At 41.3% G+C, this 72,089-nt stretch overlaps 2 protein-coding genes across 2 annotated transcripts; both read right to left on the bottom strand.

Moving 5' to 3' along the window:
* Window positions 1-4,232: 4,232 nt before the first annotated feature.
* On the bottom strand, window positions 4,233-5,259 carry LOC132869022 (neuropeptide B-like). Its single transcript, XM_060902381.1, has 2 exons — window positions 5,005-5,259; window positions 4,233-4,355 (listed from the first exon to the last, which is right to left on the bottom strand). Exons 1-2 carry the CDS (start codon window positions 5,257-5,259, stop codon window positions 4,233-4,235), a joined length of 378 nt encoding a protein of 125 aa, XP_060758364.1.
* An 8,691-nt stretch (window positions 5,260-13,950) lies between these two features.
* Window positions 13,951-70,138, bottom strand: stk31 (serine/threonine kinase 31). The gene is made up of 25 exons (XM_060902526.1): window positions 70,094-70,138; window positions 69,949-69,994; window positions 69,790-69,842; window positions 65,388-65,486; window positions 61,938-62,009; window positions 55,416-55,574; window positions 53,525-53,841; window positions 50,038-50,197; window positions 49,700-49,825; window positions 46,402-46,517; window positions 45,633-45,789; window positions 41,115-41,240; window positions 36,646-36,825; window positions 36,362-36,481; window positions 36,051-36,170; window positions 35,810-35,941; window positions 32,847-32,948; window positions 32,688-32,768; window positions 32,165-32,290; window positions 27,747-27,866; window positions 25,012-25,098; window positions 24,094-24,243; window positions 14,369-14,494; window positions 14,128-14,199; window positions 13,951-14,053 (listed from the first exon to the last, which is right to left on the bottom strand). The coding sequence occupies exons 1-25, from the start codon at window positions 70,136-70,138 to the stop codon at window positions 13,952-13,954; spliced, it is 2,994 nt and encodes a 997-aa protein (XP_060758509.1). The 3' UTR covers window position 13,951.
* Between the last annotated feature and the right edge of the window lie 1,951 nt (window positions 70,139-72,089).

Here is a 72,089-nt window from a genome sequence, read left to right as displayed (position 1 = left end):
CACCTTTGAGAGATCTGTGGCTAAATCATACTCAAAGATTTTGTTTTGTGGTATTTTTCCTTCCCTCGCTTCAGCAGGAAGCTTCACATATGAATGAATATTTCGAGTAAACAAAAACACTTTCTGTGAAATGGCACCTAGGTCACTATAAATCATTGGCCTTACAAGATAATGAGCTTTTATTTTTATCATACTGAGATATTAGAGGTACGTGATTATAGACCGTGAACTCTAACATTAGCTGTGATTAAAGACATCAAAGACTTGAGATGCAGCTCACCCAATCAAGCTTTAATTGCTACTGATATCTATAGAAACCATGCACAACCATGGGGTGTCGTTGCAGGAGTGTTCAAAGGCATTCGTCACTGTTATACTGTACCATAGTTACACCAGAATGTTTATTTGCTTTCTACAATCTGTTCAACTTTAAAATATTATTGGTAAAGACATAATGAATTCCTATGAATATCTAATTGAATATATCAGAGGGTTGGCATGGTGGTGCAGTGGTTAGCACTGTCGCCTCACAGCAAGAAGGTTACGGGTTTGAACCTCATGGCCGACAAGGGGCCTTTCTGTGTGGGGTTTGCATGTTCTCCCCGTGTCTGTGTTTTCCTCTGGGTGCTCTGGTTTCCTTCACCGTCCAAAGACATGCAGTTAGGCTAACTGGCTACTCCAAATAGTTCGTGACCAGAGGCGTGGTTAGCCGGCCGTACTTACTTAGCCAAGAAACCCTAGAAAAGGGGACCCAACCCAGAACACACTGGATGAGCGAAAAAGAATTTATCAGATGTCTGAGTATGAAAGTACTTGGTGATGTAAATGTACAAAGCAGGGGCTACATTGGAGAACTACAGTTGTAAACTTTTCTCACACCACTGTTTATTTTTTATATACAGATGGGTGACATAGTCAAGGAAAAAAAATATCATACAGTGTGTTAGCAACATGTTGGGACATTGAGAGTCACCAGAAACAGCATTTTCCCACAATATCAGGGCTCGACATTAATGGTAGTTTGACTGTCCGGGACAACCAAATGTTTGGTCCAGACAAGTCAAATCCGCATTTGCCTATTTGACAGGATATTTGTTAAAAATCAGCATTTTTATAGTAATTATTCAAGAGTTACACCAATAAAGTCCCAACAAAGCTAGTTCAATCCTCTCAGTGATCCAGCCGTGTTATTGTTTACGAAATTCTGGGGAAGCCGAGCACAGCAGGTGCTTGGGTAAAAATAACCACATCGCAATATCTAATTATAGATTATTAGACTCTGAATTCATCAAAATTGGAGAAATGGTGATCAGATACCTCATCTCATCTCATTATCTCTAGCCGCTTTATCCTTCTACAGGGTCGCAGGCAAGCTGGAGCCTATCCCAGCTGACTACGGGCGAAAGGCGGGGTACACCCTGGACAAGTCGCCAGGTCATCACAGGGCTGACACATAGACACGGACAGCCATTCACACTCACATTCACACCTACGGTCAATTTAGAGCCACCAGTTAACCTAACCTGCATGTCTTTGGACTGTGGGGGAAGCCAGAGCACCCGGAGGAAACCCACGCAGACACGGGGAGAACATGCAAACTCCACACAGAAAGGCCCTCGCCGGCCACGGGGCTCGAACCCGGACCTTCTTGCTGTGAGGTGACAGCGCTAACCACTACACCACCGTGCCGCCCGATCAGATACCTCAATAAAATAAATATCTGTGGTGAATCTTCATTTCATTTGGACATTTGTTGTATTTTTCTTTTGTACCGTGCACATTAACCATCGCAAATGTCGTAAAATATTTTGCGGGAATTTTACGACAGTGCCGGACTCACTTACGGTTTGTTTTCATTCAAAACGTGATTCTGTCACCCTTATCATATCCCACTTGTTTTCTTTTGGTTTCATTTCTTGAATTTAATTTATACTTCATGTTTTATTGGATTAATCAAGATTTAACTTTATTTTCTCCAGGAGCTCTGAATTTGGGTAAGTCTAACTTTTAAAACTGTAGATCAGGTAATGAGGCACTGGATAGTTTTTGTTTATTGTTACAGTTAAAGTTTGAGTTTTATTGAAAAAAAAATTATAAATCATTAAAGCATGACGATTATCATAGCTATACCTGCTTTTTGATAAACACTGTTAATCACGTTCTGTTCACTGAAATAGTAAATACATAGTAATAATAAAAAGGTCATGGTCAGGACAAGTGAAAATTTTTACTGGATTAAAAAATTAATGATGCTGAGCCCTGAATATATTTCCTCTGCTGGTGTTTTGATGATGGAGGTGGAGAGCTCTGTCTAACATGTTAGCCCTCAATTGCTTTTAGATCTGGTGACTATGAAGGCCATAAAATATGATGTATCATTTTCATACTCATCAGACCATTCAGTATGAACTCATGCCATTTTTATCCCCCCCATCCCTTCCCATCCTGGAAGACATCAAGCGCATCAGAATAGGAATGTTTCATCATAGGATAAAGATGATGAATCAGAAGAGCTTTGTATTGATTTGCAATGAGCCTTCCCTCTAAGAGGACCTGTGGACCCATGCCAGCAAAATGAATAAACGCTCCCCGCACAGTCACACACCTGAAGTTTTTTCCCCTTTAGACTCACTTATCTGTATATACTTTGTTTTAAACTGTGGTGTTAGGACATGACTGTTCTAGTCCGCTAAAAATCTGCTATGTTTTGCCAAAATACAATGCAATTCGAAAGACATCTAAAGCTCTACCAGTCTGACTTTAGATGAAAAGCGTGTATGTTTTAACCTGGAAATATTGAAGCTTAGGATTTTGGATTCTGTTTGTTGTTGCATGAGAAACAATGAACTTTGTCAGTTAAGGAGAGGACACAAGTCAGTCAGTAGTACTGGAGGTGTGTCAGTTCACATCAAAGTAGGTGATGATGATATACATCATGACGTACAGTGATAATGACATCTCATCTCATCTCATTATCTCTAGCCGCTTTATCCTTCTACAGGGTCGCAGGCAAGCTGGAGCCTATCCCAGCTGACTACGGGCGAAAGGCGGGGTACACCCTGGACAAGTCGCCAGGTCATCACAGGGCTGACACACAGACAACCATTCACACTCACATTCACACCTACGGTCAATTTAGAGTCACCAGTTAACCTAACCTGCATGTCTTTGGACTGTGGGGGAAACCGGAGCACCCGGAGGAAACCCAAGCGGACAGGGGGAGAACATGCAAACTCCGCACAGAAAGGCCCTCGCCGGCCACGGGGCTCTAACCCGGACCTTCTTATTGTGAGGCGACAGCGCTAACCACTACACCACCGTGCCGCCCGTTTTACATTTTGTTTGATAAATTATTAATCAGGTACTAATCAAATAATCACATCCACTTACAGTAAACACATTCCATGAAAACATATTAATACTAGGTTGTAAGTTTGTAAGGTTTTTTAATCACCATTTCACTGATTGTTTTGACGAGTTCATGCTTTACTTTCATGTTTGTGGTGCATTGCACCATCCATTGTGCATTCTCGCTCTCCCAACACCACACACATCCAAAGTGTGTGCAACGGTTTTTGTGCTGTCGTGCACACAGTAACAAAACAGAACCTTTAAGCTGAGAGTTGTAGTAATTCATTTATTTGTCTGAGTGTAGTGGTTAGCACTGTCGCCTCACAGCAAGAAGGTTCTGGGTTTGGTGGCTGACGGCGGCCTTTCTGTGTGAAGTTGGCATGTTCTCCCCATGTCTGTGTGGGTTTCCACCACGGTTGCTTGTCTCTATGTGTGTTAGCCCTGCGATGATCTGGCGACTTGTCCAGGGTGTACCCCGCCTCTCACCCATAGACAGCTGGGATAGGCTCCAGCTTGCCTGCACAGGATAGATGGATGGATGGATGGATGGATGTTTGAGGTGTGCTTTGTCTACTTCTGCGTCAACCATGAATACAATAAACGCCAGCAAAACTCAACGACATGTTGGCAATGTGCTTTTTATTTCAGACATAATCGACATAATCCTGAAGTAATAGTTGCGCACACAAACAAATATGAGTAAATGGTGTTTTCCATTATTCTTGTGTGAGTTCCTAGACTAATAAACTAAGGCAATCCACAGTCCCATAGTGTGTGCTCACAAACTGTATAGCCTACTGACTGGACACACACTTAAATGCCACATGTTGTGCGTTTTATGAATGCTTGTATTTTGTTCAGTCCGGAAACAGGGGTGATCCTCACGCTTTCACGCAGCTGCTGGGGTCGAGGGTGAGAATGACGGCAGCCTCACACCGGAATGTCGAGTCCCGCATCAGTTCACAGCTTTGCAGGTCGGGCAAAACGTCCTTCACACAAATAGGCTGCATGGAAATTGAAAGAAAGAAAGAAAGAAAGAAAGAAAGAAAGAAAGAAAGAAAGAAAGTTACACTGTAGCTACATCACTTCAAAATGGCACTACATTTGCAAATAAATTCGCACGGCCACTTCTACAGCTCGTACATTCCTCTGCGCATGCGCAGTTTGTTTCCAGTGTGGTGCTGAAAGAACAGCTCCGAACTTTAGGAACCCAAAGACAACGCCTAAGGTCTTTCTTTCTTTCTTTCTTTCTTTTCCCCCCAGGAAAGACTATGGAAATACAATAAAAAAAAAAATAAGACGATTATTTTTTATTTGGAATATTTGCACTTAATCTGGAAAACTATTAGAAGTAGTGCTTTTTCAGCATCATGCTGCTTATATTTCACTGGACAGCTTATAATAATAATAATAATAATAATAATAATAATAATAATAATAATCAGCTAAATAGTTGACTTCTGGTTATTTTTTGAATGAAAGTTATTTCTGAGCATCATCTAAAACAACTCCAAACCTTGTGCCTGTTTCTGTTCTTTCTACAATTATACAAATGTGTTGTTTCTCAGTGAGTAGGAATGAACAGATTTGTTTTATCCCTCACTTGTTTAAACGAATGAATATAAATGCACAGTAGGGTAACTGAAAGCTTACCATATTTTTCAAAGCGAAGTTGTGCGAGTTTGTCTGTAAGACTGCGTTATTCTGGGTGAAGTCTCCGCTGTCCCGTGCGCCCGGTTCATCTCTTCTGATGGCTGATCTCCGGATTCCTGAAAGCAGCCCCGATGCTCTACCGACTGAGTAATAACTGGGTCCGGCTGCTTGTTTGTACCAGGCTTCGGCTGGTGTGTGAACAGCAAGCACACAAATGACAAGAAGGAGCAAAGCACGCTCGTCAGACCTCCCCATGGTTAAAGACTGAGGAGCAAAGACGTTTTCAGCAGATGCTTATTTGGCCCGAAATTCGGACTTTATATAGCAGCCCAGTGGTCGTGCTCACATTTCGTCAACTTCATTTGGGTGATGATTCATTTCCGTTAACATCAATAGAGCCAAGCCCAGTGGTACAGCTCCTTCTGAATTCATTCTCTCTCACTCCAGAGAGGAAAAAAGATGACTAAAACTAAACAGGAACCATTTCTTATCCCTGGAGTGAGACTTTCAGTGGTACGATACGTATTTCACCTATGTGCATAAAGTTTATCTTTACCCAAAAGGGTAATTACAGTACAATCATATCAGGTGGTGTACCTGGAGGCATGGTGGTGTAGTGGTTAGCACTGTCGCCTCACAGCAAGAAGGTCCGGGTTCGAGCCCAGCGGCCGACGAGGGCCTTTCTGTGTGGAGTTTGCATGTTCTCCCTGTATCTGCGTGGGTTTCCTCTGGGTGCTCTGGTTTCCCCCACAGTCCAAAGACATGCAGGTGAGGCTAATTGGTGGCTCTAGATATCCACGTTAGCTAACTATGGCTCCAGTACATCATTGAGCCATGATTTCTGGCCCCCCATCCAAAACAACAACAAAACATTCCATTCAATAGAAAAATGCTGAAAATGTTTAATAGTCGGGGCGGCACGGTGGTGTAGTTGTTAGCACTGTCGCCTCACAGCAAGAAGGTCCCAGGTTCAAGCCCAGCAGCCAGCGAGGGCCTTTCTGTGTGGAGTTTGCATGTTCTTCCTGTGTCTGTGTGGGTTTCCTCTGGGCGCTCTGGTTTCCCCCACAGTCCAAAGACATGCAGGTGAGGCTAATTGGTGGCTCTATATATCTAGATATCCACGTTAGCTAACTATGGCTCCAGTATGTCATCGAGCCATGATTTCTGGCCCCCCATCCAAAACAACAACAAAACATTCCGTTCAATAGAAAAATGATGAAAACGTTTAATAGTCGGGGCGGCACGGTGGTGTAGTGGTTAACACTGCTGCCTCACAGCAAGAAGGTCCTGCATTCGAGCCCAGCGAGGGCCTTTCTGTGCAGAGTTTGCGTGTTCTCCCCGTGTCCATTTGGGTTTCCTCTGGGTGCTCTGGTTTCCCCCACAGTCCAAAGACATGCAGGTTAGGCTAATTGGTGGCTCTAAATTGACCAGATGTGAATGGTTGTTTGTCTCTACGTGTCAGCCCTGCGATAACTTGGCGACTTGTCCAGGCGACTGGTCTCGCCCATAGTCAGCTGGGATAGGCTCCAGCTTGCCTGCAACCCTCTAGAACAGGATAAGCAGCTGGATGTTTAATGGTCTAATGCCACAATTCAGTATTACACAGTTAACAGTCCCCCCCCACACACACTTTTAGTACCTATTTTCTAACATGTATAATGTATTTCAAAGCAAACCCCTGAATTTGGTTACACTGTGTTCACTATGATTTCCAAGGGTGCCAATAATAGTGGCACGTTTTTGTTGAAATTTATTTCAATTAACGGTTGCGTTTTTCTCATTCTTCAGTGTGAGATGAACTGACTTCACCAAAAGGTGGATTTTTTCTAACCCTTTTTCCTAAATCTTTACAAAGGGTGACGATAATCGCAGAGGGCACTGTATACATGTATATGGACTGCGGCCAGTGGCTCTCTCAGAAAGCTCCAGAAACACTCCAGCAAGCAAGAGCCAGTCACCCAAGCTTACACTTCACGCCCGAGGGTCTCATTCCAGGACCGAGAGTGCACACACATCTACTGCAATCTCACTTTTAAGACAAGAAATATCGTAATTTTTTTCGCACTGTACCTCTGGAGCCTGTTTCCAGCAGCACCCTATGAGAGCTTAACATTCATTCAGTAGGTGTGGCTGACAGTTCTGGCTCAAAGATGTCAGCCATTCAGAACGAAGCTCTTTACATATTTAATACTTAAAGGCACAGCCGTAAAATCAGCCTGTCTTATCCTATAGGGTTTTCATAAGGTCTGATGATTGACTTGGCCAGTCTAAAGTGGCATGAGAAAAATCTCATCTCATCTCATTATCTCTAGCCGCTTTATCCTGTTCTACAGGGTCACAGGCAAGCTGGAGCCTATCCCAGCTGACTACGGGTGAAAGGCGGGGTACACCCTGGACAAGTCGCCAGGTCATCACAGGGCTGACACATAGACACACACAACCATTCACACTCACATTCACACCTACGGTCAATTTAGAGCCACCAGTTAACCTAACCTGCATGTCTTTGGACTGTGGGGGAAACCGGAGCACCCAGAGGAAACCCACGCGGACACAGGGAGAACATGCAAACTCCGCACAGAAAGGCCCTCACCGGCCACGGGGCTCGAACCCAGACCTTCTTGCTGTGAGGTGACAGCGCTAACCACTACACCACCGTGCCGCCCCGCTGATGCCACTGATTTTTTTTTTTTGGGGGGGGGGGAGAAGAAGAGATGTTTGCACAGCTTTCCTGTTTCCATCGTCAAACTGCGGTTAGCGTCCTTGGCAAACCTGTTCAATGTCTTGTTGCTAGTACACCAGTGGTATTTCTTTCTTATTCAGAACATTCCAAAATTGTTGTATTGGCCATAACCAATGCTTGTGCAATGGCTCTCATCATTATTCCCCCTTTTCTAGCTTTAGAATGGCTCGCTTTTCTCCCATACGCAGATCGTTGGTTTTCTTTTTGGTGTATCCTTTTTAACACCAAATGCAGTCTTTGCAGGCAAAACCCAGGGCTCAAACCAAGAGGAGACATTCAGAGCTATTAAAACGTTGAAACAAATCAAGCTAATAGGACAGACCTGGGCAACAAACATCTGCCACTTGTGTTCCAATATTTTTGATCACTTGAAACATAGGAGGGCTTCAAAAAAAAGTTACATTTCAAGATGTTTCACCCAGCTACATCACAAAACGAAGGCTGAAATTCTAACCTACGTTACCTTTTGAGCTCAAATCCAAATGTCTTCAGCGTACAGCGCTTACCAGTACCTCTGGGTGTACTGTAATTTGCTGTTAATTGGCACAGTGCAAAAGTTCCTCCCAATTAGACTGGATGACATCACTTTGGTAGAGATTAATCTTGGTTCCAAAACTTTTGATAATCTACCCTTTACAGTGTGTAGAATTATTAACCCCAGAAAAGTTGGGATATTTTCCAAAATGCAACAAATCCAATTTGTGAATTCATGTGAACCTTTATTTAACTGACAAACATACAAATAAAAGATTTTCAAATAGTTTTACTGACCAACTTAGTTTATATTTACAAAATACAAATCAAGTTAGAATTTATTGCCTGCTACACACACACACACACACACAAAGTTAGGATGAAGACAAAAGACTGAAAAGTTTATAGAATATTCAGTACCACCGTTTTGGAAGATTCCACAATAAGCTGGTTAACTGGTAACATGATTGGGAATAAAAGGAGCCTGGACCAAAAGCTCAGGCTTTGCAAGCAAGGATGGGTCATGACTCACCCCTTTGTGCCAAAATTCATGACATGCTAGCGTGAAATTACTTTGGAAAACCGTCGTCACTTAACACAGTCCACCAATGCATCCAGAAACGCAACCGGAGTATTACGCAAGGAGGAAGCCATTCATCAATTCTATACAAACACACCACCGATTTCTCTGGGCCCGAACAACAGTAGAAACGTCTGCTGTGATCGGAAGAGTCCATATTTCAGCTTGTTTTCAGGAAAACCAGATGTCAGGATTCTCAGTACTAAAGGTGAACACGACCATCCAGCTTATCAGAGAAAGGTGCAAAAGCCAGCATCTGTGATTGCATGGGTGAGTTGCAAGTGTGTGAAGGTACCATTGATATATTGGGGCATATACTGGGACTGTAGAGCAACACATTCATCAAGGTGACATCTCTTCCCAGGAAGTCCATGTTTATTTCAGCAGGACAATGCCAGGCCTCATTCCGCATGGGCTACAATAGCATGGCTTTATAGACAGTGCACGCGCTTGACTGGCCTGCTGCCAGTCCAGCTCTGTCTCCTATTGAGGATGCACGGTGCATCATGAAGAGGAGAATCAGACAACGGAAGATTTTTGGACTGTTGAGCAGCTTAAGTCTTGAATCAAGCAAGAAATGGACAAAAATCCCAATTGCAAAACTGCAACAATTAGGATTCTCAGTTCCCATATGACTAAAAAGTGTTAAAGGAATGGTGATGTAATACAATGGTAATGCCACCTCTGGGCAAGATTAATCTTGGACTGGATTTTACTTGTTTCCAGAATCTAAGACAAAAAAAAGGCTGCAAGATGTACGCTCAGGTGGGCTTCTTGCTGTTGGACTAGGAAGTAATACGACATTAGCAGCCTTGATCAGAGTTGTTACACTTGCTTGATGTTTGGATGTGTTGCAAAGTTGTCAAACTGCTAGCTGTAGGTGATGTTGGAAAACTTGTTAGATAAGATAAAATGTTTGGGCAGGGGGTTTGAGCATGCATGTTTACTGGGAAAAACAATCTGACAGCAGAGTGTACTTCCCATACCAAAATGTCATTTACAGTGGTGCTTGAAAGTTTGTGAACCCTTTAGAATTTTCTATATTTCTGCATAAATATGACCGAAAACATCATCAGATTTTCACACAAGTCCTAAAAGTAGGTAAGGAGAACCCAGTTAAACAAATGAGACAAAAATATTATACTTGTTCATTTATTTATTGAGTTTGATGATCCCATATTACGTATCTGTGAGTGGCAAAAGTATGTGAACCTTTGCTTTCAGTATCTGGTGTGACCCCCTTGTGCAGCAATAACTGCAACTAAACATTTCCGGTAACTGTTGATCAGTCCTGCACACCGGCTTGGAGGAATTTTAGCCCATTCCTCTGTACAGAGCAGCTTCAACTCTGGGATGTTGGTGGGTTTTCTCACATGAACTGCTCGCTTCAGGTCCTTCCACAACATTTTGATCTGATTAAGGTCAGGACTTTGACTTGGACATTCCAAAACATGAACTTTATTCTTCTTTAACCATTCTTTGGTAGAACGACGTGTGTGCTTAGGGTCATTGTCTTGCTGCATGACCCACCTTCTCTTGAGATTCAGTTCATGGACAGATGTCCTGACATTTTCCTTTAGAATTCGCTGGTATAATTCAGAAGTCATTGTTCCATTAATGATGGCAAGCCGTCCTGGCCCAGATGCAGCAAAACAGGTCCAAACCATGATACTACCACCACCATGTTTCACAGATGGGATAAGGTTCTTATGCTGGAATGCAGTGTTTTCCGGTCTCCAAACATAACGCTTCTCATTTAAACCAAAAAGTTCTATTTTGGTCTCATCCACCCACAAAACATTTTTCCAATAGCCTTCTGGCTTGTCCACATGATGTTTAGCAAACTGCAGACAAGCAGCAATGTTCTTTTTGGAGAGCAGTGGCTTTCTCCTTGCAACCCTGCCATGCACACCATTGTTGTTGTTTAGTGTTCTCCTGATGGTGGACTCATTAACATTTGCCAATGAGAGAGAGACCTTCAGCTGCTTAGAAGTTACCCTGGGGTCCTTTGTGACCTCGCCAGCTATTACACGTCTTGCTCTTGGAGTGATCTTTGTTGGTCTACCACTTCTGGGGAGGGTAACAATGGTCTTGAATTTCCTCCATTTGTACACAATCTGTCTGACTGTAGATTGGTGGAGTCCAAACTCTTTAAAGATGGTTTTGTAACCTTTTCCAGCCTGATGAGCATCAACAACGCTTTTTCTGAGGTCCTCAGAAATCTCCTTTGTTCGTGCCATGATACACTTCCACAAACGTGTTGTGAAGCTCAGACTTTGATAGATCCCTGTTCTTTAAATAAAACAGGGTGCCCACTCACACCTGATTGTCATCCCATTGACTGAAAACACCTGACTCTAATTTCACCTTTAAATTAACTGCTAATCCTAGAGGTTCACATACTTTTGCCACTCACATATGTAATATTGGATCATTTTCCTCAATAAATAAATGACCAAGTATAATAATTTTGTCTCATTTGTTTAACTGGGTTCTCTTTATCTACTTTTAGGACTTGTGTGAAAATCTGATGTTTTAGGTCATATTTATGCAGAAATGTAGAAAATTCTAACGGGTTCACAAACTTTCAAGCACCACTGTATAAAAGACTTAGATGCATGCTGTAACCTTAGTGTTATCCTGGTCTCACAGGTTTGTAGTCTTCCTGGATAAAGTCATCTAACCTCAGGCTTGCATGCAAATAATCAATCTCAGGCCAAAACGTTTTGTTGGTCTGTCACCCATATAAAAAGCCTTGAAACCTTGCAAACCTGTCAGCTAGCCTGCAAGAGATTACACTGTCCCATGTATATTAAGTGCAACATGTGCCTATATCATGTCAGTTACACACATACTCCACATTCAACCTCTTAGGAATGAGTATACAGTGGGGCAAAAAAGTATTTAGTAAGTCACCAATTGTGCAAGTTCTCCCACTTAAAAAGATGAGAGGCGCCTGTAATTTTCATCATAGGTATACCTCAACTATGAGAGACAAAATGAGAAAAAAAATCCAGAAAATCACATTGATTTTTAAAGAATTTATTTGCAAATTATGGTGGAAAATAAGTATTTGGTCAATAACAAAAGCTCATCTCAATACTTTGTTATATACCCTTTGTTGGCAATGACAGAGGTCAAACGTTTTCTGTAAGTCTTCACAAGGTTTTCACACACTGCTGCTGGTATTTTGGCCCATTCCTCCATGCAGATCTCCTCTAGAGCAGTGATGTTTTGGGGCTGTCGCTGGGCAACACGGACTTTCAACTCCTTCCAAAGATTTTCTATGAGGTTGAGATCTGGAGACTGGCTAGGCCACTCCAGGACCTTGAAATGCTTCTTACGAAGCCACCCCTTCGTTGCCCGGGCGGTGTGTTTGGGATCATTGTCATGCTGAAAGACCCAGCCACGTTTCATCTTCAATGCCCTTGCTGATGGAAGGAGGTTTTCACTCAAAATCTCACGATACATGGCCCCATTCATTCTTTCCTTTACACGGATCAGTCGTCCTGGTCCCTTTGCAGAAAAACAGCCCCAAAGCATGATGTTTCCACCCCCATGCTTCACAGTAGGTATGGTGTTCTTTGGATGCAACTCAGCATTCTTTCTCCTCCAAACACGACAAGTTGAGTTTTTACCAAAAAGTTCTATTTTGGTTTCATCTGACCATATGACATTCTCCCAATCCTCTTCTGGATCATCCAAATGCTCTCTAGCAAACTTCAGATGGGCCTGGACATGTACTGGCTTAAGCAGGGGGACACGTCTGGCACTGCAGGATTTGAGTCCCTGGCGGCGTAGTGTGTTACTGATGGTAGCCTTTGTTACTTTGGTCCCAGCTCTCTGCAGGTCATTCACTAGGTCCCCCCGTGTGGTTCTGGGATTTTTGCTCACCGTTCTTGTGATCATTTTGACCCCACGGGGTGAGATCTTGCATGGAGCCCCAGCTCGAGGGAGATTATCAGTGGTCTTGTATGTCTTCCATTTTCCAATAATTGCTCCCACAGTTGATTTCTTCACACCAAGCTGCTTACCTATTGCAGATTCAGTCTTCCCAGCCTGGTGCAGGTCTACAGTTTTGTTTCTGGTGTCCTTTGACAGCTCTTTGGTCTTGGCCATAGTGGAGTTTGGAGTGTGACTGTTTGAGGTTGTGGACAGGTGTCTTTTATACTGATAACGAGTTCAAACAGGTGCCATTAATACAGGTAACGAGTGGAGGACAGAGAAGCCTCTTAAAGAAGTTGTTACAGGTCTGTGAGAGCCAGAAATCTTGCTTGTTTGTAGGTGACCAAATACTTATTTTACCGAGGAATTTACCAATTAATTCATTAAAAATCCTACAAATGTGATTTCCTGGATTCTTCCCCCCATTCTGTCTCTCATAGTTGAAGTGTACCTATGATGAAAATTACAGGCCTCTCATCTTTTTAAGTGGGAGAACTTGCACAATTGATGGCTGACTAAATACTTTTTTGCCCCACTGTATATGGCCTGAAAATGTGAACGTGGTATTTCAGCAAAACAGACTTTGTTTTTGTTACGCAAGTTTATCTCCAAATGTCACAAATAAAAAAAAAACTACGCAGTCATGTGTGTAAAATCCTGTAATTTTACTCTACCTTGCCAGTTGGCATGTTTCTTTGGCTTCTGGTAGTTCCATATCCTTTAGCTTGTAAACAAACATACGTGCACAGCTGTCCATAAGGGAAGCTTAAAACACAACTTGTATTTACATCAGCTGTGTAAATGTGAATTACACTCCGCGACTGTAGGGAACTGAGAGCAAAAGAAAATACCAAGTCTCACATAATGGAGCTTGAGAACACAAATTGTCTGAATAGGTAATGGGTTATGACAGCAGGTGTCCCACTGTTTAGCTGATTTAGAGGTAAAAGAACAGTGTGAAACCTTTCATAATTCCAAGTGGGGAAAAATAAAATAACTTAACTGCATTTCCTCAATCTGATTGGTGATAAATTTTACTTCATTTCTTTAAGCTACTTCAACTTATTGAACATAACGCTCAACATTCGGTATATTTTATTTGTTTCAACACAACCTCAAAAGAAAAATCTTGTTTCTTTAACAAAAAAAAGACAAAACTAGAACAATAACTGCCACAGAAATTAACAGTTTATTCTTTTTTTTTTTCAGTTTTCAAACAAGAAGTAATCCTCACACAGTGCTTCGACAGCAGACAGTCTTCCAGAACAGACCAGTAGCTTTGAGAGGAGAGTCTGGACTTGGACATCCTGTCAGAGGCACAATTAATGAATTACATAAGCAGATAAACACTCATGTTCTTTCCAGGAAATATTTCACCTACCAGCTGTAATCCAGACAACCTTGGGCCATGGTGCTCATCGTCCACAGCTCCATTGCAATCAGGAGCATGAAGCTGGAAGGGGAAAAAAAAAAAAAAAAAAAAACTTTTTTAAACTTGGAAAACTTGTTTTTTTTTAATGAAAACATTTTATGCTTTTCATTTTAAATACTTTTCCAAACCAAGTATTTTCCTCAAGGGAAATGAGAATCATTATATGCAGTTTATCATGCAAGTATCCTACCCAGAGCATGAGGCCTCCGACAGCGTACATGTCAGTGGCTGAAGAGGGTGGCTCACTCTGTCTTAGGTCTGGAGCCACCAGACTGATAGACCCAGCCACCATGCCACAGTCCACAGCCCTCTGCTCCTGGGAAAAAAAAAAAAAAAAAAAAAAAAAAACACCACACATTATCCACATTTTCTGGATATGAGCAATCGTGTGCTCCAACTGGCTACTCTACAACTAGGCAACCAGCTCAGTTGTAAAGAAAAACAAAATGGCAGAGCGCATTGCTGAACCACCCGAGGACAAAATAAATATAGTCCCCCCCTCCTCCAATATCTCCCTGTTCCACACTCCAGCCCAATTGGTGGTGGTAACGCACAAACCACTAAAAGGCCTGAAAGAAGAAAACCACTTCAAGCTCAACCATAGTTTGTGGCAATATATAGAACTGATTTGACATTTTGCTCATGTAGCTACAGTTTTGTTTTTTTTAAAAATATATTTCAAATTTGGGGCGGCACGGTGGTGTAGTAGTTAGCTAGGGCTGAACGATCTATCGTTTTCGACCGAAAATCGCGATCTCAGACAACACGATTTTGGGATCGTCAAAACCGCGGTTTTTCTCAGTGCTCCTAAACTGACCCATGTTTTGTTTAGTCAATAAATTGTCCTCATTTTTTACACTACAGACAAAAAAAATTACGTTCAGGAAAGCCTTGTGGCACTCCGTGTGAAAGAATTTTGTGAATATCTCCTTCCGTTTTCGTGTGAATCCCCGTTGTTTGGAGGGAGCACTGTGAGGGAAAAAGTGCGCTTTCTCTGTCTGTGTCTGAGCGCGCCGGTGGGGGAGGGGCTGATCGCTCTCTCTCTCTCTCTCTCTCTCACACACAGGAGGGAGGGGCCCTGCAATAGCGACTGCTACAGCCACTGCATCACTCTTATTTCCCACAGGGGAATTGTTGGCTCTAGTTATAATTTATAATGCTTATGTACATTCTTTTACAAAAGTGCAATATTTTGATGCTGCTGAGCCATTGATCAACCTTTTTTTTTTTATGTCTGATATGTTGTAGATGGGAAAAGTAAAAGAAGCAAAAGTTTACTTAAGAAAGATGGCTCTCTTTTTAGTTTTAGTTATTATAACTTGTTCCTCAGGCACTCAATGTTAATAAAAAGGCCTACATTTGAAATCTGTTGACCTCAGTTTTCATTCTTGCATTAGCTTTATGGAATTCATTGTATTAATTAATTTGCACTGAAATTTGATTTAAAGAAAAAAAAAATCGTGGTTGAAATCGAAATCGCAATATCTGCCAGAAAAATCGCAATTCAATTTTTTCTTAAAATCGTTCAGCCCTATAGTTAGCGCTGTCGCCTCACAGCAAGAAGGTCTGGGGTCGAGCCCCGTGGCCGGCGAGGGCCTTTCTGTGCGGAGTTTGCATGTTCTCCCCGTGTCCGCGTGGGTTTCCTCCGGGTGCTCCGGTTTCCCCCACAGTCCAAAGACATGCAGGTTAGGTTAACCGGTGACTCTAAATTGACCGTAGGTGTGAATGTGAGTGTGAATGGTTGTCTGTGTCTATGTGTCAGCCCTGTGATGACCTGGCGACTTGTCCAGGGTGTACCCCGCCTTTCGCCCGTAGTCAGCTGGGATAGGCTCCAGCTTGCCTGCGACCCTGTAGAACAGGATAAAGCGGCTAGAGATAATGAGATGAGAGTTCAAATTTGTACAATATATGCTACCATCTTTATACTTTCATTAAAGTGCATATCGGGTAAATTCAGGAGCAAGATCAATGTAATTCTCCTATTTTATATTAAAGTTTGGTCAAATATCTGTAACATTCTGCATTCTCTGCAATTTTGTTTTACCTTACGCAATACCAGAAAAATTCAGTTGAAATCAAGCCATTTGAGGCGAATTGGTCCACCTCTGAAAAAACTTGGCATTTGGATTTCCCGGCAAACACTGATTTTCGTGACGTCGCGTGCGGGACGCCTCCTTCTGAATCCTACGTCAGCGCTGGTTTGTTTATGAGAAAACGACCTGGTGGTTTTCTGCAAATTTCTTCAACGTTATCGCGTAATTATTAAAATGGTTAACAGATGTATCGTAGGAGGGTGTAGCAACACCAATCTTGATGGGATTAGCACTCATCGTTTTCCAAAAGACCGGACAATGAGAGAAAAATGGGAGCGCTTGGTCTACACAGGCTGTGCACTTAAAGGAAAACTCCAGAGTGAAATGCTTTTAAAAGTCGAGTGCCTAGTGCAGAGCCCATGGTGCATTGCGGGATGGGCTCTGCACTCGACTTTTACGGACTGTCCACTCAAGATGGCGTCTGAGGAAAACCGATTTCAGGTAAGGTCGCTGGATTTTTATTTACTCTTCTAACACACTGTGCACATGCAGAGCCAGGGACAACTCGTTTTGCTTGTAGGAACCCTAAACTCACTTCCACAGAACGGTCATGTTGTTTTGAGCTTTGCAATGGTTTTAAAACTAGCGTTCTGTATCGGCAAAAAGACATGCCCCAGCCACTGTCGTGTTAGCGCTTTCCGGTTGAAATCACAAAAAACTAAATTTTCTCAAAACACATCTGATTGACATGATGGTGATAGCAACCCAACGTATGCACTCCCAATAATGCGAAAATAGACCTAAAAAGCATTTCACTCTGGAGTTTTCCTTTAAACCGTGCAAAGCTTGCGCAGCCTGCTGGCACTTCCGCAGATAACGCCACAAATCTGGCTCCAGACTCCCTTAGGATTTTTCCAGACGCGTTTTGTTTTATTTTTTCTGCTGTAGACAGACGGCCTTGTGCAAAATTACCCTTCTGGATGAGTGTGTAAAGGGACATTCTTTCATATCACATCACACATTATCTCTAGCCGCTTTATCCTTCTACAGGGTCGCAGGCAAGCTGGAGCCTATCCCAGCTGACTATGGGCGAGAGGCGGGGTACACCCTGGACAAGTCGCCAGGTCATCACAGGGCTGACACATAGACACAGACAACCATTCACACTCACACCTACGGTCAATTTAGAGTCACCAGTTAACCTAACCTGCATGTCTTTGGACTGTGGGGGAAACCGGAGCACCCGGAGGAAACCCACGTGGACACGGGGAGAACATGCAAACTCCACACAGAAAGGCCCTCGCCGGCCCCGGGGCTCGAACCCAGGACCTTCTTGCTGTGAGGCGACAGCGCTAACCACTACACCACCGTGCCGCCATTCTTTCATATATTAAAAAAAAAAAAAAAGAAATTGGTCCAGAATATGCACTTTAAACTGAACTCCTGAAAGGACAATTTGATAAAAGGCAAACTTGGTAGTCCAAGTTCATTTAATGTGAGCCTTCACTAAATAAGCATCCATGGATATCTCTTCAAAGAAGGTCTGCACTAAAGCAAGAAAATAACATTCTAGTGCAACTCTTTCAGAGACTGCCTCTTGTCCTTATGAAGGAATGCTCCAAGCATCTCGCTGGTACTACTAAGTTTAGATCAAGTTAGGGTTACAACCATTTTTGGCACACAACATAGACAAAGAAAAAGCCTTCTGGAGGAATGTTTTACAGGTCAGATAAGAAAAAGATTGAGCTGCCTGGTCACAATGACCAGAGCTACAGAAGAACCTTGTACCAACTCTTAAGCATAGTGGTGGTAAGGTTGTTTTTCTGCCAGTGGAACCGGTGCATTACACAAAGTAGATGGAATAATGAACAATGCAAATATTCGTCAGCATAACCTCAAACCATCAGCTAGACACATCAAAGCTGGTTAACATTAAACTTAAAACAAATCTTGACCGCAACTTCATCAAAAATACGTAGACTGTGCCAGATAAATTTAACTGAAACTACCAATTCTCCCTAGAAGAGTGATCAAATATCCAACCAGAATTCTGCCAGAAGCTTGCTGACGGCTACCAAAAGCGTCTGATTGAGGTGAAACTTGATCAGGGACGTTTAACAAAATATTTTTAGTTTAGATACAAGTTTACTCTGTATGTATAATTTTGACCCTGTGTTGATTTCAGGAAACCCAAAATAAAACTCGTGCAACAAATTGCTTCCCCCCCATTAAAGATTTGTTTTACAAGTCAGTATGCCACAGAAAAAGAAAGGTTCAGAGAAAAAGCACTGAAAGCCCAGTACTGCCATGACATTCATGTCAATGATGACAATGTCTGTGTATATAAACTTATGACCGCAACTGTAAATTTGCACATCAATTACCCCTTTTCCACCAAATCAGTTCCAGGGCTGGTGCTGGTTCACAACTCGTTCAACTTGTGAGCCAGCTAAGAACCAGTTTGCTTTTCCATAGCTCGCGGTGCTAAGAGAAGCCAAGTCATTACGTCGTTGTATACGTCATTACTTTGCTACGTTTGCATAAACCTTGGCGCGAATATCGAAGCAAAAACAACACGGAAGAAGCAGCAGCAACAACAACAATGGATGACTTCGCGTTTGTACAGCTGCTGCTTCTCGTCGCTTAAAAATGGCGATCTTTCGCGGTCTTGTTATTGTTGTTGGTCTTAACAACTCCGCCCCCCCGCTGACATAAGCGGTTCTTTCCTCTGGCCCAGCAGAGAGTTGGTGCTAGCCTGGAACCGGTTTTTCTGGCCCCAGAGCCAGTTCTTTGTCAGTGGAAACAGAAAACCCGGTTCCAAACTAAGCACTGGCCCCGAACCAGCCCTGGAACTGCTTTGGTGGAAAAGGGGCAAATGTGTGACTGTAATAAAAATTAAGGAAACTAAAAGGGTGTAAAATATTACCACTGCAGTTCTTTATTCTAGTGTATATAGGAGGAAGCATGATAAATGGAGTTTTGCAAGAACACACTGCACTGTGTGGAAATACCATTTGGCTTGGTAGCCTACATACTGCAGCTTTCTGCCATGCTACTGGGTTATGGACCGTTATGAGGAATTAAAAGCAAGACAACTTGCCAACCTTATCTAGCGAGTTATTTCATACCAAACAACAAGTCTCAACGCCAGGTATTGCCTGAATGCCCGATTTGCCTGACCAAGATGCTCGGGCAGAAATATTCTAGCAAGTTAGGCGCATCTATGGTCGGCTTCTTTAAGCACAAAAATAATTTGAGTAACATTACAAAAAACAAGACATATTAACTAGCATCCTCGCCTCCCCTGTGATCGCCATTTTGGCTTTTTCTTCCCGATTTGTAACAGGGATTCTGATTGGCTCGCTTCAGGCGCGCCTGCACATTTGTGCTTTTCATCACGACGACTGGTCGCTGGTGCCCTCTACGTTTTCCTGGGTTGACTTCAGGACATCCACATACAAATGTAAAACTAGATAGAACTCGACGCCAACGGCGTCGATGGGGATCCCTCCGCCCAGTAGACCACACACCTTATTAAGTTGTGATTTGGGGATGGACATTTGACCTCACAGTAATCTTGACCTGGTGAAATTACTTGTATCAGCCTTGGAGATAGTGTGTTCACAAGGTTTTTGGACAGACATTTGACCTCACAGAGACCTTGACTTTAGACCTTTTGATCTCAAAATCTAATCAGTTTATCTTTGTCCCCAAATGCACAAATGGTGAAAGTTTGGTGAAATTCCTTTCATTAACCTTTGAGATATCACGTTCACAAGGTTTTGGGATGGGATAGACGGACGCACGCACGGACAACCCGAAAACATCATGCCTCCTGCACCTTACGATGGCGGAGGCATAAAAAGCTAGTGGTAAGTACATTCAATGAATGGAAAGACATGCTTTTGTGTCTCAAATAGTAAACCACACTATAAAAGGTTGTTTAATTTCCTCCTAAATGCAATGACAAACTGAATGATGACAGTATTGCAGTACAGACTCCTGTTTTATAATGTTTTTAGTTTTATAAAACATCTTTGCAAAATTGCTAGTCATTGTTACAGGCAAAACAAAGTGTGCTGCGTGTCCTAAACACCCTATAAAAAGATGTTACGTACTGGTACCGTACGTAAGTCTTACATATATGATATTGATTTATCTCATCTCATTATCTCTAGCCGCTTTATCCTTCTACAGGGTCGCAGGCAAGCTGGAGCCTATCCCAGCTGACTACGGGCGAAAGGCGGGGTACACCCTGGACAAGTCGCCAGGTCATCACAGGGCTGACACATAGACACAGACAACCATTCACACTCACATTCACACCTACGGTCAATTTAGAGTCACCAGTTAACCTAACCTGCATGTCTTTGGACTGTGGGGGAAACCGGAGCACCCGGAGGAAACCCACGCGGACACGGGGAGAACATGCAAACTCCGCACAGAAAGGCCCTCGCCGACCCCGGGGCTCGAACCCAGGACCTTCTTGCTGTGAGGCGACAGCGCTAACCACTACACCACCGTGCCGCCCGATATTGATTTATGTTTCATGTTTTCTGGGCTTGTCTTGTTCTTCTGTTGTAGAAATAAATGTCTTAAAAAACACATACTTGTCTAAACAACTCTGTTACACCCCTAGAAAACATATCACTATTGCCTTGAACCGTGGACTTGAAAACTTGCCTAAACACCGCAACATTTTAAGGCCCGGTCCCACTGCACTTACGGATGCAAAGAGGATGTAAAACGTAAAAAAATCTTTGCCATCCGTTGGAAAACGCTATGCATCCGTTGTGTACTCATTGCATACGTGCTTCATACGCTCTATCCATCGAGCATCCGTCCACTGTGATTTCATCCGCGCAAAAAGTTTTGAGCTGCACAAAACTTTTATACAAGATGTAGTAGGGGCGGCACGGTGGTGTAGTGGTTAGCGCTGTCGCCTCACAGCAAGAAGGTCCTGGGTTCGAGCCCCGGGGCCGGCGAGGGCCTTTCTGTGCGGAGTTTGCATGTTCTCCCCGTGTCCGCGTGGGTTTCCTCCGGGTGCTCCGGTTTCCCCCACAGTCCAAAGACATGCAGGTTAGGTTAACTGGTGACTCTAAATTGACCGTAGGTGTGAATGTGAGTGTGAATGGTTGTCTGTGTCTATGTGTCAGCCCTGTGATGACCTGGCGACTTGTCCAGGGTGTACCCCGCCTTTCGCCCGTAGTCAGCTGGGATAGGCTCCAGCTTGCCTGCGACCCTGTAGAAGGATAAAGCGGCTAGAGATAATGTGATGTGTGAAGATGTAGTAGAGATGTATCAATGTAGCCTTCTTCAAAAACGAGATGTAGTAGAGATGTATCGATGTAGCCGCCAGCACATCTTTCCGCTTTATGCTGACGGCGTGCGTGCTGCATCCCTTTATATCCACGGAGCAGACGCAATTCATACCCCCCGCATGCGCAGTGAACGGTCTGCATCCGATATACATCCGCGCAACATCCCCTTTGTTTCCGTTAGGCGTACGTGATGCATCCCCTTCATCCACTATGCATCCGCTCTTTCTGCTATGCGTCCGCTTCTCAGTTATCACCGGTAACCCCTTTGGAGCTGTCATCCACTTCCATCCGCTAGGCTTCCTATGAACATGCGTTTAACATCCCCGCTATATACTACCCACGTCCGTTCTTTTCCGTTCTGTTTTCGCAAATTTTTGCCAATTTTGTCCATTTCTGGAGCGGATGAAAACGGATAGAGCCACCCCCGAAATTTTGCTCGTCCGCTGTGTCCTTTTTGCATACGTTTTGTGTCCATCGGCCAGTGGGACCAGGCCTTTAGGGCAAAAGGAAGTTCGAGGGGGGCAAAAAATTTGAGGCCATTTGCCCTGCAGAGCAAAAGGTGTCAAAAGTTAAATGTTGAGGCCTGAACAATCTAGCTTCAACTTGTTTTTAAATGTATAGACCTTGTTGTAAACTGAGCCCAAGTAGTGCAATAAACTTTAGTTTTCCTGGATGAGGAAAAATTAGGCGGACAAACCCACACCCCACACCCTTCTGCAGTACACTGAAAAGTACCCAGAAACCTTGCTGCCACTATTCTGTGGGTTTTATCAAGGGTTTCAGAACCAATATAATTTTTTAGTTCTAAATGTGCGGCATCTGTTAGCTCTTTAGTTTAGTTACATGGTGTGCTGACATCAGATGCTACCATAAATGCCATCCTAAAAGGTCATTTGTAATGAATGTCCTTAGAAGATGCCTTTAGTCAAAAAGTCCTGCTTTATAAGACACCTGTCTGTCTATCACAGCAGCAAGACAACAACCTTCCCTTTCGAACGCAGTCCCTGTCCCCCCCCGCCGCCCTCAGCACATCCCTCAGGTACCACTATGAAATCAAAACAAATCTGAACAATTTTCTAATATTAGTCAATGATGGCATTAAACCAGACTGGGCTTTAAACAGCAGTTACTAGAACGATATTGTAAAAGCAATTTATGGGCTTTATGGGATGAATATCTATAGCTGGCTAATACATACATGTTATTTACCAGCTGGGAGGTCCGTATCGTGAAATACCGTGACCGAGGTCTTGAAAGTACTGACCGAGGCCCTCTGGGCCGAGGTCACGGTATTTCACCATATGGGCCGACCTTAAGCTGGTAAATCTCATCTCATTATCTCTAGCCGCTTTATCCTTCTACAGGGTCGCAGGCAAGCTGGAGCCTATCCCAGCTGACTACGGGCGAAAGGCGGGGTACACCCTGGACAAGTCGCCAGGTCATCACAGGGCCGACACATAGACACAGACAACCATTCACACTCACATTCACACCTACGGTCAATTTAGAGTCACCAGTTAACCTAACCTGCATGTCTTTGGACTGTGGGGGAAACCGGAGCACCCAGAGGAAACCCACGCGGACACAGGGAGAACATGCAAACTCCACACAGAAAGGCCTTCGTCGGCCATGGGGCTCGAACCCGGACCTTCTTGCTGTGAGGCGACAGCGCTAACCACTACACCACCGTGCCGCCCAAGCTGGTAAATATAATATTAATTTTTTTCTTTACCAAATTCTAACAGAAAACAAGAGTGCCCGAAAGGGAAAACCGAGCTGAGCCGCCATTTTGAATCCTCATTCACGACTGTAATGCAAATGCTTCCTTCTCAGTATACAAGTGCACTTCCATGGCAGGGGAGAAAAAAAAAAAAATTGCTGCCTATGTAGTCCCCTATTTATACAAAATTGAGTCATTCAGGATTCAGCCATGTTTTTGCTCGGCGTTAGCAACAGCTACAGGTTTTTAGCTTTCTCCTGCAATGTTTTCTTTTATGTCTTCTTCCTCAAGGTAGTAAAACTCGCTTTCACTGTGAACACTGTCGTTATCGCTATCCATGATGTAAAATTAATTCTATTCTCCTGAGAAATGCTGGCAAAAATTTATAAGATTTTTGATAATCTTATAAATAAATCTTATAAAAAAGATAAATGTTGACAAAAATTGCTACTATGTTTGTTGTTGTTGTGAACGAGCGAGTTGCCAGAGGTCCATAACTGGGGTCCGTACCGTAGGATACGGACCTGCTCGCCAGCCAATCAGAGCGCAGGATTTGATGGAAACCGGACCGCGAAAAAAATAAAGCTGCTTATTTTCAGAAGTTTGATATTTAGAAGGAACACTTGTACTTAAAATATGGTCAGAGGAAAAAACAAAAACAAAAAAAACCTTGTCAAAGTGTCACTGTCCTGGTAGAACTCCCCTCCCCCCAGGATATATTTTCCAAATCTATGATCCGAGAATACTGATAATTGGCCCAATGCAAGCCAGCATGACTGATCACCACATAGTTGCTAAACCTATCCAAATACATACTTTGCGTGTTTATAAGGATACTCACTGGTGTCTTGGTGAAGTCAAAGTCCCCTACGATGCCTTGCTTTCGGTTGAGAACAAACACGTTGTTGGCATTTAAAGAGGCATGTGTAATGCCAAATTCATGCAGACTCTGTAGCCCAAGAAGGACTCCTTTCATCACCATCCCAATCTCCTACAAACCAAAGTAGAATGAACCATGTTACAATCAGCAAACAGATTATTATAGAGTGCAAACAGTGCATAGTGCTCCAAGTTACAGTTTAGCCATAATCTAGGCACTAATCATTCACATCCAGAACACTACTGTTACCATAGCTTGCAATTCATTAACTTACTGGAGATTAATTAGGTTTAATTTGATTGGGGGCTCCCAGGCCACAGCTCTCTTTTATATTTGCTGCTGTGAGCATATACTCTATATGGCCACAAGTTTGTGCACAACAGATAAATCACACCCACATGTTGGCCTGCCTCAAACTGCAGTCACAAATCTGGAAGCATACAATTGTCCAGAATGTCCCTGTATGCTGTAGCTTTAAAAACGTCCCTTCACTGGAACCCGTTTCAATACGACAATGCCCCGGTGCACAAAGAGAGATCCATGAAGACCTGGTTTGCCAAGGGTGGAGTCAAATAACTCAAGTAGCCTGCACAAGTTCTGACCTCAACCCCACTGAACACCTCTGGGATGAACCAGAATGCAGACTACGCGCCAGGTCTCCTGGTACAACATCAGTGCCTGACTTCACTAACGCTCTTGTGACTGAATGAGCACAAACCTCCAGAGCTTCAAAATCTAGTCTTCCCAAAAGAGTGGAAGTTATTATAACAGCAAAGGAAGGAATAAATCTGGAACGGTATGTTCAACAAGCACATATAGGTGCGATTTGTCAGGTGGCCACATACTTTTTGCCATGTAGTATATAAACAGAGCACTTACAGGGGGTGTCAGTGGGTTGAGTTTCTGCAAAGCCTTGAGACTCCCGTTCGAGTAGTAAGGAACCATGATGTAGGCCAGAGGATCTGACTGAAAACACTCGACACAAGCACAATTAGATTTAAAAAAAAAAAAAGTTATGGCTTCTTTCTTTATCTGTGGATACGCAATCATTTAGGCAATTTAATCATTTCACTGGGACTTATAGTTGAGCCATTGAACGTTAAGGGACTTTGATTAACAGCAGCAGCACCAACCTTTCGATCATTCGCTCAAAGCCTTAAATGCTAAGTCACTACCACAGACTGATACTATACATTTGCTACCACAGGCAGTCTGTCACAAAGACCGTATCATGTTCAACTCTGACATTAAAGTGCAGATCACGGGTAAATTCAGGAGCAAGATCAATGTAATTCTCTTATTTTATATTAAACTTTGGTCAAATATCTGTCACATTTTGCGCAATTTTTTTTACCTTGCACAATACTAGAAAAATTCAGTTGAAATCAAGCCATTTGAGTTGAATTGGTCCGCCTCTGAAAAAACTTGGCATTTGGATTTCCTGGCAAACATTGATTTTCGTGACGTCACGTGCGGGACGCCTCCCTCTGAATCCAACGTCAGCGCTGGTTTGTTTATGAAAAAACGACCTGGTGGTTTTCTGCAAATTTCTTCAACGTTATCGCGTAATTATTAAAATGGTTAACAGATGTATCGTAGGAGGGTGTAGCAACACCAATCATTGATGGAATTAGTACTCATCGTTTCCCAAAAGACCGGCCAATGAGAGAGAAATGGGAGCGCTTGGTCTACACAGGCTGTGCACTGAAACCGTGCAAAGCTCGCGCAGCCTGCTGGCGCTTCTGCAGGTACAGTGCCTTGCAAAAGTATTCACACCCCTGAACTTTTTCACATTTTTCCACCTTACAACCACGAACTTAAGTTTTTTATTGAGATTTTATGTGATAGACCAACACAGAGTAGCACATAATTGTGAAGTGAAACGAAAATGATAAAATGGTCTTCAAAATTTTAAACAAAAATCTGAAAAACGTGATGTGCATTAGTATTCAGCCCCCCTTCATCAATACTTTGTAGAGCCACCTTTTGCTGCAATTACAGCTGCAAGTCTTTTGTGGTATGTCTCTACCAGCTTTGCACATCTAGACACTGAAATTTTTGCCCATTCTTCTTTGCAAAATAGCTCAAGCTCAGCCAGATTGGATGGAGAGCGTCTGTGAACAGCAATTTTCAAGTCTTGCCACAGATGCTCAATAAGATTTAGGTCTGGACTTTGACTGGGCCATTCTAACACATGAATATTCTTTGATCTAAACCATTCCATTGTAGCTCTGGCTGTATGTTTAGGGTCATTGTCTTGCTGGAAGGTGAATCTCCTTCCCGGTCTCAAGTCTTTTGCAGCCTCCAACAGGTTTTCTTCCAGGATTGCCCTGTATTTAGCTCCATCCATCTTCCCATCAACTCTGACCAGCTTCCCTGTCCCTGCTGAAGAAAAGCATCCCCATAGCATGATGCTGCCACTTTCACAGTGGGGATGGTGTGTGCAGGATGATGAGCAGTGTTAGTTTTCCGCCACACATAGTGCTTTGCATTTAGGCCAAAAAGTTCAACTTTGGGCTCATCTGACCAAAGCACCTTCTTCCACATGTTTGCTGTGTCCCCTACATGGCTTCTTATGCCTGTCTTTCAACAATGGCTTTCTTCCTGCCACTCTTCAAAAAAGGCCAGATTTGTGGAGTGTACGACTTATAGTTGTCCTGTGCCCAGATTCTCCCACCTGAGCTGTGGATTTCTGCAGCTCCTCCAGAGTGATCATGGGCCTCTTGACTGCTTCTCTGACCAGTGCTCTCCTTGCTCGCTCTGTCAGTTTAGGTGGACGGCCATGTCTTGGTAGGTTTGCAGTTGTTCCATACTTTTTCCATTTTTGAATGATGGATTGAACAGTGCTTCTTGAGATGTTCAGAGCTTGGGATATTTTTTTATAACCTAACCCTGCTTTAAACTTCTCCAGAACTTTATCCCTGACCTGTCTGGTGAGTTCTTTGGTCTTCATGATGCTGTTTGTTCTTCAGTGTTCTCTAACAAACCACTGAGGCCTTCACAGAACAAGTGTATTTATGCTGAGAGTAAATTACACACAGTAGGACTCTTAACTAATTAGATGACTTCTGAAGGCAATTGATTGCACTGGATTGTATTTAGAGGTATCAGAGTACAGGGGGCTGAATACTAATGCACACCACATTTTTCAGATTTTTATTTGTTTAAAATTTTGAAGACCATTTATCATTTTCGTTTCACTTCATAATTATGTGCTACTCTGTGTTGGTCTATCACATAAAATCTCAATTAAAAAAAAACTTAAGTTCATGGTTGTAAGGTGGAAAAACGTGAAAAAGTTCAAGGGGTATGAATACTTTTGCAAAGCACTGTAATGTCACGAATCTGGCTCCAGACTCCCTTGGGATTTTTCCAGACACATTTTTTTTTCTGCTGTAGATAGATGGCCTTGTGCAAAATTACCCTTCTGGATGAGTGTGTAAAGGGACATAGTTTCATATAAAAAATAAAATTGGTCCAGAATATGCACTTTAAAGCCTCTGGTTCTTAAGATGCTTATTTTTTCACCTGTCAATAGCAGGGGAGTTGAAACAAAACAAAAACACCCCACAAGACAGACACACAACAACAACTGAGCTGTAGGAAGAACGCACCTTGCCAAAGAACAGGCCCAGCAGAGGCATGGCAGTGGAAGGATGCAGATTCTGAGCTTTGTGATATTGTGCAGCCTGCTTAATCATCCTCACTTCTGATTCTTGATCCACAGAATAGCCCTGGCACCAAAAAGAGAAAAAATAATAATAATAAAAATCAGCCAAGATCAACAAATTAAATCCTTAAAATCCACTGTAGGCACCATAACAAATATAACCATTGAAAGGTTTGGAACTTGGCTAAAAAGCCACTGGAACTGGTGACCGACACAATTCTAAGTCATGTCCAAACTTGGGCTGGCAAGAGCCAATAAGAAGGCGTGAAAAATATTAACACTCAGCAGTGCAAAACACTGGTTTCAAAAATATCAACTCCTCCACGATTAGCGACACCGCCCCAGAACAGCACAAAGGTTCATACTGTCAAGTCTAACAAACACTGATCCATCTTGTAATACATTAAATTTTTTTTTTAATCATCAGGTTTGTGCAGGTGGACTGGCCTCTTCAAGTCGGCCCATAAATTTCCAATAGCCATTGCAAACTTACAATTTTGTGCTCTGCAGCCCTCATCCATCCATTACCTACACCGCTCATCCATCAGGGTTGTGGCGGAAGCTGGAACCAATTTCAGCTGACTTCGGTCTGATACACCCTGGGCAGGTCTCCAGTCTAACCCAGGGCTAACATCAAGATGAACAACCATTCACATGCATTCACACCTACGGGCAATTTAGAGTAGCCGGTTGACCTAATCTGCAGGTCTTTGGACTGTAGGAGGAAACCAGAGCACCAGGAGTAGGCCTACACAGGCACGAGAACATGCAAACTCCACACAGAAAGGCCCGAGTCGGCCACGAAGTTCAAACGCAGAACCTTCTTGCTGTGAGGCGACGGTGCTAACCACTGCACCACCATGCCGCTCTTGCTCTGCAACCATTTATGTTGATATATTTGCATTTATGATAGTCACGTTTTTTTAAGAAACTGTCTACAACCAAGTCTTAAAGGAACAGTCCACCGTAAATCCATAATGAAATATGCTCTTATCTGAATTGAGACGAGCTGCTCCGTACCTCTCCGAGCTTTGCGCGACCTCCCAGTCAGTCAGACGCAGTCAGACGCGCGGTCACTCCTGTTAGCAATGTAGCTAGGCTCAGTATGGCCAATGGTATTTTTTGGGGCTGTAGTTAGATGCGACCAAACTCTTCCACGTTTTTCCTGTTTACATAGGTTTATATGACCAGTGACATGAAACAAGTTCAGTTACACAAATTGAAACGTAGCGATTTTCTATGCTATGGAAAGTCCGCACTATAATGACAGGCGTACTAACACCTTCTGCGCGCTTCGGCAGCGCATTGATACGGAGCTCAGATATTAATACGCTGCCGAAGCGCGCAGAAGGTGTTAGTACGCCTGTCATTATAGTGCGGACTTTCCATAGCATAGAAAATCGCTACGTTTCAATTTGTGTAACTGAACTTGTTTCATGTCACTGGTCATATAAACCTATGTAAACAGGAAAAACGCGGACGAGTTTGGTCGCATCTAACTACAGCCCCAAAAAATACCATTGGCCATGCTGAGCCTAGCTACATTGCTAACAGGAGTGACAGCGCGTCTGACTGACTGGGAGGTCGCGCAAAGCTCTGAGAGGTACGGAGCAGCTCGTCTCAATTCAGATAAGAGCATATTTCATTATGGAAGTACAGTGGACTGTTCCTTTAAGCCCCTGACAGATTTTGGTCTGAAATATTTTAGTATTTAGCAGATTTCATGATGCCAGCAATTTCCAGCATTAAAGATCCATCAATATATTTGACAGTGGACTATCAGGTGCTTTTTCCTGTATGCTTTTTCTGTTCCTGTCCAACATGCCACTTGGGTGTACTGACTGACAATTGAGGTTTTTCACCTGACGTCACAGGGTCACGTGACGCCCCGGTGTCCGCCATTTTGAAGGTCAAGCTACATACTAACGCTGCAGACAGAGAGGGAGAAACAGCTTGGGGGAAAAAAAAAAAAAAAAAACGTGTTACAGACACTGGATCCAGTGTAAATAGCTGCTGGAGCGCGCTCCGGCTTGCTCCCCCTCAAATTAAGCAGCACGCTCCGGCTTGCTCCCGGAGTGCTCCGGCCGAGGTTCCGGAGCGCGCTCCGGCTTGCTCCCCGTCAAATTAAGCAGCGCGCTCCGGCTTGCTCCCGGAGTGCTCCGGCCGAGGTTCCGGAGCGCGCTCCGGCAGCTATTTACACTGGATCCAGTGTAAATAGCTGCCGGATCATAATTACAGTAAACTAGTAAATACAGTAAAGGAAAAACTTGAGACTGAAAGGTTTTAACAGTCATCCAAATGACTGAACGTAAACATTGCTACAGTAACATACTAGCTACTATGTTGACATTAGCTAGTGCTAACAGCTAGCTGCTAGTACACTGCTACAACACAGACACCGACCCTAATAATACAGTTCTTGGTCATTGCCTGGTAACAGCAAATTTATAACGGGCCATGTCTCAACAGACTAAGAAGTTATTTCAATGACATTTAATAACATTTTGTTTATCCTGAGGACCGAAAGTAAATGAAAATGTGAACAAACCTTAGCTGTAATAAGATGGCGACCACCGGCTCCAGGGACGACCCGCTGATGTAGGCATGTTACCCAGCCTGACACAAAATATTTGTAGGCATCCAAACTCTTATACGCTTTCAGATCAATACCTGTGTATGGCGAGGGGTTTTTAACGACATAGGTATACAGATCATGTGGGCCGAAGTCAGGTAAAGACGAGGGCTTCGTGTACTTCCGTACGTCAGTGAACAATCCTGGTGGAAGCAGGTAAACGTCGTTCTCTAAGCCTGCTAACCTCAATTTTTGCAAATACCTCTCCCTCTGCTCGCCCTGTAAATGCCCTACGTCGCTGGATAGTGAAGGTGTTTTCTGCATCTCGCTCCTTTTTCTTTTATGTTTTTCGTTTGTCGCCTTCCTCGCATTCAAACTGATTCGAGCCGTGACGTCCAAAATGGCAGCCTCACATGACTTGGTCACGTGGGTGAAAAACCTCAATAGGTCTGACTTTGCTCTCAGCTGACCACAACAATACTACCTATAGTTCCAACAACGCTGGTGGAAACCTAAGCGATTGTTTTCTTTATGCTGAATGATCAAGTCTTAAATGTTCTATGCTGATAGATACACTACCGTTCAAAAGTTTGGGGTCACCCAGACAATTTTGTGTTTTCCATGAAAAGTCACACTTTTATTTACCACCATAAGTTGTAAAATGAATAGAAAATATAGTCAAGACATTTTTCTGGCCATTTTGAGCATTTAATCGACCCCACAAATGTGATGCTCCAGAAACTCAATCTGCTCAAAGGAAGGTCAGTTTTATAGCTTCTCTAAAGAGCTCAACTGTTTTCAGCTGTGCTAACATGATTGTACAAGGGTTTTCTAATCATCCATTAGCCTTCTGAGGCAACGAGCAAACACATTGTACCATTAGAACACTGGAGTGAGAGTTGCTGGAAATGGGCCTCTATACACCTATGCAGATATTGCACCAAAAACCACACATTTGCAGCTAGAATAGTCATTTACCACATTAGCAATGTATAGAGTGGACTTCTGATTAGTTTAAAGTGATCTTCATTGAAAAGAACAGTGCTTTTCTTTCAAAAATAAGGACATTTCAAAGTGACCCCAAACTTTTGAACGGTAGTGTATAAAGTCAAAATGATGCTGCTACTACAACTTATTGTATTTCAGATTGTTCTGCATTTTGGTATGGATGCTGTCCCCCCCCACTCCCTCAGAACAGATGTCAGTGTGATGAGTTACTAAGCCTTCTCGAACATTCCACTCTGGAAACAAAAGGGAGCAATGTGTTAATTTGGGGAAGAAAAAAACCCCAAACAAAACCCAACTATAATGGGATAATATAAAAATGCAGAAAAAGCGCTGACAATTCAAAATTATTTCTTTGTCAGAGCGGTCTAATGACGACAGCTGTACGCAAATTTATAAGTAACATACACTTTGTATTTTCCTAACGTTAGCTCGAAACACTCTTGGGTAAGCCAAGATGTCAGTATCTTGTAAGACTGGCTTCCTGGGTTTGTGATTAAGCTTAACAAGTTTTTGCTTGAGCAATTCTGAATCCTGGTTAGTGAAATTCTCTTTCCACTACACGCACGTCAACTTTAGTCTGAGGCAAACAGTTTCTGAAGAGGGTGCCAATTTGCCACTCTTAATTTTTTTTTTTTAAAGGAATAGTTTTTCGAGCAGTACATTTTAGTCCTTGTTTTCAGTGGTCATGTTTTGCCCATTCTTTTCATAATTCTGGAGTTGACTAGAAGATAGTGATAACTGGGCCCTGCATTGACTCCAAAGACTGACCATGCATCCATTACCTTGAGCACCACCTTTTGGCACTGGAACTCTGTATACACTAGTGGTCTGCGCCCACTCAGCTCTCTCATTGGCTCAGCATCAAATATGTCCCGATCCAAACTCTTCATTAACAGCCCCTCAGAGAGCTGGCAATATGCAAAAACACATTTTAATAACCAGCAATCAAAAACACCGACAACCCACTGATGACAAAGACTGGCCATCAAGTCAAGAATGATTGTTTTAGACTACAAACTGGGAGTCTGTTGTGTGAAGACAATTTAAATACTCAAATACAGTTAGCTTTACACAACAGCTAATGCACGTCTTTAAACAATTAACACAGTGCTAAATGGTTTTAGCTGAACTGCAAGTTTCCCAAAAGCATCATGGCACAAAGATCATTGTTAAATGGCAGAGCGAGCCGCACAATGAACACTCTCTCGCCCAGTTAGCATGCTCTTAGCGTTAAGAGGTTTTTGGGAAATCCACCGCTGATCAATAAGATTTTACGATTAGTTCAATTATGTTTTGATGACTCACCAGGTAACTGCTCAGGTCTGCCTCAGGGTACAGTTGCAGAAGCTCAGGAAAGTGTCCATTTGCCAGCTCGCACAGTTTTACCTACGTAATTAAACCAAAAACAGATTATCCAGTTGTGTAAAACGAATTTAAAAAAATTATTCATAAGCTAAAGCTTACATATTGCTCCTTCTCATGCCCAATTTGCTGAAAGAGAGCATTCCTTGTTTCAGCAATCTCTTCCTTTTTCCTAAGAATCTCCGGTAGATCCAGGTCATCAGCCTGTCAAAAATAGTCCCCCCCCCCCAAAAAAAAAGTCAAATTAATATTATTGACATTCCCATTTTTCACTTGAGTCAATAGTGCCACTCTTTCTACACTGCCAAGACATAACTAAACTGAAAAAAAAAAAAATCATCACACACACACACACACACCCACCCTAATCTAGGAATTTGAAAATAGGGGACAGATCCCTCACTAGTTGTAGAAACAGGGGACAGAAAATATTAACATGGGTAAAAATATCCCTCATTTGTTCCAGTTAGTGGGGACAGAAAAATAAAGTAATACATTGGTAGATATTTTCAAGAGTACATCTATAAACAGAACAGTTTTATTAATAAAACTAAATACATGGAACAAACATTCATATCAGATGTTAATCTATATAATATAATTATGGCACTATACATATCCTTTAATACAGTGATATGAAAACCATATCAGCAAACACTTATCCACAGTTAATAGTATTGCACAAACTTTATGATCAGATCTGAACTTTAAAAATGTAAAGATTTTAGATCAAAAACTATATGAAGAATTATATACTGCAAAACCTTACAAATATGACTAGTTTTCTGTTACGGTATATGACTAGGTTACTGTTTTACTATAAATCATGTGACTAGCCTATTTTTACCAATTTGACCACCAGTAGTATAATGTTGCATTTCAAATATGACTAGGTTAATATTACATCATTTGATATAGTTAAGTCTAAAATCCATGTAGTCTTGCCACTATTAATTAATAAGATGAAAAATCTGACTTTCTGAATAAAATAAAATCACTATCAAATATTTAAAAATGCTATCATATTTGTTTTGTTCAGACCACCTTTCATGAACGTGAAAAACATTAAACAATCTACCCATGTTTAAACTAGATTTTGACATAAATGACTGGAGATAATCTAAAAATTCAGACTTCCTAAAAAGTATATAATCTCTATCATTTACAATCTTACAGTACCTACAAGTACACAAGAACAGATTAAATATATTTCATAATATTTTTAAATAAAACTTACATAATACCAAACATTATCAAACTAATTGTATATTGGCATTAGGAAAATAATATCAAATTCAAACTTCAAAAACCATTATCAATCAGAATCAAATGACTTAAGTATGTCTTCACACTGTCATATAATTACTCTAAGATCATATTTGTACACAAACTTGTATATCAACTAAGCACCTTTACTATTTGAATACGATTAATAACATAATACTCACTTCTGTGTCTTCGTTTTGTTTCCTTTTTTCGTCCAAAGGTCTTTCAACGTGACCACGCGTTTTGACATTGTTATGTTTGGATGAGACAGAACGATATGCCATGTGCTTTCGGGTATTTTTAAAACACTTCACACGATTGGTTGAGATACACTGTCTTCCGGTTCAGTGACCAATGATATAATAGTTCACAAAACTGTTTTACCCGCTAAATAAACCATTCGGAATACTTCGGTCCTTTCCGATTGGTGTGTAAACAACGCTATATTTACCGCAGTGCTTGCTAGCTGGTGCTGACAAATTGATATGCACAAGATTCAGTAAAACGCGACTACACGCTCTCTACTTATAAATGCGCGACAAAGGCTACGTTCACACTGCAGGCTGAAGTGACTCAAATCCGATCTTTTCGCCCGTATGTGACCTGTATCCGATCTTTTATTGACAATATGAACGACACAGATCCGATTTTTTCAAATCCGACCCAGGCCGTTTGGATATGTGGTCCTAATTCCGATTCCTATCCGCTCTTTTCATATGCGACTTCAGTCTGAACCGCCAGGTCGCATTCATCCGACTTACACATCATCAACAAGCCACAAACGTCACTATTCTGCGCTGAAGTAGGCGGCGGGTCTCTCAAAAAAAGTTACAACAACATGGCACATAATCACGGGCGCAGATAGAGGGTGGGACTCGTCCCACCCAGATTTAAATTCACCTCACTTGGTCCCCCCCACTTATAGGGAGGAAAAAACGTCTATGCTGTCTTTCTTTGCATAAGGCAAACCTCACGGAAAAATCAAAAGACTAATTACCATTCGGTTTATTGAGGTGCACGGCAGTGTATACATAGTTGCAACAACTCACATAAAACAAAAAGACTGATATTCGGTTGGTTGAGCTGCGCAGACTGCACAGGTTGCGAGCTCGAGCTTGGTTGCTATGGTAACCCACAACAAGTTTGACAGGCATATCGGGGTTGGGGTTGGTTTGCTGGCAGCTTTGTCCCCCCCAGTTTTTTGTCCCCCCCAGTTCAAAAAAACGTATCTGTGCCCCTGCGCATGACATCAATGCGAGGGACGCTTCGGGCTGTGAAGGTTCTGAATCTTCTCAATGGAAGGACGCAGAGGTTAGGGAGCTGATTTCCATTTGGGGGGATGCAGCTATTCAAGCTAGATTGGATGGGTCATACCGCAACCGGGCGGTTTTACTTCCGTAAACACTGGCCATGCTCACTGCGTGTGACGTCGTCGTATCCTGCAATGCGCATGCGGAACACTTTTAGGTCGCTTTTCGTTCATACTGAGGATCACATACAAGTCGCATATATTTGTTAATGTGAACGACCTCACAAAAAAATCGGATTTCACAAAAAAATCGGAATTGAGCATTAAGCCTTGCAGTGTGAACGTAGCGAAAATGAAGAGATACGCGATCTCACTCTCATGCCCAAAAAGTGGATGTGCGACAGACAGATAAAAAAAAACGCATATTATTGCGTATTACGCACCCTAGATTAGGCTCTGACACAATATTTAAGAAACAACCAAATGTAATACAAGTGTCTTTCAAAGGACAAACAAAAACACCCACACACAAAATGGTGCATATAGTTACCTCTTCCAGGCAGCCCACCTCTACCAGTTTCCAACGCAGCTGTGAACGCAGGCTCTTGATACTTTTCTTTATGTGCAAGAGCTCATCCACTTTAGGTGAGCGGTTCCGCCACTGCACCATGTCCTCCTTAAACTGGTATAAACATCGAAAATAGTGTAAGCTACGCAGTTTCTCTTAACTATCAAGAGGAAACAGCTCTATAATGATCATACACAAATTAAAATTTGTCTTCTCTACCTACCTTTTTGTTATCTTCAAACATCTTTCTGAGGTCACAAAGTAGATGCTCCTCTTTTTGGATGTGATGCATCACTGTACAGTATGCGGTAGACATTATTTTCATGCCCTCAACATTTTGCTCCTGAGAGACACAATGAACAATTCATGTCCGGAAGACTCGAGATAGCTTACTAATGCTTCGTGAATGAATATTAATAGCAACACTGAACATCCAAATGCTGACACATAAAAAGGAGATTACGTTTCTAATTTACCATTCAACAAGAAATATCCGAGAAGTGCACGAGGATATTAAGATCCTTTCACACTCACAAAGAATGTAATGATGTTCAGCTCCTCACACACATCAGACTCAGCCTGCTTCAGAAGCTCATCCACTCCTGCACCAACAGCTTCCAGGGTCACAGCAGTCTTCTCAGTCAAGCAGAAAATCTAAAAGACAAAATTATTAGGGATATCTGGCAAGTTACATGGAAAAGATATTTTTAACCATTTATAATGATCAGACACACACCACTGCTACGTTTATTACTTAAAACCCTAACACATTACCACAGAATAAGTTTTGTAGGTTTTAGTTCAGTTTTGCACTGTACCTTGCTGGTGTTGGCTGCCCAGTCACTGAGCACACAAAGGGCCTTATCTGTTGCCTGGCGCACATTTCTTAAGTTATGATGCTTTTGAGTTTTCCATTCATAGAATTGCTCTAAAGACTGATCTTGAACGTCATCTGTTGAGACTGAACCAAACGCATCCATCAGTGATGAGCGGACATCCTGGTAAACAGTAAAAAGGAAGACAAAGTGGCTGATTATTACACCATTGACTAAAGACTTCAAAAAAAAAAGTATACGAGTGATTCCACGCTTATGGGTACTGAAATGGGGACATGAACTTATTTTTAAAAATTCACCTAAAACCATTTCTTTTTTTACCATCAGGTCACAAAACATGTAATCTTTAATGAATGATATGTTAAAAGATAACTTTAATTTTCTGAGATGTAATAAAAACATATTTATATGCCAAAGTCAAGCCTATGAGTTCCAAAATGATGTCTGTTACATTACTTCTGTTACGATTGTCCATCTCGCGTCTGTTACAAATTAATTACAATCTAGCTATATACCATGTTAACCTTATTGAAAGAATGTGTATGTTTATTCTACTACACATGTTTATTAATTATATTTGCTAAAACATCACCTTCCAATGTTTCAAAAAGTAATTCTACATTGTTAAAATTGAGAATATATAATGTCCACAACACTTCTGTTACGTTCTGACTTTGGCATATAAATATGTTTTTATTACATCTCAGAAAATTAAAGTTATCTTTTAACATATCATTCATCATAAAGAAATGGTTTTAAGTGAATTTTTAAAAATAAGTTCATGTCCCCATTTCAGTACCCATAAGCGTGGAATCACTCCTATAGATATTAAAAAGGTTCTGACTGCAAAGTTGAGTTCTGGGCAAAATGTTCCATGTCTATAGCTGTTGGAGTTTTGAGATGTTGCGATGCTGCACACACCGTGTATCCTGTGTGTAAATGTTTTGCTGAGATAAAACGTGTACCTCATCTTACATTTCTGGAGATTGCCGAAGCAAGCAAGCATCATGTGACCACCATGGGGCGTGCATGACCTACTTTTAACCAAAACAAATCGGTGCGGGCAAAGATGGCGGACTCCGCGCTCCCGCCGGCTAAAAGCCAGCAGAAAAGAAAAGGAAAACCCGCCTAGTGAGTGCAACTGCAAGATAGAGCAAGGTTAACTGACGTCATTTTTCTGGACAGATAACTAAAATCATGTAGCTAGTACTTAGCGTTAGAATGCATGGGCTCGATGCCATAGTAGCAAGTATGGAGCTATAGAGGCCCTTCACGTGACATCATAACTGTGGATTTTTTTTAATCCTGCCAAACTTTGTGTTTGACAACGACTGGCACAAGTGTACGCGAGTGACTGTAAGCCCAATTCAGTACATTTACAGACAAACCTGTAGAAGTTGCATCTAAAACAACAATGCCAGAGGCATGTAGTGCTTTTGGATGTAATAACAGACGTGGAGATAAGTGAAACCAGGCTTTTCACTGCCTCCCAGCGAACTCAAAGACGAGAAAAGTGGCAAGCTGCAGTTAAACAGGAGGACTGGATGATAAAGCATTCCCATGTGTGTGGAGAACATTTTAGATCAGGTTAGTGTGAAAGCTCTGTGCATTGTTAAAATGTATATCTAGATGCGTGCTTTGAACACGATATATTTTATCAGTCCTACTGCCCGGCTTGACTAGCAGCAGGTTTTATGTACTGATGAAGCAGATTTGGCTAAACACCATAAAATATGCTAGATCTAGGCCCTGATTTATTACTGTTACAAGTCCATATTTGAGCTTACCTTTGTAAGCCAAGGTATTTTTCCTTTATTGGCAATTTCTCATAACCTTCCAGCATGCACGAAACCTGCCTCAAAATACTAGTAGGCATCTGTACTTTCGTATACCTTTAGTATTGCCGGTGTATTTAGAAGTCACAAATACTAAATAGTTCAGGATGTCGTAGTGTTCCAAGTCCAGTAGCTGGTTTGCTGAACACTCAAGTGGAATAAATGTGTTTGTGGGTAAAATTAAGAAGCAGCCTTTATTTGTGTCACATGCACACTCAAGTACAGCGAAATTCCTCCTCTGCACAGAGAGAGCGTGCAAGCAATGGGCATAATAAATACATTTGTGGGTAAATTATATGGATCTATGATGCCTGCATGTTTCAGCTTTTGGATGCAACACAATCTGCTGGTATAAAATTTTTTTAATTGGCTACAAGGCTTTCTGTGCATCACCATCTTGGTATGAACCAATTCCATAGTTATGCCAATTAGTTCAAGCTCCTTGCATTTGGCTATTTCCGCAGAGCCGTACTGTTTACCTCAAGAGGTAGGAAAACGGAGGAAAGCGACCCTCAGCACATCAAAACGATCACACCTCATCCACATGAGTTCTTGCAAGACACAGGAAAATGCCATGCACAATTAAAAATTTCAGACGACTTTGCAGTTAGCACCTTAAATTTTTCTCTTCAATTTTAAAATGTATATGAGTGATTCCACGCTTATGGGTACTGAAATGGGGACATGAACTTATTTTTAAAAATTCACCTAAAACCATTTCTTTTTTTACCATCAGGTCACAAAACATGTAATCTTTAATGAATGATATGTTAAAAGATAACTTTAATTTTCTGAGATGTAATAAAAACATATTTATATGCCAAAGTCAGAACGTAACAGAAGTGTTGCGGACATATATATTCTCAATTTTAACAATGTAGAATTACTTTTTGAAACATAGGAAGGTGATGTTTTAGCAAATATAATTAATAAACATGTGTAGTAGAATAAACATACACATTCTTTCAATAAGATTAACATGGTATATAGCTAGATTGTAATTAATTTGTAACAGACGCGAGATGGACAATCGTAACAGAAGTAATGTAACAGACATCATTTTGGAACTCATAGGCTTGACTTTGGCATATAAATATGTTTTTATTACATCTCAGAAAATTAAAGTTATCTTTTAACATATCATTCATTAAAAGATTACGTTTTGTGACCTGATGGTAAAAAAAGAAATGGTTTTAGGCAGGGCTTTGAACCAGAATTTTTTTCCTATTGGTTCGTTCCGAACAGAAACGGAATTTTAATGTTTCCGGTTTTGGGTTCCACCATTAAATAGACGTTCCCGAACCGGTTAGAACAAAAAAATTTCGTTCCCGGAACGGTTAATTACGTTCCCTGTCAGCTGTTTAACAAATGGCTATAAAATTATGTCTCTGTCTCATCCAGCTTAAGCCAAATGTAGGCTAATTCTATTACAACCTTCATTAAATAAGACAAGAAATAATTCAAAACAATTATTATTTCAAATGTTGGCGATTTGGATTCTCAGTATGTCTTCCCATCTACACAAACAGAAAAAGTGCCAAAAATGAAAGATAATTCGTTTAGTGTGTTACCAAAGGCTAGTCAGGCCCTATAGAGGGCTACCGCATGACGTCACCGCGCCGCGAGGTTTTGTTAGGCGCCATATTGGAAGACCAAGTACACATCTATGCAAGTACATACATACATAAAACAAACTACACCTGAAATGTAGCCAGGGCCGGTTCTGCCCTAATCTGGACCCGGGTGCAACATCGCGCAAACCCCCCCCCCCCCCCCCCCAAAAAAAACAAAACAGTCTGAATCAGGACAACCATCACATAACTATAACTATAAACATTTTATATCAACTATTTTAACTAAATGGGCTATAATAAATAAGCCTGCAGGCAGCCACGGCGGGCTGCCTCAGAAAAGTAACCATTTGTCCTACCTTAAAACTCGTTTTGCATTTTCTGCCTCCTTTTTTGTATTTTCGACCCTCCGTTTATTTTCTTTCCTTTTCTGAAAACCCGATTTGTGTCCAGACATTTTGTTCTGCTACCAACGAACTAACTCGTCAGGTCTCGTCTCTCGAGCCCGCGATGATTCCCGTGGGAAGGGCAACAACTGATACATTTTTACAAACAGCCAATAGGGAGGTTGCAACGTTCAGGCTCTTCTTTGCTCAGACACTCAGTAATGGAGACGTGATAGTAATCCACCTTCCCGCTCTCTCCATTCAGTCAGCGACCGTCACACAGGAAGTGAACCCCAGCGGGTCATAGAAACTTGTGCAGGAGAAGAATGGCTTTTTTATTTGTAGGCTACGGAAACTTTGAGGAACGAAATAAAAACCGGTATTAACCGGTTACCATTATTTTTAATAAGCGTTTCTGTTCCGGAACATAAAAAATAATAAAGTTTCTGGTTTCGTTTCTGTTCCATGTGAAATAGAAAAAGTTCCCGGTTTTCGTTTTCGTTCCTTGAACCGGTTCAAAGCCCTGGTTTTAGGTGAATTTTTAAAAATAAGTTCATGTCCCCATTTCAGTACCCATAAGCGTCGAATCACTCATGTATTAAATTTTTTTTAGCCTACTTGTTAACTAGCGCCATGTTAACTTATTTCCACCCACACACCTTTAGCTTGCTCAAGCGATCACTAATTGGCAGACTGCCCACCACCCGAAGGAAGTCCTCTATGGCAGTGAGGAGAACACTGCGAGCCTTATTCCTGCTGTCCACCAGGTCCTTCAACTCCCCCTTCTGAGAGAACATGCAACATACACATGCTAAAATGCACAAATGTACAGTGCCTTCAAGAATTTTGTGCATTTCATGAAAATGAGCAAAAAGTTATATATATAAAGAACACATCCAATACGTGTGCATTGAGCTCAATTTTAACGCCAAATAAATACATAAAACACGAATTTACTCTTCAGGTTTCCTACAAAAACTTGTTTCCAAGTTATTGTCCCTTGAAACATCAACCCACAGTTAGCATTTTGTGCCACCTGCCACAATAGCAGCCAGTTTCTTTACGCAATGTCTAGTGTACCTGAATCAGCAGCCAGCCCTCCCCGCCAAAAAACAAACGAACAAAAAAAAAACCACCCCACATCCATCCATCAATTATCCAACATATTTTACAGGTACAAAGTCCTTTTCCTTGTATGTAGTCCATCCCTCCACTTTTTTTGGCCAAATCCTGATGGTCCATCTCAGCTGACAACACATGACAACTGTACTTCTAACGATGCTTGGTGTAGTGGAGATGTAATGAGAGATGTATTGAGCTTCTTTCCTGAAACACTTCCAAACAGTTTGCTTAATGGCTAAATCATCTAAAATATGCAATTCTAAAACGGATCTCTGGGTTCAGTTTTCCATCATTTACATTCCTCTTCACTGTGTGGGGGGAAATCATGGGCTCAATTCCAGCCCATTCAGACATGTAAAGCATATTAAATCATGCTTACCTGGTATTAACTGCTTATGTACATTTTATATCCAGTAACTGATTTGTACAGGCCAGATCAACACACTTCTGTCTTTTGCATTCAGAGCTCTTTGTGTGCCGCCATGTGAACGCTCTACTTTCAGTCACACTCAACTCTCCATCCACGTAAGCGCCCAGTGCATAGTTGCCCGAGTAGTTCCGTGTGGAGATCGTCACTGATCACACTAGTCCGGTTTGCCCCCTTCCTTATGCTGTGTTCATGGTAAAGTGCCATCCGTGTTAAGAAGTGCTTACGCACCGCACCATGCACATTATACATTCCGGTCCCTGGCAATTTTTTTTTTTTAGGATGCAACACGGTGCATTGAAACCGTCGGAGTAACGGTCAGTCGGGGAAGGCATGATACGAGCTGGATCTGGATAGTCATGTATTGTAATTGAATGGCTGAAGCTGAAAATAAAGCCTCATTTAACCACCCCCCCACCCCAAAAAATAAAAATAAATAAATAAATAAATGAATGAATGTTAGGGAGGCCTGCAAGTGCACTCGAATGCATCTCCGAGCACGTAGAACCCATGAGCTTTCGGGAGCCTAAGGTGACCCCCGAACCCCCGGCCATTATGACTGGTTCCACTACACTTATTTTGGTCTAGTTAGAACCCTGATAAATGATGTCAATCTTTGCAACAAAAGCTTATTGACTTTTCACTGTGTTCTCAAGTGTTGGTAAATTCATGCATTTACCAAATGTACCTGTATTAGGGCAGTGGGCATGTGCAGTCCTTGACCGCCATGCAATGGAGTAGTAAGGCATCTCCTTCCCTTCACTAGCCTGGGGTGGTGCCTTGAGCAAGCACTAGCAACCCTTTGCTCCCCTGGTCAGGGTTACAACCAAAGACTGGACTCGGCAGACTGCGCGGAGACCACCACCTGGTGGTTCAAGGGGCAGGAAGGTGAACCCAGCAAAGTGCTTGTGGAGCACGATCAGGGCACAGTGCAACACGAACACTGTTGCCCATCCGCTGCATCCTGACCTAGCTCCAGCTGTCTTGATTCTGTCTTGCCCCTGGACCCAGTTAGGTTGGGACGAGAAAAAGTGAGGCTGACAGCTGCACAACTTTTCCCTCACTCTAACCCAAGTCACATGCAAGTCATAACTTCAAATTCAAGTCCTGTGGCAATGGGCAAGTGGCGAAGCAGGAGGTGCAGAAACACTGGAAGCTGTAGTCATGAACCTGCATGCACTCGGCCCAGGGCATAGGGTCGCCCTCTGCTGGAACTAAGCAGCAGCGGAGTTCGGTAGCCCCTGGGTGTCTGAGCAGCCTTGTTTAGGATTCACTCTGCTCACCTCCATGGAGGAAGAGGCTAGAAGGTTCCCCAAACATAGCCTGCTTCTTCACCCTGGCCAGCACACCACAGCTGGCAGGGATCTCACTCAGTGGTCAAAACACAACAAAGAAATAGTGAAGGCACTCAACCTTGGCACATGGAACGTCGACATGTGGGCGTACCTTCAAGGCCCGTATTGGCCTCATCAGTCACCTCCAGATTCACAACCGCTACCCACCAAATTGAAGTAGTCATGGTCATCTTCGACCCCAAAGGACAAACCATCAAGGTCATGCATTTCATTAATTTAAAGAGAACTTAAAGGAGATACACAGAACCTTTAAATACATTTCCGAGTGGACAGTATCTCCATCCTTGACTCTGGTATGCTGCATAAATGGGAATTAAAAAATATATTTTTTTGAGAATTAAAATCAACCGCAAAGTTGGCATTCGAGCTGCCCCGCTGAGCCAGCCAGCCAAGTGCGTGACGTCACAGCAGGAACCGGTTTTAAGGCCGAGGCCTTTTACAGCTATAGACCAAAGTCATATAAATAAAAGTTTATGGTGAAAGTAAGAAATACCGTCACCGACTTGCTCAACTAAGACTGATTTGACTTCATTGATCGTGGGCTGACTCTCATTAAAACAGGATAGGTGTTATAACTTATGCAACATACATGTACATGCATGCATTTTCACTGATAAAACGTAAAAGGCTCATTAAATAATCAGATGAACTGAGACAATCATGTTCTGAAGCAAATTAAATCATCTTATACCGGTAACTTAGGCAGCTGGGCCATAGAAGGTTCACGCTGCACGTTCACGTGAAGAACCGGACCCTGGGCCATTAAACTTCAACTTTTCTCGGTAGTCGTCCATTTTATCTCCCTAGACCCGTTCTGATTGGCTGGCGCGGCGGTGACCTTGGGGTCGTGCATGCATTGACTGGAATTTCCATCTTCACGCCTAGAAAAAAGTGTGCATGTTCATTTCTCGCTTCACGCGTGAAGTGTGCAGCGTGCAACGTGAACGCCGTTCTATGGCCCAGAGCAAGTCATGCTCCGTTTGTCCACTTTTCTTTACACGCGTGTAGCGTGCAGCATGCAGCGTGAACCTTCTATGGCCCAGCTGCCTTACACACACGATACAAGTTACATGTATTAATCTAAATGCAGGTAAACAACTTTTTTTTTTAACCCAAACGAGAGTCAGAGCTTACCCGTCTGCGTTCTCACTTCTTGAAGGCCGATTGTTTCAAAAACAATCTGACTTTCAGTTGTTCGTTCAGTTCTCCATTCATTCACTTCTTCCATGTAAGGGCAAGATGGCAGCAATATCCAGTTTAGAAACAAGACGGCTGCTCCACTCATTCACTTTTCTTCATACTGTGTACTCCGCCATTACTGCTTGGCTCAGGCAATTACTAAAACCCGGGATGGAACGGGAGGTCACCGGTTTTAGCAACAACTGCAGGGAGGTCACTGCCTGAGCGATATGTCCCGTCCCAGGTTTTAGCAACAACCCTCGGCTCACTCCGGGAGGACTGGTGCAACTGAACTCCCTTTCCGTTTAAAAAAATTTATATTTTCCTTTTCTTGTAGTTTTCTTTAATTGTTGGTACTGCACCCTCTTTCAATACGGGCTTATAGCCAACGCTATAGATCAAAGGTTTCGTACGAGTCTTCAGTAAAATGTGCAGAGCAGAGGAGAGACCACTTCATAGCTGCCAAACGTGCCTGTGAACTTCTCGCAAAACGCGTCCAAATCTTTGCAGTTTGAACATTCTTGGACCATGAACGCAACGTAAATCCAGCTTCTGTCATGTTGCTGCACCGGCCAAAAACACATCTACGTGGCGTGGCGATAAATTAGCTCAAAATGGAGGATCGGAGTCGTAGTCAGCTCTGTGTTTCAGTATAGCAGAAGTGGCGATGAGACGGATAGACTTCCTGCTGTGACGTTACAGACGTCAAGGTCATTCACTCAGACCGCTACCTACATAAATCACTTTAATCGTAAAAATTAAACATATTAGATTTATTGTTGACGCTTAAAACTACTCCTGTGCCATTCTTGAGGTCTCAAGGTATTTATAAACGAAAGTGAGGCCATGGCTCTGCATACGGTATATGCTTTAAGTATATTTTACAGTAAGTCAGTTGGAGGTCCCGTTATGTGTTTAAAAATCCAGTCCAGACCGATGTAACAATCATTAAATAAATATTTTTAGATGAAAAGGAAGAGGTCAGTCGCTAATTTCTGGCCAGTATACATTCAGGAAATGCAAATAAAGAACAAATGAAACATGGCGCGCCAGTATGCAATCACACACACGATGTGATGTACGTACATACTCACATTCTGACACTCTTTAAGCTGTTTTATGGTCTGTCTATAGTCTTCCCATGCCATCTCGAGTGTTTCTGATATAAATGGCATGATTATTCTGTTGTTCTCCACCACTGGTATGGATTCAGATAGACATTCCTCTGCAGTAGTGCACTCATTACTTTCTCTGAAATTGACAAAAGGGATTTGAACACATAACTGAAGGCAAATAGTAATGGTTGATTTATACCTCTATGAGTGCATATCTGCAAGCACATCAGGACAACATAATCTGTTCATATCTGCACCTAAAGTAACAGGGCAGCGTCACTTGAACCACATAAAATGTATAGCAAAGGAGACTCAGAAGCCACCTCACTGGTTAAATTCTGCATTGTTTACACTCAAGATCTATTAGAACAATATTCCTCTGAAACTGTTGACAAAACCCTCCCCACCAACCAATCGGCATTCACCTGTAGGAACACCACATCCACATGACATACAGTTTAGCTTATGGAGGGCCATGCATAAGAGCATAAAAACAAAAAAATCTTGTGTGCAACATGCAACTCTTACCCTCACTTTACATAGTGACTCAAACATGTGTTAATGCAGAAGGATAAACCAGGCTTAAAGAGCTCCAACCTTAGTGCCTTGAAGTTGAACCACGTAAGTTAAAGTGAACTCAATTATGCACTGCAAAAAAATCACATTTTTAGATATAAAAAAAAAGAAGTTTTTAATAAACTTGTGCTCAGAAACCGTTCACCAACGTAGCAAATATGGAAAGGTTTACCTGTTTCTTCTCACTGCTTCGACTTTCTCAGCCAGTTGAGAGAACCTCTCGCATACTGATGATTCCATGTTGACTTCCACACCCTCATCTTTTCTTGGACACACCTCACTTGCTTTCTGTCAAACATTTTAAGTTATTATACCATGGAGGGAAAAAAGTCAAGGCATTTTTAAAAATGTAATAAGCGCTAATTCAAATACAGGTAGTCGTTGATTTACGACTGCGTTTGGTTACGACTGACCGGTCGTAAACTGATCTGGTCGTAAGTCGGCCTATGTTAAATGAACATAAGTATATTGTGATGTGTAATGATATTGTAATCATCTTAAAGTCTTATTTTATCAACATTTTCTTATTTCATTACCTTGGCTCATTATTTGGTTTAAGTCAAACACTGCATACTACACTGCGTACAGTACAATTCGTTTAATATGTGCAAAACAAAAAAATACAGGTGTGAAAAATAGAAAACATTTTAGTTTGAAACATACCAAAATACAAACAGACTGGTACCAAAATCCAGAATTGTGACACCCAAAGGCATTTTTGAGACAAAGTCGGCAAACAGTCTTATTTTGTCAATTTGGGTGTGCCGAATTCAAATCTGCAATATGCCGAGCTCTATCTGACCTCTAGAGGTCATTGAACTTTGGGCCTGTAAACGTCTCAGCTGAACCCAGTTTCTCAGCTTTCTAAGGAATGAAATGTACTAAAATGATTCATGAAGTTAGCAAATGGCCTTGTTTGTTAAATGTTTGGGTGCTGAATTCATTTTTCATTTGTAAAACGACATATGACCTCTGATAACCTCAAGGTCATTAAACTTGGCCTATAGGCCTATGCATTTAACGGCATTTTTAAACTGACTTTACTCCCCCAAAAAGAATATGAACAGACAAAAAGCAAATAGAAAGGAACAAATACAACATTAAATGCCAGTCCATGTACATGTGACTTACTTTTCACAATGAGAATGCCTAGGCGATCACCTTACATAACATTGCATTACATTTAGCGGTTATTGTTTATACAAAGCTACTGAAAAAAGGACAGATTCAGCAGCATACAAAATGTGGGGGCATACAGGGTATACAGGTTAATCAGGGTTAGTATATATGAGAGTTTTTTTTCTTTGTTGTTTGTTTTTTGTAAAGGCTTTACCCCGTTCAAAACAAAACAAACAACAAAGAAAAAAACTCTCATATATACTAACCCTGATTAACCTGTATACCCTGTATGCCCCCACATTTTGTATGCTGCTGAATCTGTCCTTTTTTCAGTAGCTTTGTATAAACCATAACCGCTAAATGTAATGCAATGTTATGTAAGGTGATCGCCTAGGCATTCTCATTGTGAAAAGTAAGTCACATGTACATGGACTGGCATTTAATGTTGTATTTGTTCCTTTCTATTTGCTTTTTGTCTGTTCATATTCTTTTTGGGGGAGTAAAGTCAGTTTAAAAATGCCATTAAATGCATAGGCCTATAGGCCAAGTTTAATGACCTTGAGGTTATCAGAGGTCATATGTCGTTTTACAAATGAAAAATGAATTCAGCACCCAAACATTTAACAAACAAGGCCATTTGCTAACTTCATTAATCATTTTAGTACATTTCATTCCTTAGAAAGCTGAGAAACTGGGTTCAGCTGAGACGTTTACAGGCCCAAAGTTCAATGACCTCTAGAGGTCAACAGAGGTCAGATAGAGCTCGGCATATTGCAGATTTGAATTCGGCACACCCAAATTGACAAAATAAGACTGTTCGCCGACTTTGTCTCAAAAATGCCTTTAACTCCTTAAATAAGCACTTTTTTGAATTTTGGTACCAGTCTAAAATGTAAAACATAGCAAAATACACAATTTAGCAACCACTGCCATCACTGGCGCTTGGCTGCGGGTCGTCTACGTCATCATCAGCTGTTGCAGCGCTCGGGCTGGCAGGAGCATTTGCTCGTTTCATAAACCAGGAGCTGGGGCAGAAACTGTATGACGGAGCGCGCGAGGGAGACTGCGCATGTGCCTGGAGCTGGGGCGGAAACTGTTGTACGCGGCGAGAGGTGCTGCCGGGAGTTGGGGCGGAAACTGTCGTACGCTCAGCTGGGAAACACTTGCCAGTCATAACCAGACGGTCGTAAAGTCGATCGGTCGTAAGTCGCATAGGTCGTAAGTCGACAACTACCTGTACTTAGTAAAGAAGTTCATCACATTGTATTAGGGTGCCAATAAAAAAATGAAGTTATCCATTTCTCAAGTCTCACCCCACAGTTTTTTTTCCTTTGGGCTAAATATATCATGCTGTGAAATATTAGCTAAATTTATTGATGTTTAGAGGTGGCACAAACTTCCTGAAATTTGGAATTGTGAGATTTTGGCTAATGACTTGTTTAAAAAAAAAAAAAACTTGGATAGCATGTAAGGAAATATGAAGCTACTAATTTGCAGAGATGAAAACTTTATTAAACAGTATTGAACACTTAAATACATAGAAGCAATAAAAGGACCAAACATCTTTTTTAAAGAGTACTCTTCTTCACTGTTGGATGCTGTTTTCGATGGTATTCGACAACTTGTAAAAGATACTGTTTTTGATCCTCATGAATGGTGATGCCATCATTGAACTGCTGAACAAGAGCTACACCTCTTTCAGCTGAATCGTTGACAACTTTCAGTCCACCAATTAGTCTCTTTCCTTCCTGGTAATCTTCATCTTCTGGCCATTCCTCCGGGGCTTTTCCTAAGAAGCCTGTTGGAATGCGAAGGCTTGTGAACAAAGTGTGGGTGTGCTTTGTAATGAAGCTTGAGATGCTCAAGTTCTTGATATTTTCTAAATCTACATCTTTTCGTGGCTTGTCAGATTCTCCTCCTTCAGGTCCAGACAAGGCTTCCACCATCTTTCTTTGCTCACCCACAGGAATTTGGGCATCAAAAAAGGCGACTCCTACTAGTTTTTCGCTCAGATACCACAAATGTCGTGAGTACTGTTGAACAGCTTTATTAAAAACAAGAACATAAATGTCCGAAAATTATAGAACAGTAGGATTTTCAGAGGCTTTGTGCCACCTCTAAATATTGTTGCACCTTATTCTAAATTTATATTTCATTTTCTTGCTATTAAAGGAAAATAATTAGAGGGTGAGACTTTAAAAAATGCAAAAATGAATTTTCCCCATTGTTATGATTACCCTACATTGTATGCATGCACGTTGATATCCTGAATGTAATAAGAACATTTCAAGTCAGAGGCCTGGGGATTAAAAACTAGATATATAGCCCCGATTTCTCAACTATGCTCCAACCTGAAGCTCCAATCTGACATCCTTTAGCTGCTGCTGTAGATGATCTGCCTGATTCTCAAGTTCTTGCTTCTCCTTCTCAAGTTTCTTTATCTCCTGTGTTTTCTCTTCCACCTCTTCTCGGGCCCTCTACAAAACAAACAGTACAGCAAGAATAATATAATCCAGTTAGAGTGCATATGGTCAATCAAACAGATGAGTGGTAATGGTGAAAAAAAAAATGCTGATAGAAGCATTACATAAATGTGCGCATGTGCAAGAACTGGGCAGGTTTATAGCCATATAGATTTTCGAGCAATGAATTGCGATATTTGATGAGAGGAACGAGAGTGAGTGAGCACCTGCAGCTCTGACTTGGCTTCATTCAGCATTTGCTCAGTGACCGGACTACACAGCTGTTGGATGACCATCTCGGGGTTAGGCTGCTGGTTCTCCTTTACCACCTCCCTCTCTGCTTCTGGCACACTGGCAGTCATTACAGTCTTGCTGGTGCTTTGCTCTCTAAAGCAATACAGAAAAAGCATGAAACAGATCACCTTTAATCTTACACTACGTTCAGACTGCAACCTGAAACGACCCATATCCGATCTGTTGTGAAATCCGATTTTTTTGTTAAGCCGTTCACATTACCAATTATATGAGACTTGTACAGTATGCGATCTCCAATATGAACGGAAAACGACCCAAAAGTGTCCCGCATGCGCAAATTGACACGTAATAAGCACATCTACGTAATACATAAACAAACAAACAAAAAAAAACGCACTCCAAGTTTGCAAGTAAAGCATGGAGATGAGGCGAGACCTGGCGATGTGGTTTTTGTGGCGGCGGCGGAACTCACACAATAATCTGATTAATGTGGGCAGCAGACTAATGAGACCGAAGGTGTCAAATTACTGGAAATTTCCAGAACAATCTTATAATCTTGTAATACAGGATGGTTTAACATCCAGGTCCCTACCAAATCCACCATTAGCTTGATCAATTCTATAAAAGTCTATTTAAATTCTGAAAACTGTACAAATGTTGTTGTTTTCCACCAAAGAGGCGGGATTAGCCAACGCAGAATAGTGACGTTTGTCTCCTGTTGATGACGTGTAGGTCGCATGAATGCGACCTGTCCGGTCAGACTGCAGTCGCATGTGAAAATAACGGATATGCATCGGAATTAGGACCACATGTCCAAGCGGCCTGGGTCGCATGTGAAAAAAATCAGATCTGTGTCGTTCAGATTGTCAATAACAAATCGGATACAGGTCGCATATGGGCAAAAAAAATCGGATATGGGTCGTTTCAGGGTGCAGTCTGAACGTAGTCTTTCACTATGACCTGAAGCCCAACAAGTGGTGTTGGATCACCAATATAAAAATCAGACGACTAGGGCTACATGTTATTTTACATTTAAAAAAATAAAAATAAAATCACAAATCGGTTTAGTTACAGTGAGCTTATTAGCCAATTAATAATGGACACTGGCACATTAAATTATGAGCACCTCATTCAGGTTTTGAAAATCTGGTTGCACACCATGATGGTTCATTCAATTAGCATATAAAAGAGCCACTTAACATAAATGCAATCCTTCAAGGAGCTGCCCTGTTCTGATTCTTATGCTAATATACAGTACCAGCCAAGAGTTTAGACACATTTACTCAGTTTTTTTTCCCTCTATTTTGACCATTTTCTACATTGTACACATCAAAACTATGAAATAACATATGGAATTGTTTAAAAAAAAAAAGAAGTGTTAACAGGTATGCCTTGTAAAAAGTTAAAGTGCGATTTCTTGCCTTTTTAATGCGTTTGAGATCAGACAATAAAGAGTAAATAATAAAACACAGTAAATAGCTCTATTCTACAACTGTAATAATGCATAGTGTCAAGAACCGCTCAAGTAAGTAAAGAGAAACAACATCCATCATTAGTTTAAGATAGGAAGTGACTTAATTAATAAAGAAAAAACATTGAATTAAAAGGTGTATCCAAACTTTTGACTAGGATGCAGTGCTGTAGTCGAGTCATTAAACGGAGTCCGAGTCCAGTCTCGAGTCCCCAGTGTTCAAGTCCGAGTCAAGTCATTAAAGAAAATTTCGAGTCGGGTCCGAGAACAAGACCCTAACCGTACCATTAACACGAGTTTGCTCCTGAACATGACGTATGAACAGGTGAATGTACATTCTCTTTCTCAGGGAGTGTGAAGTATTCTGTCAGAGATGGATGCAAGTGTGTTTATTAACACAAGTGAAGACGGGTAAACGCTCCAGAACGGCAGTCAAAATCATAAAACAGTGAAACAGGCAATAGGTCAAGCGAGGCACAAACAGGCTATCGTAGACTCGGCAGAATCAAAGACAAGAAACAGGAAATCAAGGATCAGGAACCCAAACAAGGAAATAAGGCTCGGTAATGTGTCAGCAACGCAACTCATTACTTCGCAAAGTACGTGCGTTTTCACACAGGCGCGCTGACTGTGCCTTAATCCTGTGCAGGCGAAAGTCGTTTACGGCGTGTGCACAAGTGTCAGCTTGGTGCACCTGCGGTCCTGAGCACACCTGAGAGTCTATCTGATACACACACCAAGGCGCACAGGTGTGACACTCTTGCATGAGATCAGTACAAAAGTTAATGTAGATATAAATATCTTATGCCAAATTACAGCATGTTTAAAAAAAAAAAAAAAAAGGGTCCAAATGCAGTTAATGCACAAGTAATCAGTGTTCACGTCCAAAGGGGTGTTCACATGGCACATATTTGCATCGATGCTGCACTGATTTATTTTGTTGCGATATATCTTACACCGGTGTAAATTTTGTGGAGCGTTCACACGTCACAAACCTGCTTACTAGAGAGAAGCGTGTTAGCACCGGTGCAGCCCCACTTGCGTTCACATGGCAGTTTTTGCGACCGTGCTATACGATAGTAATAATGCAGAAATGAAATATGCGCATGCGTGAAAATGTACTTCCTTTTCCCGGTTGTCATGGCATCACCAAGCACCGGGAAAACAACGTGGATGAAGACACCAGTGTTGCCAGATACTGCTGACGTTTTCCAGCCCAAAATATGTTCAAATCCGCCAAAATGCTCTTAAAACCGCCCAATCTGGCAACACTGGAAGACATGCAGTTCTGTTGTTGTTGTTGATATTCGCCATTTTGGAAGCGCAAAATACCAGGATGCAAATTATGCAATGCCCTTATGTAATCAACTCTCCTCACGCGTAGCGAGTCTACCCCTGTAGCGTTCAGACGTCCCATTTTATATCGGTGCTGCCCCGCAAACTAGCATTTACTCCGGAGTAAATTTCTTAAACCACCTCCCGAGCAGGGTTAGATTTGCACTGGTTTAAGCAGCTTTCAGGGGCTACACCGGTATAACTTTGTACCGTGTGAACGCTCTACCGGGGCAGCCCCGGTGCTACACCGGAGTAAAAGTTGCCGTGTGAACACCCCTCAAGTCGAGTCATGAGTCCTTAAAATTACAGCACGAATCCTGGACTCGAGTACTACAAGCCTGCTAGGATGGTATGCTCAGTAATAATAAAAAAAATATATATATATTACATACTACAAGGATTTTCAGTTTACCCCTTGCAGAACCCACAAAGGCCCTGCATAGAACCCTACAACAGAGTTTTGGTTTCAGAAAAGGATGGAGGTAGAACACTTTAAAGAATAAAATTGTTAATCAAACAAACAACCCTTGAGAATACTATAAAACATTGAGCAATACTATATATTTTTTTTTTTCAGGATCATCATTTTAGCCATTATAGTGCAGCTCTACAGATTGGCATCGAAAATGTCTGATGAGTGAAATCTCTCTTACTTTAAGACTTGAGGCTTTTGGTTGGAGAAAACGGGGCGTAACTTGGGCATATATCCTAAAGAGCTTGTGCTATCACAGTCTCCTTGAGGTCTCCTGGAAGACCACAATCCAGTCTGCTTCTGGAGAGCCTTAGCAGGAGATGGACTCTCTCTATTGGCTGGAAGTGTCACTGTGGCGAATTTAAACTTTAACACCTCTTCACCAATGTCCAGGTTGCCCTGAAATGCCTTAACCAGGACCGTTCCATCAAAGCACTCGGACTTCACGCTAATGCGCAACTTCTTTCCGTAGATCAGATTCTGAAGAAAGGACGTCCCCTGGTATATCAAATTAAAATACAAAAGACACTGATGTTTATACACATTTACTTTCTGTGCGATTTGAATAGTGATGCAATTTGTTATTTTGGCTCTTGAATTCAGTATGTGGCATTCATAATAAAACGATGTCTGAGAGTTTCAAAGAAGTTTCAGTGTAAGGACAGACAAATAAGGGTGAAAAATCTAAAAATCAGACATGGTGAAAAATATGCATATAAAATTATGATTATGTTCACACAACAAAAATCACATCACTAAACTGACATAGGGGTCAGGCCATGAAATGATGTTACTTTTCATTGGTCCGGGTTTACATAATCATTTCATCTTTAATTTCCATGATTTAAAGAAATATTTAGCAGATTATCCATAAATATTGTTTGAAGAAATAAAATAAATGAAGTTTTCTTTTGAAATAAAGAAATGTGAAACATTTTCTTCCCCTGTGACTGGACACGGATGACGCGTTTGAGACATGGAATATTTGCTGACTTTGAGCTTAAATAAACCTTCATTACTTTGAGAATTTCAATAAAATTAGTTTCATGGTACTTGCAATTTAGTTTTACACTCACATAATAAAGTTAAGAAGGTTCTATAAACTATTTAGCTTCGAATTCATCCACTAAAAATAGGTTGTGAACGTAACATTGTGATGTCCTACCGTGTTACGTCAGAAACCAGGCTTATAAAAAATGATAAAACGAGTTGAAATCATGATTGATGTTTTTAATATAAAGAAGAATATACTATAAAACGATGTAGGTAGAAAGAAATTTAAACAAATGGCAATAAAAGAAATTATCGATGTTTTTTCTCACATCCTAACTTAGCGTCCACTCACTTCCTGGTTCGTTCACAACCTGCGAGACCCATTTACTCAATCTAGGTCAGCTGAACTGACGCGAGATAACTTCTCGCGGGATCTCACACACCACAACACGTGCTCTAGAGAAGTGCAGATATAAGTGTGACTAAGTAATGAATTCAATAATCTCATTTACCCCATATAGGATGAAACTGTTTCCTGTTAATGACTGTTATTGTTCAAATCTTAAAGAGATTTTATGAAGTTTGTGAAATACTGGTATTTCATATTTTCAGTGTTTTATGATGTTGAACTAATATTTCTAATGAATTCTTATTCAGTGTTAATGTTTAAAGTAAGCAAATAAAAGCAAAAAATCGATTTTATCAATATTTTTCCTTTATTTTTAAAAGCTTGTTCGTGTCCTTGTTACATTAGCAACCGGGTAAATATTTATGGATTTTATCATACATTGTAGAGCAGGAGTTATCTTAACAACTGTGTTATATTTTCTTATATGGTCAATGCTTCATGGAAAAAAAAGTTGTTTTCAGTTGTAAATTGTTTTAAGTGACTCCCTCTATGTCACATTTTGGTAACCCCATTTCATGGACTGACCCATAGCCAAATCCAATATAAAACTGCGTCAGTGTCCCAATCCTTTCAGACGCCAAAACAAGAACCTCACCCATGAATCGAACAAAATTACTTGTTCCCTTATTGCAGCTGCAAATTTTTCCTGCTTTTATGACTACAAATTTACCTGGGAGTAATGTGGTGAATCCTGTTCACTTGCCAAGTGAAAGCCCCAGAACTTGTATCTTTTAGCAAGTGCGGCTGACTGCAAGTCCTCTGGCAGTTCAACTAGCTCAGACCTCCCGATCACCTCCTCATTCCCATAATCGACGTATGCAACATGAAACTAAACATGAGGGAAGTTATTTAGACAAGAGTGATGCCAAAATACGATTATTAAAAAAGTACTGTTTTGTGTGAATTGAGTAAACAAAAAAAAAAAAACACGAGCAGCCATCTCAATTGAATTTCCACTCAACAAATTTCTAGAGCATACAATTTCTCACATTTTTCTAAATACAATAGTGTTCCATGTTTGCAGACATTACGGCTGACTACCAATCATTGGTATTGAATGTAACTCCTCAAAAGTATTATATTATATTGCCTGGCAAAATGTTCTACCTGTTTACGGATTCTAATAAAACTTTTAAAAAATTTCTTATTTCATGCCAAAGAGAGTCCGACATTGTTATCTTAATGTCCCAATATATAAATACTTCAGCATAATGCTTCAGAAGAGACATTGAATAAAATGACATTTATAATTGTATTTAAAACAGTGGAATGATCAATTTTTTGCCACAATCCCAACAGCACTAATCATAAAATTCTGTTTTTGATCATACTACATGTACATTTACACTTGCAACACTGAAAAGACTTTGAATTAAAGAAGTCCAGCCAGTGTTTGATATTTCAGTGAATAAAAATCAGACATGTAAAAAGAAACTGAATAAGTTTAACTCACATTTCATGGCACTAATTGGCAAGTTCAACTCCAAGCATAGGTCAACCATCACCGCTTCAGCACGTGTCACGTTCCGTGTCTTTTCATCCACAGATTTCGAAAAAACTGCTGGATACCCCCAGATTTACTTTCCGCCTGACTCGCCATTTCAGCATACTCCATACGGTTTTTGGAGTTGACATGCCGCCTGCAGTCATCGCGACCAACACGAGTGATGTTAATGTCAGTTCTACACAGTTTGCAGTGCGCGTATCCATTGCCCTTTTGACTGGGTGTAACGCACGGCCATTCTACCGTATATCATGGGAGGAAAAACCGAGACCTGTGTTTCACTTGTCCCGATACTGAGCGTTTCATTTCCACTATTGAGAAGTAGCACCATGCGTGTGTGATGTCAAGTGAAAATAGCGCGAACAAACATGCGGTATCTGCGCATGTCACGCACAGCATGTGTGGTTGTCGTAAAAAGAAATAGCCGTGAATCGCGCATGGATTGAAAAAGTCACTTGGACATTTAAAAACAACTCGCTGGAATTTTTTAAAGACTTTATAATAATTCCGTACAGAATAACACTGTTTGCCGTAACATCGTATTTACGTAACTTTTCCGCACAAAATACGGCCAATCCATACTAGTAGGCATCTCTGGTAGCATAAACGCTAACGGGTCCTGATCATGTCCTCAACAAGTACGTTACATGAAAATACAGCGCCTTGCAAAAGTATTCATACCCCTTGAACTTCACATTTTTCCACCTTACAACCATGAACTTAAGGTTTTTTTAATTGAGATTTTATGTGATAGACCAACACAGAGTAGCACATAATTGTGAAGTGAAACGAAAATGATAAATGATCTTCAAAATTTTAAACAAAAATCTGAAAAATGTGGTGTGCATTAGTATTCAGTCCCCTGTACTCCGATACCTCTAAATACAATCCAGTGCAATCAATTGCCTTCAGAAGTCATCTAATTAGTTAAGAGTCCTACTGTGTGTAATTTACTCTCAGCATAAATACACTTGTTCTGTGAAGGCCTCAGTGGTTTGTTAGAGAACACTGAAGAACAAACAGCTTCATGAAGACCAAAGAACTCACCAGACAGGTCAGGGATAAAGTTCTGGAGAAGTTTAAAGCAGGGTTAGGTTATAAAAAAAATATCCCAAGCTCTGAACATCTCAAGAAGCACTGTTCAATCCATCATTCAAAAATGGAAAAAGTATGGAACAACTGCAAACCTACCAAGACATGGCCGTCCACCTAAACTGACAGAGCGAGCAAGGAGAGCACTGGTCAGAGAAGCAGTCAAGAGGCCCATGATCACTCTGGAGGAGCTGCAGAAATCCACAGCTCAGGTGGGAGAATCTGGGCACAGGACAACTATAAGTCGTCCACTCCACAAACCTGGCCTTTTTGGAAGAGTGGCAAGAAGAAAGCCATTGTTGAAAGACAGGCATAAGAAGCCATGTAGGGGACACAGCAAACATGTGGAAGAAGGTGCTTTGGTCAGATGAGACCAAAGTTGAACTTTTTGGCCTAAATGCAAAGCGCTATGTGTGGCGGAAAACTAACACTGCTCATCACCCTGCACACGCCATCCCCACTGTGAAACATGGTGGTGGCAGCATCATGCTATGGGGATGCTTTTCTTCAGCAGGGACAGGGAAGCTGGTCAGAGTTGATGGGAAGATGGATGGAGCTAAATACAGGGCAATCCTGGAAGAAAACCTGTTGGAGGCTGCAAAAGACTTGAGACCGGGAAGGAGATTCACCTTCCAGCAAGACAATGACCCTAAACATACAGCCAGAGCTACAATGGAATGGTTTAGATCAAAGAATATTCATGTGTTAGAATGGCCCAGTCAAAGTCCAGACCTAAATCCCATTGAGCATCTGTGGCAAGGCTTGAAAATTGCTGTTCACAGACGCTCTCCATCCAATCTGGCTGAGCTTGAGCTATTTTGCAAAGAAGAATGGGCAAAAATTTCAGTGTCTAGATGTGCAAAGCTGGTAGAGACATACCACAAAAGACCTGCAGCTGTAATTGCAGCAAAAGGTGGCTCTACAAAGTATTGACGCAGGGGGGCTGAATACTAATGCACATCACATTTTTCAGATCTTTATTTGTTTAAAATTTTGAAGACCATTTATCATTTTCGTTTCATTTCACAATTATGTGCTACTCTGTGTTGGTCTATCACATAACATATCAATAAAAAACATTGAAGTTCGTGGTTGTAAGGTGGAAAAATTTGAAAAAGTTCAAGGGGTATGAATACTTTTTCAAGCTACTGTACGAGGGTAAGTCAAAAAGTTCTAAGACAAATGGAAAAAAAAAATCTATTTATGAAATAAAGCCATTTCTCTACTTAACCTCCATTTAAGTCTAAACACTTCTGCAAGCGATGTTTCCATCGGAGAATTCCTTCTTTGTATTCCTTTTGAAATTATAAACATCTGTCTTAGAACTTTTTACCTTACCCTCGTACGTCATCAATGCAGGACTTGATGGTTGTTTTGGTGACCGTGCACCAACACTTGTCTTGTGCTGTGTTTTTTTGCAAATCTTTTTAGCAAGTACATGCATAATCAAACCTGGCGCTTGTCTGGCGACAGAGACGGACACAACAACTGTACGTAGGGCCCTTGGACCTTCTAGCACAGGGCTTTTCAAAGTGTGGGACGCGCCTCCCCTGGGGGGCGCCAGAGTTCTTCCCGGGGGGGGGGCGCAACGTGAGGAAAAATAAACCAGAATAAGTTACTATTGCGGACATTTAGCGAACTTCAGCTAGCCTTTGCCAGAGACAAAATGGATTGATTTTTAGTACCTAAAGCTACAGTGAGTGAGGAGACAGAGTCTGGGCCAAGCAAAAAACCAGACCCTCCAGGATTTCGCGATGTTGAGATTTGCAAATTCAACCAATCCCCGCGAATTCAGGGCGGTGTTGCAATTATATCCAATCACCGCAACCTTCCCGCAAATTTGACCAATCGTTGGCGTCATCTTGAGGTGACATCGACAAACTACCTTCCGCCTTACTTCCGTGTATACGTTCAAGAGAAGCAGCATGCGCGCAGTGTTGCCAGATTGGGCGGTTTTAAGTTCATTTTGGCGGGTTTTGAACATATTTTGGACTGGAAAACGTCAGCAGTATCTGGCAACACTGCATGTGTGAGACAATGTTTATAGCTTAAATTCTGTTACTGAAAGTGTGTTATGTTTACAGTGAAGGACTGTGTGCACTTTACATTATTTTTTTTACTTAATACAAGAAATTAATAGATGCCAACATTTTTGCCAAAATGGTATTTTATTTTCCATTGTTTAGGCAGCTTCAGCATCATACTGTGAGATTCTGTTCAAATAGTTTTTTGTCTTCTATGAAACCTGAGCCATTTATTTTATTAGTTTATAATTACTGTTTAATTTAGTCTTCAGGAGAGACTGCCTGCACACAGTACTAGTATTAATAGTTTTTTCTTCTTACATGAAAGCTGAGGCATTTATATTATATTTTAAGGTAACTTCATGTTGTGCTGTGAGGTTCTCTGCACTTTAACTTTTGAACCAACAGGTGCATTTGGATAAGTAAAGCCTATTTTTCTGCATTTTTGTAGTCCTGGTAATCTTTTATATTGGTAAAGTTGTTTATAGGACCATTTCTCAGTGTCTTTGTTTTCTTAATCAATAGTTTTTCAGTAATAACTTAATATTTAACATATCACTCAATTTTAATCACAAAAAGAGAAAAATCGCAACAATTTCTCGCAACTTTCACTTCCTCCCGCAATGTAATCGCAACAAAAACCTAAAAAACACCGCAACTTTCATTGAAATTTTTTGGAAAACCCCCACAACATCAGACATTTTAGCCCACAACAATCACAAAAAAGGCCCGTGGAATCCTGGGGGGACTGAAAAAAGAAGGAAGTATAACCACGATTATTTAAAGTTTGGATTTTCATGGACTGGATCTGAAGATGCTCCACTGCCACAGTGTGTTGTCTGCCAAGAGGTGCTAGCTAACGATGCTATGAGATGCTTAAAATGTGCAAAGCAAGATGTTTTAAAAAGAAGCACAGATGTTTAAAATGTGTAAAAAAAAAAAGATGTTTTAAAAAGCACAGATGTTTAAAATGTGTAAAAGAAAAAAAATTAAAATGTGTACAACAACCCTTTTTTAAAATACTAATGGAACATTAAGTATAGCAACAACAAAAATTGTGAAGGGGGGGCGCTGTTGTTTATTTGCTCTCTGAGGGGGGGCTGACTCTCCCACACTTTGAAAACCCCTGTTCTAGCAGAAGCAATGTAGCAATAACAAAACCCAAACACAAGCGGTCAGTTGGACACTTCTGAAACCAAGTGTAAACAGGCATACCTGCAAACTCATGAGGGTTGAAAAAGGTGACAAACTACTGGTAACCCCCCGGCCCCCTTAAACAGCGCGCGATCAAGGAAAATAAAGGGAAAAGACAACATTTAAAACAAAGACAAGATTTATTCATTTTTAGCTTTGCAATTTTCAGTTTGAATTTAAAAAAGTAATTTTTTGAAGTGTGACACTGGAAACTTTCTTCAGCAGACCAGTTTATCATTTTTTAGACCTTTTGGCCCGAACAAGCCGTTCAAGGGCACGTTTATGCTGCTCTGCCATGTGCCTCTTTCGTGCCATGCTATCCTTCTTCACCACCTCTGCCCTATTACCAGCAGCACACCAAATTCAGCCCTCCTTTCCTTCAGTGCTGCCAAATTCATGGCGTGTGTGTGTGTGTGTGAGAGAGAATCTCTCTCTCTCACTCACTCACACACACTCTCTCTCTCTCTCTCACACACACACACACACACACACACACAACTAACTGGTTCTCTGAATACAACCGAGATCAACACATATTACGCTATAATTTTGACAATCCCACCAATAGTTTCACATAAAAATGATCTCTTACCCAAAACACGCGTTTATAGATCCTTATGTTCAACAAAAAATGACTTTACTCAAACTGATTTGACATTTTTTTCTGTTTTGTTTCAGCCCACAGAAACATCTTCCGTGTCGCGCGTTCGGTTCAAACGTAACAGCCCCGCCCCTTGCGTCTTACATCATAAAACGCAACTCACAGACCACCAAATCACAGGTACCAAAAAAACCACCCTAAAGCCTCTTTAAATCTCACTCATCGTAACACAGCTTTCTCCGCATACTAAAAATGTTTTTCCGTCTCCAGATGTAATATAGAGTTCCGGAAAAAATCAGAAAATATGATTCCGTGAGCTGTTTTCAAGACTCAGTGTCCCGTTCTGCATTGCGTTTGGATGATCTCTGCCATCCTCCTATACACACCCGTATTCAAGAAAACCCCGCCTCTATTCAGTTACAATTCGCGGATACTGTCCAGCGTTCTGTAAGACTATTGGCTTGTTGGAATGTCATCCAATCAGAGAGACGTTTGAAGTATGAAGAAGGCGGAAATGGTCTGAATGTGGGTGTGAGGAGAAAAGTAGTAGTAGTAGTACTTTGAAGTAGTAGTACATTGAAACCAAATGTTCGGCAATGTAGCCTCGCGCACCCCCCCCCCAAAAATAAAAAAACTCTTCGGATCTACATGATTCACACAAGTGACCTATTTTGGGATCAAAACGGCGAATTTCGCCAAAAGGTGACTAGTTTGCAGGTATGAACAGGGCCTCCGACTTGGAATTTTATTCACATCATAATTTGAGATTGCACTTACGGAGTCATCTATCTGCTTCTGCACTTTGCACCTGTACCAGCATCGATCTCCTGAGTAGCAGGCACCATAAACCTGTAACAGAGAAGTAAAGGGAGGAAAGCAAAGCATACTGTCGATGCTTCTCTTTCATTAAATCAGCGACCTCTCATTTAACCCCAGGGTTCACAACTGTTTTGCAGCCAGGTACCCCTTAAACTGTAAAATAAAATTTCACAGGCTTGTACAATATTTTTCCCAGCTAATGCCTTTCCATTTTATATGTAGCCCCTCTAAAAACACCCCATGATAAACAATTGAATAATTTAATTGTACAGCATAAAAAAAAAATAACATTTCCACCATTTCCTGTTTAATGATAATGTAGAAAGGTGTAATCTGCTGTGCGGTCAGGAACTACAGATGAAGGCAATTGTAAAAACCTAACTGGTCAGTGGATTTATAAGTCATTTTGCAGTAATGCACAAACAATGAAGCAAAAAAAAAAAAAAAACACGACAGTACATTTTCTACATGTTCCTTTTACAAATCAGTTGTCTAATGCCCACATGGCACCACTGAGTCCTGTTGTTCTGCTCCTTGATGCATTTTTGAGTGAAAACTCTTCCCGTCATACTCTGACAAATTGTTGCGCTCCATGCAAAATGCATAAGGGACATTCCACCGAATGGGTGCCATTTGCTTGTTGTACCCCTCCCAAATTAAACTTAATTTGTTATATCTTTTCAACACTGATTATAACAACACACATATTTAACTATTCAAAATGTGTATTGGTCAACCTCAGGCTGCATTATTAATTTTTTTACAAGGTTTGGAAGTCAAAGATGGCTATATACTCTTTATATGAGTAACAGGACTGAAAGTAACAGGACTGAGTTTTTAGCCTAGGATTAGCTAATACATGGAATTAAGCCACATGGCGTCATCCCTAATAGCATGACCACACTTAGCACATTCTAGTGATTTACCAAAAATCTGTATTTTTAAAATAAACAAATATCTAAGAAATAATTTAAGTAACAGGGCAGTATGTTGACATTGACCTTATCAGTCAGAGTTAAAAAAAAATCATCAAATATACAGAAAAGTAAATGAGAGAACTAACTTTTGCTCTTCCCATGGCCTTCAGAAGACACAACTGATGTAACTTCCTGTTGAGCATGTGATTTATGGAATGTTCCAAATTTGTCAGATGGGGAATATGTTTGGGTAACAGGACTGAGTGAAAACCCAGGGACACGACTAAAATGTGTATTTTAACTAAGATATTGTGGATTTCTTATGAAAAAAATATATTTAAACCATGGATAGTAGGGCTGCACGATTATGGAAAAATGATAATCACGATTATCTTGATCAAAATTGTAATCACGATTATTAATCACAATTATTCTTGATGTTAAGGAAATCATTTAAATTTTATTTCACTATATTCAAACAAACAATATGAACAGCTTTCAGTGCAGAATGAAATTTAAAAGAGAAATTCTGATTTCCAAATGACAAATAAATGAAATTTATCCAAGAAATTACCAAAGGATGAAGGAACTGAAAACTCAATTGCAACAATTACATAGCATTATACTGAGACCTACAAGTTTTTAGCTAGAAAGACCAGCCTATCAACATGCTCTGGCTTTAAACATGAGCGAAGGCAGGTCACAGCATTGCCTCCAGTGCTAAATAGTCTGTTGTTCCGACATAGTTAGCTTTTCTCTCTCACCTCAATCTGTTACCCACTCTCACGCCATTAGGGCGAACCGACGCATGTAAGGTTTCATTACTGTGACTTGGCTTGCTTGCTTATTTAGGCGAAGTAATGAAACCTTACATGCGTCAGTTCGCCCCCTAATGGTTTGGTGGAATACTGGTCAAAAAGTGCTTGATCAGGTGCAGCAGAGCTCGCATTTTAAATGGAAATAAATCACGATTTTCATTTAATTTAATCGTGGCAGCCAAAATCGCGATTTTCGATTAAATTCGATTAATTGTGCAGCCCTAAGGGATAGGATATGGAGTCGCACAACAGTGCAAAAGAAATACTGTTTCTGAAGGATTTTAATCATAATATTTCATAGTTAAGTATAAAGTTAGAGTGCGGGGACAGGTAACACATGCTATTTTTCAGTGTTTTAGGTAGTTTTTATTAATCCTTACAATTGTATATCTTAAATTTGAAATCAGATCAATGTGCAGGACATTCTGCGTAATAAGGAAATGTATTTTAAAGTACATTATGTACTTTAAAATACTTAAATAAAATAATATAATGTACTTTTACATAATGTACATTATGTGCATTTATACATATAATTTTCTAGGGACGGAAATGGCACCGATTTGGTGGAATGGCTCATAAACATTGACAGGTCTGGTAATATTATATAATCCGAGTAAATGTCACTGGATATCTTAGCAGCGTAATATCATGTAGGAATGATTTCATTATTTTGCACAAACGTACTGTGCAATAGCTTGCTTTCAATATCAGATTATACAATAAAGCTCCTCCAACGATAGACCTGTGATTTAAAAAAAAAAAGTTCTACATGTCAGTGAGGTTGAGGAAAATTATATTTTCTTCTGCCCATTAGTGTTCATTTTATGTTTCACTGTTACCACTGCCATATTTATAGCTGTGGGTTTATATAGCTGTTGCTGTGAGTTTGCATGTTCTCCCCGTGTCTGCGTGGGTTTCCTCCGGGTGCTCCGGTTTCCCCCAAAAGACATGCGGTTAGGTTAATGTGGGACGGCCTTGGGCTGAGGTGCCCTTGAGCGAGGCACCTAACTCCCAACTGCTCCCCGAGTGCTGTTAGCATGGCTGCCCACTGCTCTGGGTATGTGCACGCGCACATGTGTGTTCACTGCTTCAGATGGGTTAAATGCACAGAGGAATTTCACAAGGGTGTGACGAATAAACAATCGATTTACGACGTGCAATTTTGTGTCTGCAACAGACGCGCAGCTTGTGAACAGGCAAGGCAGGCAACTGCTTGGGGCCCCCTGGCCCAGGGGCCCCCTGAGAGTCGGGGCCCGAGGGCTTATTTTTGTTTTTTATTGTTCTTTACCATTGTATTTTCACATTTGGAATTAAAAAAAACTTTGGTTTCATACATTTTTTGTTGGTATCAGATTATTTATAACATATTGGTGATGAACACTGGTCAGAAGGGCCCCCTGGAAATTTTTGCTTGGGGCCACAAGAGTGTCTAGAATCGCCTCTGGTCTGGAACACACACAGCATAACGAGGGCTTTTAGCTTGATCGTATCCCAAGACCCTGAACTTTTTGTACTTTGAGAGGTTTATTACAAAGACTATAAAGCAATTTTGTACGTCATTCTGGATAAGAACACGTGCCAAACATAACAAAATGAAAATAAGCATAGCTAGGCACTTTAAAAGTGATGGATTTACAACACAGTCCATTTTGTGGTCTGTTTTCTCTCACCTTGTGTGGACTTGGCTTTCCCTTCACTCTCTGTGCAGCAGGACATTTTTCTGAGAGGACAGTATCCATCTTCTCAGAGACCCTGTCTTCGGTCACAGTCTTTATAAAAAGTATGAATTAGGGATTGTAAATGGATAAAAAGATGTATATTAGACACCAGCAATACAAAAGATACAGATATATGGGTCTGTCTCAGAAACTGGTCTCTCCTTTGGGACATTATGGTCAAAAAATACATTTTCTAATTTTACTATTTTTTTTTGCATTTACCCAACACTCACTGTTTCTTTTGTCATGTTTAATAAGAATAAAGATAGCATCTTGCTTTATCTGGCCTCCACTATGGAATTTTTTTTATTACAATTCAAATGCTTTTGTAAAATTGATTTACATATAAAATAACTACATCATGAAGAATTAAAGCCCCTCCTTCACAGATGAGTGAAAATATTGAATAAATTTCCTCTTTTTGATTGCTTAGGTTAAAAATGCCAAGTTATGATGCCCGAATTGATTATTCACTTAAATATGAATAATATGATACATTTTGGGTATTTGATATGGCGAAATAGGACACAATGGAAAAATCAAGAACGCACCGGAAAGATGAGAATAACGGTGGTGGTAAAAGAACAGCGACTGTACCGGCTGAAGGTCGCGCGGGTCTCTGCTGCGGCGCGCGAGCAACGGGACATCACTACCGCACTGGGCGGAGCGCAAGGCGGGGGCGGGGCAAAATGACTGGCCGTAGATTCTATCAAAAGTTCGATCTAAATTGACCATGGTTGCAAAATATTGGCCAAAATACGCAAACACTACGAAATATGAAAGTAAGATGAAAAAGAAACATTCTATTGCCTTATACTGCAAGACTAAAACAAAATAAAACTGTCAAAACTCACCTTTTCAGCGATAACGTCCGAACAGATCACTCGCGTAACAGAAAGACCGCAAATGGAAGCGCGATCAACTTCTAACTGATGAAGTGGAAAATTCCATTCTACACATGCAGATTGTTAACGTGTGTCCTTCCCCGCACACAAATAGACCACAACTCATTTTATAGCTCAGAAATTCATACAAGACCAGCTACCATCGTAACATATTCTGTAAGAAAACACATTCTATACCTAACTTTCAGCTTTCGTTTTAAAAAAACAAAATCGTAGATTTATAGCTAAAATTTGTATATGGCGTAGTGATTTTAAGTTGCTACTTTTGGTGAGGTAGTGACCTTGACCCTGAGGCTTTCCGTTTAGATCAAAACACACGATTGTATCGGTTTTAGGTCTGCGGAAAATGGAGTTACGGCGGTGATCAAATATTTTGCATGATGTTTTATTACAATTATGATTATTCTGCGAGTGCACCAATCCTTAGGTGTATAAAGTTACAACTTAGTGATAAGTGTAGACTTTTCAGTGGATGACAAGCTTTTTAAGGGAATGCGATGTAGTCGACCATTTATCATGTCCCGGATCAAGCCGCCATTTTTCCACAAATCTGCATTATTTTTGCCAAATTCTGAATATTCACATCAAAAGATTTAGTTTTATCTGTATTATGGGTTGTTTTACAATCAGGGTACAAAGTTTGTGTCACAGGAGTCCAAAATTCAAATTGATTCAAACTGGTTCTTGTACCAGTTTTTAAGTGAAGGACAAGTTAAAGAACAGATAGGCATGTGGAATAGTTTGTATTATAACAAGATTAAGTGTAGCTTTAAGCAGGGCTGGGAGAAACAAATGAAGTGATTCTCGGAGAGGACATTTTTTTTGACAATTCAGAATCCACTACTTCCATAGTGCTTTTAAATATAAGGCTGTAAGCTTTGTGTTAGTTGTCTCTAATATTTATGTCCGAATATCTTGACCACATTTTAGGATGAAAATAATCATTTTAGATATAGGTTATTTTATATTGAAAAATAAGCTGTCTTGGATGGAGAGGACTTTTTTTTTTTTGACAATTACATACTAATTTGATCAAAAATAGTCTGAAAACTTACTGGCATTCAACATTAAAACTTAACTATGGCTACGTTCACACTGCAGGCTGAAGTGACTCAAATCCGATCTTTTCGCCCATATGTGACCTGTATCCGATCTTTTATTGACAATATGAACGACACAGATCCGATTTTTTCAAATCCTACCCAGGCCGTTTGGATATGTGGTCCTAATTCCGATTCCTATCCGCTCTTTTCATATGCGACTTCAGTCTGAACCGCCAGGTCGCATTCATCCGACTTACACGTCATCAACAAGCCACAAACATCACTATTCTGCGCTGAAGTAGGCGGCGGGTCTCTCAAAAAAAGTTACAACAACATGGCGCATAATCACGGGCGCAGATAGAGGGGGGGACGGGTGGGATTCGTCCCACCCAGATTTAAATTCACTTCGTTCAGTCCCCCCCACTTATAGGGAGGAAAAAACTTCTATGCTGTCTTTCTTTGCATAAGGCAAACCTCACGGAAAAATCAAAAGACTAATTACCATTCGGTTTATTGAGGTGCACAGCAGTGTATACATAGTTGCAACAACTCACATAAAACAAAACAAAGACTGATATTCGGTTGGTTGAGCTGCGCAGACTGCACAGGTTGCGAGCTCGAGCTTGGTTGCTATGGTAACCCACAACAAGTTTGACAGGCATATCGGGGTTGGGTTGCTGGCAGCTTTGTCCCCCCCCCAGTTTTTTGTCCCTCCCAGTTAAAAAAACGTATCTGCGCCCGACATCAATGCGAGGGACGCTTCGGGCTGTGAAGGTTCTGAATCTTCTCAATGGAAGGACGCAGAGGTTAGGGAGCTGATTTCCATTTGGGGGGATGCAGCTATTCAAGCTAGATTGGATGGGTCATACCGCAACCGGGCGGTTTTACTTCCGTAAACACTGGCCATGCTCACTGCATGTGACATCGTCATATCCTGCAATGCGCATGCGGAACACTTTTAGGTCGCTTTTCGTTCATACTGAGGATCACATACAAGTCGCATATATTTGTTAATGTGAACGACCTCACAAAAAAATCGGATTTCACAAAAAAATCGGAATTGAGCATTAAGCCTTGCAGTGTGAACGTAGCGTAAGTTTCCAATGATACGGAACCAAATATTTGTTTTATGGTATAAAGAATGATTTAAGTGCATCCTTTTTGGAGCTACCCGTGGTCAAAAAAGCACTTTTTCTAAATGACACGAGTAATTTTGCTAAATATGACATATATTGCCATACATTCACCAAAAATAGAGCAATTCCAGCGTTATGGACGTGACACTTGAACTCAAAATGGCAACAAATGACCCAGTGCATGTTTTATTGTCTCCCAGTATTTAAACAGGTGTTGCATATTTTAAGGCTGTACCATACTGGAGAAGTGATCGAACAAGAACAATTCCCATAGTACATCTAGGGCATGCCAGAAAATGCCAATAAAAGATGCGTTATGGATGTGACAGAAAAAGTATCACTTTTCTTGGGTGACTGTACATTTTTATCAAACTCCGTGAAATTGTAAACCTAATGTCGAAATGGAGATATCCACTTGATAGAGGGGTCCAAGGTGAATATTAAAAAATCTTTGTTTAAAATATTTTGTATTTCATGCAGAGTTTCGGAAGGAAAAGTCAGCGTTATGGATGTGACGAAATTCCGTTATGGATGTGACGCGTCTGAAATAGACATGGCATATGTTTAGAAAATCAGCAATTTAACCACCATAACCCTTTGAAAAACTCTCTAAATATCAGCTAAAACTATCAAAGTTCTTAAATAATATTTAGGATGGCTATTGTTTTGCTGTTTTGTGGATTTTAGCATACATTTCTGTGGCTTGTGGCAATAATATAGAATTGTACATGATCAAAGTTGATTTTAGCTTGGGTTTTACATTATAAGAAAGAAAGACTGACAGTGACATATTAGGTTGGTTACAAACTGGTTCAACTTATTCACATCTGTAAAATACAGGCCTAGGTGAGATCTCTGGGAGTGGTTTTGATGTATTACATGTTGCTTTATATTTGCATGGTGAGGTTGACATTTACATGGAATTGCCCAATAACGTTATCACCAATTTTTTTTTTTTGCATGGTAAATAGAGCTATCACAAAGCTACAATAAACAACCAAGTTTATTTAGTCAAGCCTTTTGACATTGAAGATAAGTGTTAAATGTGATTTTTAGCTTGCGTACCCTGATTGTAAAAAAACAACCCTTATTTCTTTCATCATTTTATTTCAAATTAAAACCAACATCACCATTCAAAACCGTATAGTTTATTGACTGAGTATATTTAGTGGGGGACCCTCATTTATTAATGTAGCTACACAGCTGTTTATTTTTTTAACTGACCAACACAAACATGTCTAAACTAAACAACCAGGAGGGTTTTAATTACCTGAGCCCAAAATGTGATGGCATCCACGACATGAGTGACCAGGACGAGCTCCACTAAATCATTACAACGAGAAAAATATATATATATTAAAAAAAGCAGCTGTATTGTTGAGTGTTTATAAACACCAGTGAAGGCTAGCTAACTGGTTTAGCCACTTACTTGTTTCAAGCTCGGCCTCTGTGGATTGTTCCAGAAGGTCTCGCGCCTAAAACAAACAGAAGGCAGGCAGGCAGGCAGATAATCACACAGATGCCCCTCCTGCGCACTCAGCAACATTTATAATCGATATAAAATAAAACCTTACCTCACTGGGTGACGCTAAAACGCTGTGTAAAGGACTAGAAGACATCTCCACCTCCTATCTGTCAATTAATTTATCTAACTAGCTCGATAACTTCACCCTTAGTTTCTTACTAACCAAAATTACCAGCAGGATCAACTTCATATGTTTAATTTGGGCAGCTTTTAAAACGTATTTTGAACATTCTCATCCTCCAGTGATGGGATTCGCACACACAACTCCCAAACCAGTGACCTGCGGCCTGGGAAGGGCACTGGGATAGGAGCCCTCAGGGACCGTTTGAGGTGGTCTGGGTTAGAGGAGAACGGGGTTGGTTGTCACACTCATCAAAACTCATGCTGTGTTCACACTTAGGCCGAATCTCATTTCACCCCTTGGACCAACCCCTTGGCCCTTCCCCTCCATTTTGCGCGTTCACGTGAAGGGGTATCCCAATCCCAGTTAACGCGGAGGGGTAGGGGAAGGGGTAGGGCTTCTGTACCCCTCCAAACGGAGATTTTCCTGGAGCTGACTCCGAACGAAGGGGTTTGAGTGATTTCCCACAATGCCATGCGGATTTCAGCGAGATTTCATGCGGATTTCAGAAAGATGGCGGTTCCCGCGGCGAAAGATTGTCATAAATGTATTTTCTCCATTATTTACGTGTTTTAAGTTGTTATCCACCCCCACAGTCCAAAGACATGCAGGTTAGGTTAACTGGTGACTCTAAATTGACCGTAGGTGTGAATGTGAGTGTGAATGGTTGTCTGTGTCTATGTGTCAGCCCTGTGATGACCTGGCGACTTGTCCAGGGTGTACCCCGCCTTTCGCCCGTAGTCAGCTGGGATGGGCTCCAGCTTGCCTGCGACCCTGTAGAAGGATAAAGCGGCTAGAGATAATGAATGAATGAATGAATGAATGAATGAAGTTGTTATCCAGAGGAAACACGCCGCTTGATTTGCTTTCGAGCTGAGAATGAGCAGCGATTTCTGAAATCCAAGCTGCTGCTAAAAAGCTTTGGGAGTGAGTATTGTTTTCGGTTGCTTGACTGCGTACGTTTTGTTCTGTTATTCTCGCTTTTATTGTTTACATGAGTGTTCTGACACCTCATTCTGTCGGATGTGGTGCACGAAGCGCCAAAGATATCCCATTCAGTGGTGTTAGTTAACAAATCACACCCTGCCAGCAGAGATTTCTGCCTCTGGCTCTGACTGTAGCGGCTGGTCGCAGCCAATGACGCATTTGGTCGCGTTTTGCTAACGTAAACGCTGACGGAGGTACGCAATGACGTATGCGATCGTTGAAGGGCTATCCCAATACGTAAGGGTTGAATTTCAAGCCCTATCCCTTGTAGCTCAGTTTCAAGGGGAAGGGCCAAGGGGAAGGGGGAGGGGAAGGGGGAGGGGTAGGGGTAGAAATTAGAATTGGGATTGGGCCTTAGGCCGCTTTTCCACTACAAACGCGGCTGAGTCGGGCTGAGCCGTGCCGTGCTGAGTCGAGCTGAGCGGGGCTGTTGGAGTTGCATTTCGACTACAACCGCGCTGAACCGTGCTGGCTGGAAGTGGGTGGACACATTGGGTGGAGTTAGCGAAAGTGGGTGGACATCAGGTGATGTCGTTAAGCGGCGCAAACAGTGACATCAGTGAGCTTTTAAGCGGTAGTCTCACGACCCGGATAGTAAACAATAAACATGGAGGACATGGAGTCGTTAGTGTTGCTGGTCTTGGTGCTGTGGCTTGTTGTCACCGACAACGCGGACAGATACTGGCAAGAGCGTATAGATGAGGCGAGGCGCATAAGGCTTCAGAAATTCTCGTAATTCGTAATTCTTCTCCTTCCGGGTTTGCAGTGTTTACAGATCCCAGAGCGCTCGCGGGGCGTGTGTGGGCATGTGAGGACACTCCTCCTCACCAATCAGTGCACAGGGGAGTGTCTGCTCACGCCCCCAGCCTCACTCGGCTCGCTTTGGCTCGCTTCAGCCCCACTCCAAAACGGTGCAAGTTTTAGGGGCTAAGCAGGG

The sequence above is a fragment of the Neoarius graeffei genome, chromosome 20, assembly GCF_027579695.1.
Source record: "Neoarius graeffei isolate fNeoGra1 chromosome 20, fNeoGra1.pri, whole genome shotgun sequence".
NCBI lineage: Eukaryota > Metazoa > Chordata > Actinopteri > Siluriformes > Ariidae > Neoarius > Neoarius graeffei.
This window is presented reverse-complemented; position numbering and strand designations above follow the sequence as displayed.

What these genes read in the sequence shown, in the direction of transcription:
- LOC132869022 (XM_060902381.1), bottom strand. Translation starts at nt 5,259, where the DNA reads ATGGGGAGGTCTGACGAGCGTGCTTTGCTCCTTCTTGTCATTTGTGTG. An exon ending in ACTTCGCTTTGAAAAATATG is followed by an intron (nt 4,356 to 5,004) that starts GTAAGCTTTCAG and finishes ATTTCCATGCAG; the next exon opens with CCTATTTGTGTGAAGGACGT.
- stk31 (XM_060902526.1), bottom strand. Translation starts at nt 70,138, where the DNA reads ATGTCTTCTAGTCCTTTACACAGCGTTTTAGCGTCACCCAGTGAG. An exon ending in GGCATGAGAAGGAGCAATAT is followed by an intron (nt 32,769 to 32,846) that starts GTAAGCTTTAGC and finishes TTAATTACGTAG; the next exon opens with GTAAAACTGTGCGAGCTGGC. An exon ending in TCAACCCACTGACACCCCCT is followed by an intron (nt 24,244 to 25,011) that starts GTAAGTGCTCTG and finishes TTTGGTTTGTAG; the next exon opens with GAGATTGGGATGGTGATGAA.